This window comes from Anolis carolinensis, chromosome 1, assembly GCF_035594765.1.
Source record: "Anolis carolinensis isolate JA03-04 chromosome 1, rAnoCar3.1.pri, whole genome shotgun sequence".
NCBI classification, from domain to species: Eukaryota; Metazoa; Chordata; class Lepidosauria; order Squamata; family Dactyloidae; genus Anolis; species Anolis carolinensis.
In genome coordinates this window covers 275,304,761-275,376,849 of record NC_085841.1, presented here as the reverse complement: position 1 = coordinate 275,376,849, position 72,089 = coordinate 275,304,761, and the positions used below count along the sequence as shown (strand labels likewise).

General features: G+C 40.3%; 2 protein-coding genes and 1 non-coding gene across 3 annotated transcripts; 2 read left to right on the top strand and 1 right to left on the bottom strand.

Moving 5' to 3' along the window:
* Positions 1-26,898: 26,898 nt before the first annotated feature.
* eif4g2 (eukaryotic translation initiation factor 4 gamma 2) lies at positions 26,899-41,904 on the top strand. The gene is made up of 23 exons (XM_016992978.2): positions 26,899-27,292; positions 28,072-28,188; positions 29,825-29,933; positions 30,820-30,885; positions 31,266-31,391; positions 32,306-32,408; positions 33,366-33,497; positions 33,587-33,653; positions 33,744-33,895; positions 35,208-35,318; positions 35,848-35,931; positions 36,016-36,114; positions 36,295-36,436; positions 36,530-36,690; positions 37,372-37,485; positions 37,944-38,069; positions 38,638-38,742; positions 38,843-39,058; positions 39,175-39,433; positions 39,608-39,812; positions 40,133-40,344; positions 40,719-40,840; positions 41,092-41,904. The coding sequence occupies exons 1-23, from the start codon at positions 26,899-26,901 to the stop codon at positions 41,155-41,157; spliced, it is 3,288 nt and encodes a 1,095-aa protein (XP_016848467.2). The 3' UTR covers positions 41,158-41,904.
* Positions 37,525-37,721, top strand: LOC134295810 (small nucleolar RNA SNORD97). Its single transcript, XR_010002416.1, has one exon. It is a non-coding gene; the product is annotated as a small nucleolar RNA SNORD97 (small nucleolar RNA).
* A 9,177-nt stretch (positions 41,905-51,081) lies between the features above and the next one.
* Positions 51,082-63,574, bottom strand: LOC103278325 (uncharacterized). Its single transcript, XM_062967698.1, has 5 exons — positions 63,386-63,574; positions 60,975-61,188; positions 59,839-59,937; positions 55,946-56,013; positions 51,082-51,446 (listed from the first exon to the last, which is right to left on the bottom strand). The coding sequence occupies exons 2-5, from the start codon at positions 61,047-61,049 to the stop codon at positions 51,290-51,292; spliced, it is 399 nt and encodes a 132-aa protein (XP_062823768.1). The 5' UTR covers positions 61,050-61,188; positions 63,386-63,574; the 3' UTR covers positions 51,082-51,289.
* Between the last annotated feature and the right edge of the window lie 8,515 nt (positions 63,575-72,089).

Sequence of the window (72,089 nt, the reverse complement as noted above, 5' to 3'; positions counted from 1 at the left end):
TCTTTTCCAGGAACATCTTGTTACTAATGTATATTTTTAGTTCTGAAATGATGTTGAATACTAATATGAAAGTAGAAATGGAAAGATACAAGAAATTACACTAGGAACTGGTAAAACTGCAAAGATCTGTGGGGAATTAATTAATGCGATTAAAGCTTAGTGTTTGAAACAAACAACCTTGTAAAATCTGTCCAGTGTCCAGCAGTGGTTAAGTGATTAGGTTAAATGGTTTGATGAATGAAAGATCACAAGGCAAATCCAAAAGCATTAAAATCCTGCTAGAAAAGAAGGTTGGAAAAACAATTTAAATGGAGATTTGATTAACTGTATTATCATGGAAGCAATAGTGAAGCCATCATATCAGCATCCTTCTTCAGTGTATCAACAGTAGTCTCTATTAATATCATATTGGGAATGGAAATTCACCAAGATCATAACTGCAACCAGCCAGACAGGTCTTTTGATCTCTGCTGTATGGATTCAATATCCATTCAGATCTGCCAGACATACTTTGAAGAATAGTAATAAACTCTGATCCAGCATCTGTCAATGTCTGCTACTCACAATGAGGCATCTTAAAGACTCTTCTTTCCATGTATAAAGCAGGGAACAGGATCACTCTCACTTGTACCTCTTGATGGAGAAAAAGTTGGAGAAATATCTTATGTGCAAGCTGTATTATTAGCTGTATCTAAAGTAGACCCAAGTGAACTGATGGGAGGTACTTACATGTTGAGTTACCATTAAACAATTGATTACATAAGTCTTATCTAATAGACTCAGTAGAATTCAGACCATTGTGAACAACAGGGTAGGAATCGTGTGGTCCTCCATATGTTGTTGGACTGCAATTCCATTTAGTCCTTAACTTCGGCTATGCTGGCTAAGGCTGTTGGAGTATGTATTCTCGCTACATCTGGATGTACATGTAATTCCTGTCCCTGCTACATGCAAAGAGGCTTTATGTACATGAGTTAGGATTCTTCTTATTCAAGGGTTCCAGAGCACACATATAGATCCTATACAAATACACCTCGCACATATGCAAGTTTTTTCACAGATTATGCTGAACACGTTTAGGATGTGGGACAATGCCAGTTACTCTAATCCACACCTTCCTTTAGAAATACATGGATTCAATGTCTTACATAAATAATTCTTTAAGCATTTTGAGAAGTGTGAGGTGGTTAAGCAAATGCTTTTGATTTTCTCCAAATGTTATCCTATCCATCCAATGATAAATATACAGCAGCTTTTTAATGCCATGGGGCAGAGCTTAGAAATCAGATGTTTGTATTACAACTGTTTGTTTTTATAACATTAAAATCCTTTTTTCATGCTCCACATACAATTGTGCATCCTTTTTGTGACAATTAACACTGTTGCCTTTTGGAAACTCTCAGGGCTAGTGTTCTTGGATGGTTTCTGCCTTACTTACTAGTATCAGTTGTTGTTGAGTTCATGTTTTTATGTGGTTAATGCCTGTAATGCAAATGTATTTTATGGTGATGTATTTTAATTTTTGTTCCTCTGGGCTTGGTCCCCAGGTAAGCCTCTCCAAGTCCCTTCGGGGAGATGGGGCGGAATATAAGAATAAAGTTATTATTATTTGCTCTTTTTCTACAGATAACAGATCCAGTTATTGGCATTATGATCAAGTTTGTTTTATTTATTTAGTGTCAAAAGCATTGCATAAATAATTAAGTTTAAAACTGATAAAATAAAGGGATCACAAGCAGCTAAATAGTTTTAGACCAAAAATGGGCAACAGCAAACATATTATCTGTAGCTTTAAACAGTTCTTCCTCTGTGCATGAGACAGGGCATTGTGGGCAAGCATACAGATGCAGAGTTGTTTGTTCTGCTCCACAATTGCACAAGGTGGAGCATTCTTCTAGGTAGTGCCATTTTTCCAGGTTGTCTTTTGATCTGCCAATTCCATTTCTGAGTCTGTTCAGGGACTTCCAAGTTGCCCATTCTTGGGTTGCCCCTGGAGGAAGACCCTCATGGGGGGCCATCCAGTTGGAATTGCCTAATTTTGATGCCCACAGGATATTCTTGCTGTTGTTGCAGGAACATTTAGAGGAGTGGTGGTTCTCATGAAACATTTCCTTTATCTAAGTCTACTGGAAGGAGGCTGATAGCCATACAGTGGGTGGCTTTCACAGTGTCCAAACTTATTTCTCTTGCAGTTGGCAGCAACTTCCCATCGCACATCAGTGGGGGCAATGCCAGCTAGCTTATTATGATCAAGTGTTATTCCACATTCCTACTCTTATCCTAATATGATCTGGTAACTATATAGAAAGTCAGTATGACATTGGCAGTGTGGTACAATAATTTGAGCATTGGACTGTGACTATGGAGCCCAGGGTTTGAATCCCCACTGAGTCTTGGAAACCCACTGGGTGATCTTAGACAAGCCCTGTTCTTGGGCAATGGCAACTCCCCACTGAACAAATCTTGCTAAGAAAACCCAGTGATAAGGCACACAACAATAAAGTGAGATATTCAGTTAAAGCTGTAGATTCAGACTCAGCCATTCAAAAGGCCCAATCGTATTATTTCCATTTTAATTAAGCAAACTGTCATATTGCAGAGGCTGAATAAATTAATAAAAAAGCAAACATCCTGTTGCTTTAATAAAAATAATTTAACCTTATGCTGGTTACCTCTGTGTGAACTATGCCTTTTAAAGAAATGCTCCTTAAATTGCAGCTATCGGTGCAATTATAAATTAGAGAAATCATGATGCTTTTAGGCTATATGTTTAACAACATAATTAGCATTCTCTGCCCTTTATTTTGCCTTTACATTTTATCTTTATCTAGCTTTTATGCTGCTGCCTCTTTATACTCCCAATTTTATATAGGCTCCTTCCACACAGCTGAATAAAATCCCACATTTTCTATTTTGAACTGGAACATATGTCCGTGTAGAGTCAGATAACCCAGTTCAAAGCAGATATTGTGGGATTTTCTGCCTTGATATTCTGGGTTATATGGATGTGTGAAAGGGCCCATAGAAGCCAACTTAAGAATCTTACCATAAATTGTGTTTTCTCTGATGATGAACAATCTAAACCTAAAAGGTAACAACAGCACAATACCATTATTTCCAACTATACCTTTAATTGTGACTTTAAAGCCACAAAACATACAAACAGTTCCCATGTCATACTTGAAAATAACTTCATATACAAATTAGCCTGCTTAAAATGACCATTTTGATAACAGTGCACCTATCTAATTGACCATTTTCAGTTAGTGATGACTATTACCAAGCAGAAAACAATCGGACGAGAGGGGGAGTATTTGCCAAGTTCTTCAAATCAGATTAGACTTCTGGTGCAGGAAACCTCAGAACAATGTTCTGAAGGGTGAGGTTCATGAGTGCAGCTACTATGTGTTATAGCATGCTTACAATAAGCCCAGAGATGTGCAATAAGTCCAAAAATGTGCTCCTAATATTACTCTTATTATTGCTTGGTCAAGCCTAACACCACAACAACATTGTATCAAAATATCATAGATATTTCTACTCTTGATATTTCTACCTGTGTTGGGGGTACATGGTTTTTCAAATGTTGCTCAACTGCAGCCCCCATCATCTGTCACCATTGGTTATGTTGGCTAGAGCTGATTAGTGTTGCAATCCATCAACATCTGGATCTTGATTTATTTCTTGGAGTCCAACTACACTACATAATTGTTTTCCACTCTGAGATCCCTTCTACATTGTCAAATAATCCAGAATTTCAAGGCAGATAATCCACATTATCTGCTTTGAACTGGATTATCTAAATCTACACTGCCATATAATCAAGTTCAAAGCAGATAATCTGGATTTTATACATCTGGGTAGAAGGGGCCTGATTGAAATAACTTGTTTCCTGAAACAATCCAATATCTCATCATGTGTGAGAGGCATTTCATAAACCTAAGGCAACTATTAACATAGCTGGAGAAGATCTCATGTGCCAGTGTGATATAATGGTTTGAAATTAATGGTTCAGAAATTACATGAAGGATAGAAGGAGGAGAAGGCAATTATTATTTAATCAATCACTGCTGCCCTGGAGACTAGGACACAGAACAATGGCTTCAAACTACAGGAAAGGAGATTCCACCTGAACATTAGGAAGACCTTCCCCACTGTTAGGGCTGTTCAGCAGTGGAACTCTCTGCCCCGGACTGTGGTGGAGGCAGGGCCGGCCCAACAGTGAGGCCATTGAAGCTCCCGCTTTGGGCGCAGGGTCCCCAAGGGCGCCGTGGAGGTTCCCCCCCCCATGGGGACCATGGGCTCATTTGCTGCCGAACAGGAAGGCCTGTTCGGGGGCAAGTGAGCTCTGCCCCTGCAGCCTGGCTGGCTGGGCAAGGCCAGATGGGCCAGGGCGTGTGGGGCGGGGCCCCGTCTGGGCGGTGCTCCACCTCCCGCACCACACATCCTAGCCCTGCCTCCCATGCTGCGCAAGAGGCTTTCCTGCCGCTACCTGGCCAGTTGGGCCAGGGCACACGGGGCAGGAGGAGGGGCCCCGTCTGGGCGGAGCCCCGCCTCCCACCCCGCGCACCCTGGCCCCACCTCCCACGCTGCGCGAGAGGCGGGGTCAGGGCGAGCAGCGTGGGAGGCGGGGCCAGGATTGGCCCCGCCTCCCACGCCGCTTGCCCTGGCCCAGAATGCCTTGCCCAGCTGGCCAGGCTGCAGCAGGAATCATAGAATCATAGAATAGTAGAGTTGGAAATGGTCGCCGTGGCCTGGAGAGACTTGCCTGCTGCTACCTGGCTGGTTGGGCCAGGTCACATGGGGCGGGAGGTGGGGCCCCGTCTCGGCGGAGCCCTGCCTCCCACCCTGCGTGCCCTGGCCCCGCATCCCATGCTGCACGAGAGGCGGGGTGAGGGTGAGCAGCACCGGAGGTGGAGCCAGCGTGCAGGAGGCGGGGCCAGGGTGCGGGAGGCGGGGCCAGGGTGCGGGAGGCGGGGCCAGCTCTGGCCATGCCACGCCTCCCATGGTGCATGGCCACGCCTCCCACGGCACGGGGGGCACAATTCCCCCCCCCCCCCCCGCTTAACATTTGAAATTTTCTCAGGCCGGCCCTGGGTGGAGGCTCCTTCTTTGGAGGCTTTTAAACAGAGGCTGGATGTGATTTTCCTGCTTCTTGTCAGGAGGTTGGATGGATGGCCCGTGAAGTCTCTTCCAAATCTATGATTCTATTATTCAAGCTGCTATATATGTGCAGTGTGATACAATCCAAGCAACAATTAAACATATAAACATATAATAAACATATTATATTAAACATATAATATAAAGAGCTCTTTACTGGTATCACTACTGAAATATAGGGTCATAAATAAAGTGGGCCATTATTCCATGTTCAGTCAAATTTGCCCTGAATCTTTCGCTATTTGTTTGCTCAGGGTGATTTTTTTCCTAATGTCACTGAACTCATTTGCTCTATGAGGTGTTGAGATCCTAGGCCACCGCTGACCAAGCTGGAACAATATCTCACAAATTGTGTTCCTGGTGCCTATCTTTATGCTTTCCTCCAAACAGTATGACGGATCTAAGTACATGTGCCCATCATCTTTCTCCCCAACTGTGGCTTTTTGGTGCATCCATATTGCGCAAGTGTGGCATGCATGCACACACCTTTGAATTGCGCCAGAGAGCTTTTGTGTCAAGTGGAAATAAGTCAGTGCTGCTGACTTTACGATCTCAAAAAATCTTTCTTCTCCAGGACTGCATAGCCCAAATGTGCCTCATTCCCTAGAGATCTGAAGAAGCACAGCAATTTTCTCAGGGCCCTTCCACACTACCCCTATATCTGAGGATCTGATCCCAGATTATCTTTTTCTACCAGATTATTTGGCAGTGGACACACATATAATCCATTTTAAAGAAGATAATCTGGGATCAGATCCTCAGATATAGGGCAGTGTAGAAGGGGCCTCAGACTTCAGACAGTGCCTGGCAACCTGTCAATCCTTCCTGGTAAAATTTACCTTAGTTTAAACTGTGACTCACCAGCAGAAGGCCATTTTCCTGGACTCATCTATAATTTCAGATAGAAAATCCCCCACAGATATCAAGAAATAATCTGAGTACATCTGGTTTCAGTGGTAAAGGATCCTTGTTCACTTGCATAATCTCAAAATAATGATTTGTCCAGACAGTGATTCATCCAAGATTAGAAAACCATTTCAGATCATTGCATTCCCAGACCACTTTACTTTGCCCAGAAAAAAAATCCACAATGTGATTTCTATATTTACTGTAACCAACAGGAAAGACTTTAAATGAGGAATTTCCTTCATTATTATAGTAAAATAATAGAGTACTTCTGCAGTGAGAAAACAGAACACATTGGATAAAGCACCTCTTTTGGAAGAAGCAAAGTAAAATTTCATTGGCAAGCACAAATACAACTTCTTTCTTTCTTCCTTCCTTTTCTTTCTTTTTCTTTCTACGTGTGCTGATTGTGCCCTTTCCTGTTCTGTAGTTGCCATTGGATCTTGCCTGGTGAGAGGTTTGCTATTTTGGTATGCGTCTAATTCAGCCAGCAAGGAAAAGAACACCTATACAAGATTTCTAAGTCATTAGTAGGCAGAAGCTTGTTTCTCTACTGAGCCAATAATAGAGTTGTAGCACTGTGTTATGACAGCACTGAGCTTCATTTCCCCCCTTCTATTATTGTTATATTCTATTTAAGAAGAATCAAAATCAGATTACGTACTTGCTGAAATGTTTAAAGAGCATAAACACATTATGTATCTAGGTAACCAATTCCAAGACAGGAAAACATAATACTTCATAAGTATAGTACAGTGTAATTATAAAACTTCTTAAACATAAAAAGAAAGAAGCCAAATGCATTTTTAAAAACAAGCATGAGAGTAAAAGCTGAAATGATAAGAAAAAAGAGCCACTATAACTCTTGGTTTCATCCTCTTCTCTTCTTCACTAAGTTTAACACTATTTCCCGTGTTCACCCTCCATCTCACTAGTAGCAGATGCTGGTGTTTAATTCAAACCTGACAAGCCAGTAGAGGGATCAGAGAAACTCAACAGTTACAAATGCTACTCAATAACTTCAAATAGCCAAGTACTAGTATATTGAAGTAGGAGGAGGAAGATCCATATTCAAAACTGCAGTGAACTATGAGCTCAACCACATTCAAATAACCAATCTTCAAAGAACAAAAAGTTATTTGGCAGGGGGCAAATTGATTGTAGGATTCTGGGAACCATCATCCAAAAAGGTAACATCCCCAAAAATCTGTCTCAGCAGATGACCTTGGGCAAATTCTCTTATCTATATTATTATGTTACAAGAATGTATAGGCCAGACTTCTTAAACTTTTCCTTCTCACAGCCCCTTTGCACCTGAGAAATGTTTTTATAACCTTAGATATAGAAGTATATAAAATAGGTATACAAATCAAACATTCACTTAGAAATAATGATAAAGTAATTTATTTTAAAACAATTGCTTGGTATACATATATTAAAGTCAAAAAGCAAATTTGCATACTAATGAGATGGATGTGCTTGTTTATTTTTACATGGAAAATTAAATCTTGGCAGCATATTTGATAGTGCGGATGTAGAGCATCTTCAACATTTTTCATGTCATGCTGGCATGCTTGGTTTGCAGCCTGAAGTGGCTCTCTTTTTTTCTCCTGAATTGGGGGACCTGAATGGGGTATTTTAGATTAATATGTTTTTATTTTCAATTCATATGTTCATAAAAAACAGTGAAACAAATCTATATACTTTAACCATCCATTCTTCTATTGTTGGGAGGTCTGCCTTCTTCCAGAACTGTGTGTACAATGTTCCCTGGACCACCCACAATAAGTGAAAATCCACAAAGTAGGGACACTTTATTTATTTTAATATTTATACAACAACAACAACAATTTATTTATTGATTAGCCAGTTGGCCTTATCAAGGACAGACAATACAAAAACAACATACAACATACATCTGGTTCACTTAAAATAAAATACAAATATACAGGTGTCTGCCTGCTTGGTGCCAATGTAGTTTAGCTAAAGATCTATGTATCAACTATCCTCGTCTCCCCTACACTGCACCTCAATCTGATCTATGTACTCTGATCTCCTTTTAGCAGCTTTAAACAAATACAGGGCCACTTTTGTTGTCAGAGTGGGGTTATAACCGGCCAATAAAAATGAAGTTTTGGCTTCAATAACCCAGCTTGTTTTATTACCAATAAAAGGCCATAAGTATTGTTTCCTTTCTTTTTTATATAGGTTACAGTTGTGCAAAATGTGGTTCAAATTTTCAACTTCAGGGCTGCCACAAATACATAATCTTTCTTCATACGGGATATGATTGAATCTGCCGTGTCTCTCCATGGACTCCATTTGTTCGAATCTTGCCCTAGTGAAAGTGATATATTTATACATTATTTTAATATTTGTACTTTATTTTAGCAGTTACAATATACAGTACACTGGCAGAGAAGAAGAATGGAAGCTAAATAACCCTTTTTTAATTTCCAACCCTTCCCTACCCGCCCCCCTCTCCCTTTATTTCTCCCTTCCTCCCCCTTCCAAAACCCTTTGCATACCGCAAAAACCTGCAAAACAGCAAAAATACCATGATAAATGGTTACATTAATATTTATTGAAAACCTGCGAAACAGTGAGGGAGCAAAAAGTGAACTGCGAAGTAGTGAGGGAACACTGTATATTGTTCTTGCTACTGTTATCATGTAGTGCAATATTATGATTTATTTTGGTCATTTGACATTTCCAATGAAAACAATTTGGGCTCCGATTGCATCTTTGAATGAAAAATTTCTTGCAGTGTTTTTTATACCATGCCCCAGAATTCTCTTGCTTTTTTCAGGACCACCACATGTTCTTTCCTGTTCTTTACATTTCCAGCATTTATTGTTTCTTCTCTTGTACATTTTAGCAAGCTTTGCTGGGATCAGGTACCACCTGTTCATCAGTTTTTTAAAAAAAATTCTCTAAGGTCATAATACCAAATTGTCTTTAAGCCAATAGTTCACATTTTTCCCATTTCTCTAGTTCTATGTTGTGCCCAACATTGAGCCCATTTAGCCAAACAATCCTTCATCAGTTCTGTTTCCATTTCCATCTTCAATACTACTTCACTTATTTTTCCAATAAGCTGTTCTTCATTAGTACACAGTTCTTTTTCAAGTTCTGATTTGGGGTGCTTTGATTGTGCTTTGATTGTGCTGTTCCTGCATGGCAGAAGGGGGTTGGGCTGGATGGCCCCAGGGGTCTCCCACTGAAATACGGTTAAATTTATGTTGATTAGAAATTTTCTTCATTATAAATATGGTATTGTTCTTTCCTTTTTTTCCTTTTTTCCTTTTTGCAATACAAACAAGATATATGCAGTGTGCATAGGAATTTGTTTATGTTTTTTTCAATTACTTCACAGAAACACTCTCCATCTTCTGTCACTAGCCGTCTGTCTAATTTTAAAATGAAATATGTCCAAAAGTTTACCCATGCCTGATAGATATACAATATATATATAATATAATATAATATAATATAATATAATATAATATATAAACATTTATTGGGGCTCCACGATAATTTTTTGCTTCAAAAAGGGATGAAAAAAATTGAGAACCCCTGGTGTAGACTAATCTGAGATCCTTGAAAAAAGACAGATTATAATTATAATGAAAAAAATAATGCAGAATGTTGAAGGATACTAGACCAAAATAAACTGTTAAATAACATGCATACAATTAATCGTCAAAATTATTCTTCCCTTAATTTTGACAACAGATAATTTCAGGAGCTGAGGAAACATCTTCCTCAGAATTTCCTCTTATCCAGACTCTAGGTCAGAAATGGGCAACATGTAGCCCTCTAGATGTTGTTGAGCTGTGACTCTCATGAGCCCTCATGGTTGGCTAGAACTAAAGGCTCTGCCTTTGCCAGGTTATCAGGACAACATCTTGCCCTTTTAAGCTCAAGGCACGAATTGATATCTGCTCTAGAAAAGGCACCTCTTCTGAGCTTCAGAAAGATACACATGAGAGAAACACACATGGCCTTACTCAAAAGTAACATCACCAGCATATGCCTCAGCTTCAAGACCTGCTTTTTATAGAGGCAAGACACAAATAGCCTGCCACTAAAGTAATATTTGGTATTATTCTTTGCAATAGCAACTATATTGCTCATCTCAAAGGCTCCAGAGTATAGAGAAATCTCTTAGATAGCAGCATCTGGTGGTTTCCATGCGAGCAACACTGTTCTGGGTTTTGATTTTAAAGGTATTTTCAAGATGCTGAATCTTGTCTCCATGACAGGTTCAGCTCCTTGTATAGTTCATCTAGAGTTGAGAGTAAAACTATTCCCCCATTCTCAGTGACAGCAGAACCCTCAGCCTCATCTACAGGTCCTGAGAATACATTCTTGCCTCAGGGAACTGGAGCTCCCATTTCTATCATTAGAGGGAAGAGTTGTTATTAAGGCAATTTATCTACAGTTCCAAATAGAGACAGGGCTGTCTGATTAGAGCTCAGTAGTCCTTCCACCCCCCTCCCACATACACATACTCCATTTTGAGGAAGAAGGCATTTGTGTCATGTATAAAGGAGGATAGGGTATAATCTGGGAAATGTACATCTGAATTTAGGGAAGAAGAGCTGTGTGACTCTCACAGCATTATTAGATTACATCTCTCATCAGTCTGAGGATAGATTTACACTGTAGACTGAATGCAGTTTGACACCGCTGAAACTGCCATGGCTTAATACTAAGGAATACTGGGAACTGTAGTTTTAGCTTTCTCTTCCAAAGAGGGTTGGTGCCTCAACAAACTCATGTTTCTATAGTGTTGAGTCATAGTAGTTAAAGTCATCTCAAACTGCAATAATTCTATAGTTTAGATCTACCCCTAGCAAGCCTAGCCCATAGCAATGGGTGATAAGACCTGCTGTCCAGTAACATGAGGAGTGCTGCACATTGCCCACACCAGGTCTCCAAGTTTTAGTTCTGCAAAGCAAGAAAGCCATTCTAGAAACCAATAGCCAAATCCAGCTATCCACAAAGTTGATGGGATGCTTCCAAGATGCCACGGAGAACCACTCTATTCCAATCTCCAGAGCAATTCTGCCTCATGGTTGTTTTACTGAACAAGGGGATGAATTCACAGACATGGTTGATCAAGCATCATTTTTAATCATGAAATCACTCACTTGTGGTCTTGGCAGAGGCACAGACAAAACTAATGGTTGAACTAGCACTAGGCCAAGAACAAACTAACTGAGGAGGGAGAAAGCTGTAGTCCACTAGAATCATAGAATCATAGAATCATAGAATAGTAGAGTTGGAAGAGACCTCAAGGGCCATCTAGTCCAACCCCCCGCTAAGAAGCAGGAAATCGCATTCAAAGCACCCCCGACAGATGGCCATCCAGCCTCTGCTTAAAAGCCTCCAAAGAAGGAGCCTCCACCACGGCCCGGGGGAGAGAGTTCCACTGTCGAACAGCCCTCACAGTGAGGAAGTTCTTCCTGATGTTCAGGTGGAATCTCCTTTCCTGTAGTTTGAAGCCATTGTTCCGTGTCCTAGTCTGCAGGGCAGCAGAAAATAAGCTTGCTCCCTCCTCCCTATGACTTCCCCTCACATATTTGTACATGGCTATCATGTCTCCTCTCAGCCTTCTCTTCTGCAGGCTAAACATGCCCAGCTCTTTAAGCCTCTCCTCATAGGGCTTGTTCTCCAGACCCTTAATCATTTTAGTTGCCCTCCTCTGGACGCTTTCCAGCTTGTCAGCATCTCCCTTCATCTGCGGTGCCCAAAACTGGACACAGTATTCCAGGTGTGGTCTGACCAAGGCAGAATAGAGGGGGAGCATGACTTCCCTGGATCTAGACGTTATTCCCCTATTGATGCAGGCCAAAATCCCATTGGCTTTTTTAGCTGCCGCATCACATTGTAGGCTCATGTTTAACTTGTTGTCCACGAGGACTCCAAGATCTTTTTCGCACACACTGCTGTCAAGCCAGGCGTCCCCCATTCTGTATCTTTGATTTCCATTTTTTCTGCCGAAGTGAAGTAACTTGCATTTGTCCCTGTTGAACTTCATTTTGTTAGTTTCGGCCCATCTCTCTAGTCTGTCAAGATCGTTTTGAATTCTGCTCCTGTCTTCTGGAGTGTTAGCTATCCCTCCGAGTTTGGTGTCATCTGCAAACTTGATGATCGTGCCTTCTAACCCTTCGTCTAAGTCGTTAATAAAGATGTTGAACAGAACCGGGCCCAGGACGGAGCCCTGCGGCACTCCACTTGTCACTTCTTTCCATGATGAAGACGACGCATTGGTGAGCACCCTTTGGGTTCGTTCGCTTAGCCAATTACAGATCCACCTAACCGTAGTTTTGTCTAGCCCACATTTTACTAGTTTGTTTGCCAGAAGGTCGTGGGGGACTTTGTCGAAGGCCTTACTGAAATCTAGATATACTACATCCACGGCATTCCCTGTATCGACCCAACTCGTAACTCTATCGAAAAAAGAGATCAGATTAGTCTGGCATGACTTGTTTTTGGTAAATCCGTGTTGACTATTAGCAATGACCGCATTTGTTTCTAAGTGTTTGCAGACCACTTCCTTAATGATCTTTTCCAGAATTTTGCCTGGTATTGATGTGAGGCTGACCGGACGGTAATTGTTTGGGTCGTTCTTTTTTCCCTTCTTGAAGATAGGGACCACATTCGCCCTCCTCCAATCTGCTGGGACTTCTCCTGTTCTCCAAGAACTCTCGAAGATGATTGCCAGTGGTTCTGAAATAACTTCCGCTAGTTCCTTCAATACTCTTGGATGTAGCTGATCTGGCCCTGGGGACTTGAATTCGTTTAGAGTGGCCAGGTGTTCCTGGACAACTTGTTTCCCTATTTGGGGTTGGATTTCCCCCAATCCTTCGTCCATTCCATGTTGCTGAGGTTGAAGATGGCTTTCTTTTTGTGAGAAGACCGAGGCAAAGAAGGCATTAAGCAGTTCTGCCTTTTCCCTATCCCCTGTCACCATCACCCCATCTACTCCTTGCAGTGGCCCTATCGCCTCCTTTTTCTTCCTTTTTCTACCAACATAAGCAAAAAAACCTTTTTTGTTGTTTTTTATGTCCCTGGCAAGCCTGAGCTCATTTTGCGCTTTAGCCTTGCGAACCTTTTCCCTACAGGAGTTGGCTATACGTTTGAATTCTTCTTTGGTGATTTCTCCCCTTTTCCACTTCTTGTGCATGTCACTTTTGAGCTTTAGCTCAGTTAGAAGTTCTTTGGACATCCATTCTGGCTTCTTTGCACTTGTCTTATTTTTCTTCTTTGTTGGCACTGTTTGCATTTGCGCCTTGAGTATTTCACTTTTGAAAAACTCCCATCCATCCTTAACTCCCTTGTTTTTTAATATCGGCGTCCATGGAATGCCGCTCAGTAATTCCTTCATTTTTTGGAAGTCAGCTCTCTTAAAGTCCAGAATGCGTGTTTGACTTGTCTTAGTTTCAGCATTCCTTTGTATTGCAAACTGCAGGAGCACATGGTCACTTGCCCCTAAGGATCCAACCACTTCAACTGTATTGATCAGGTCTTCCACATTTGTTAAGATTAGATCAAGAGTTGCTGATCCCCTTGTTGCCTCTTCTACCTTCTGGACCATAAAATTATCTGCAAGGCAAGTGAGGAATTTGTTGGACTTTGTACTCTTGGCTGAGTTTGTTTTCCAGCAGATATCGGGATAATTGAAATCGCCCATGACTACTATATCTCTTCTTTGTGCCTGTTTGGTCAGCTGTTGACAGAAGGCTTCATCAAGTCCTTCATCCTGACTCGGAGGTCTGTAGTAGACACCCACGACAAGATCTTTTTGAGTCCCGGTTCCCTTGATTCTTATCCAGATGCTTTCAAGCTGGTTTCCCGGATTACAGTCTTGCATTTCTTCTGCAACGTAACTGTTTTTGACATATAAAGCTACTCCCCCTCCTCTCCCCTTTGTTCTATTTATGTGAAAGAGGTTATAGCCCTCAATGGTTAAATTCCAGTGATGGGAGTCATCCCACCAGGTTTCAGTGATGCCTATGACATCGTATTGTGGTGCTGTGCTAGGAGTTGGAGTTCGTCTTGCTTATTTCCCATGCTCTGAGCATTAGTGTAAAGACATGTAAGCCCCTGTGACCTCCCCTCGAACTGTTTATTTGGGATTATTGTGCTCTCTGTACTTGGTCCTTGCTGTGTTTGTGCAGCCCTCCGTTTAGCCTTACGGCGGTTCCCTGTGGTCGTGGGTAATATAGTGTTCGCCAGGCTGTTGTTCCCCTCCCCCAGTGGATTTAGTTTAAAGTGCGCCTGATGAGGTTTGTGAGTCTGTGTGCAAAAAGATGTTTTCCTACTTGTGTGAGATGCACCCCATCGCTTGCCAGTAGTCCATCCTCTTGGAAGAGTAGACCATGGTCAAGGAAGCCAAAATGCTCCTCTTGACACCATTTTCTGAGCCAGTTATTGACCTGTACTATTTTTCCGGCCCTTGTAGAGCCATGTCCTACAACGGGGAGGAGGGATGAAAAGATCACATGTACATTATACAGTTTTAGCTTTGTTCCCAGAGCTCGAAAATCATTTGTGATCTTTTGAAAAGTATGCCTAGCGGTGTCATTGGTACCTACATGAATCAACATAAGGTGGGGAGGGTGATGGGGCTTTAGGAGCCTGCTGAGCCTCTGAGTGATATGGTGTATTTTTGCCCCCGGGAGGCAGCATGTTTCTCGAGCCATCCCATCCGGTCTGGAAATGATGGCTTCCGTTCCTCTAAGGAGGGAGTCACCTACTACCAAGACCTGTTTCCTTTGAGGATTGACAGGGTCCCTTTTGTGCAAGACAGTGTGTATGTCCCCTGAAGAGTGTTCCTGTTGAAGTGAATCATGTAGGTGTAAAGTGTTGTCCTCCTCCTCAACATCCCCAGTGCATTCATCAATGACAATCCATTGAGATACATCCGAGAGCCCATTACTCTCCCAAGGATGTTCCTGTTGCTCCTGGTCTATGATTGGGGATGGAGCATTTGCATGATTACATAAGTGTGACTGTGGTGATGCACTGTCCCTGTCAGGGCTATCCCCTGCGCATTGATCCAGGATGGTCCACTGAGTGGTATCTAAGAAACTGTGGTCCTCCACAAGATGTGTTTCCTGATTGTATGTTAATGATGTAAGAATTTCAAATCTGTTGTGTAAATGCAGCTGAGCAGAGGAGTTCTGTGGAGGCTGCCTGGTCCTGCGTCTCCTTCTATGGGTGACCTCCTTCCAAGCCTGAGGGTTGTCTACCTTTGAGTTGATCTCCCCATAAGGTTCCTGATCATGGTCTTGGTGGTGTTGGTGTGATGCAGGCTGCTGATCTACAGCAGCGTGTTGTGCAGTGTCCAAGAAGAGCTCGAGTGCCTGAATGTCCTTAAGGGTCTTAATACGGTGCTCGAGCTGTTGGATCCTCTGCTCCATCAGAGTCATCTGTTTGCATTTGGAGCAGATGTAGTTGTCTAGTTTTTGTGTGAAAAAGCGGAACATGCCACAGCTGGTGCATGTGATGGGAATGTTTTGCTTTTGTTGCATCTCTTGGTGAGCGTGGTGGCCAAGTGGGATCTTTGTACAGTTAAGTAATATGCACGAACTTTATGTGCAGACTGCAACAAACCACGTCTTTGTGTATTTGTTTATGTTGCTTTGTTTCCTGTATGTACTGCAAAGGATAGTTAGTAAAGGTGCCTAAAAATGTCCTCCTGCTTCCTCTGCTTCTGCGAGAACCAACTGCCCTTCTGGGATCAGGCTCTGGCAGAAACTCACACTGGCAAATAAAGCTTTCCCAGAAACTCAATTAACAGGGGACAATGCCTGCTGTCAATCAACTTAAGTACCTGGCTCTCTTTCAACACAACAGTCACACAACAGTTAGACTTTGACCACAGGAGCCAAGCCCAAACTCAGTTTAAAATCTTAGCCAAATCTTAGCCAAATCCTACCTGAAGCCAGGGAGCAAAAATGTCCTCCTGCTTCCTCTGCTTCTGCGAGAACCAACTGCCCTTCTGGGATCAGGCTCTGGCAGAAACTCACACTGGCAAATAAAGCTTTCCCAGAAACTCAATTAACAGGGGACAATGCCTGCTGTCAATCAACTTAAGTACCTGGCTCTCTTTCAACACAACAGTCACACAACAGTTAGACTTTGACCACAGGAGCCAAGCCCAAACTCAGTTTAAAATCTTAGCCAAATCTTAGCCAAATCCTACCTGAAGCCAGGGAGCAAAAATGTCCTCCTGCTTCCTCTGCTTCTGCGAGAACCAACGTGTGAATGTTGCCATGTTGGGGTGGTCGAAGCTGTTGACTTGGTGATAGGCAAGTCTGTAATTTTAGATACAACAATGAGTTCACCTTAGAGCTGAGGAATATTATGTGAGTTCTCTTTTTAAAAAAATTACAATTATTTTCACTCTGAGAAATATTATTGCGAAGTTAACAGCATCATATTGGTAGAATTCAGTGCTGTTCAAAATGGTGACCTGTACACTTGTGCTAATTCCACATGCTATGGGCTACTCCTCTGCAACAAGTTTACAGAAAAGGAAATGAATACACTGATAATATAGCACAAATATAATACTAGTCTTTGGCATGTTGGGGAAGAAATTCCTGGGAGCTGGCGGAAGCGCCACTGTCAGCACCAATCAAAAGGCTTTGGCATTTCAGTCTTGAGAGGTTTTTGCTTGTTTACACCAGCGTTTCTCAAACATCAAACAGTTTGAGAAGTGAAACATCACAGGACTGAAATGCCAGGAGCTTTTGATTAGCAGTGACAGTAGTCCACCAGTTCCCAGATTCCCCTATGAGTACATTTGCAATATTTACAGTACAGTATAGTCTCACTTATCCAACATAAACGGGCCACCAGAACATTGGATAAGTGAATATGTTGGATAATAAGGAGGGATTAAGGAAAAGCCTATTAAACATCAAATTAGGTTATGATTTTACAAATTAAGCACCAAAACATAATGTTTAACAACAAATTTGACAGAAAAAGAAGCTCAATACGCAATAATGCTATGTAGTAATTACTGTATTTACGAATTTAGTACCAAAACATCACAATGTATTGAAAACACTGACTACAAAAACATTGACTACTAAAAGGCAGACTGTGTTGGATAATCCAGAACATTGCATAAGCGAATGTTGGATAAGTGACTCTACTGTAATTTGAAAAAATGAGCAATATTTGTGAACTACACTGTTGTAATGCAACATATTCTGCATTGCTTGGGTCTTGAATAAGTAATTAAGACAAGTTTGTCATAGTGGTTTGAATGTTGGACGATGACTCTGGAGACCCTTTAGAGGCCAAGTAGGATTTGAATAACTGCTTAGCCATGAAAAAATGCCTCTTCTTGATTGAAATTGTTGTGGTTGGATCGATACAGGTGTCTGTGCTTTTGAACTCTCCACGGAGACATGACTATGGAGATTGCCATGATGAACATTTCCACTTCACAGTGTATCACCATATCACTGCACAATTACGAAAGATTATTTCAACAAGTCATCTGAACTTTCTGCAGCAAAGAGCTATTTCACCCTTGATCTCATTCCGAACACAGCAACAGCATTCTGAAAGGAATTTCCTTTAATCGGGTTTTATTAACTGACTGACTCCTCTTCTCTTTTAACTATTCTGTCTAGCAGTTTTGTTATCTGCTTGATGGAGCCAGATGGATAACACAATTGTAATATCCTTTTAAGGAAAATCACTTTGTTGTAATAGGTCTTCAGTCTTTTTGGTGCATTTTTGTTGGTGGTGTTCTACATGTAATTATGTTAATAAAATAAATAAGCAAAGTAAAGTCTAAAACTCTCAAACTTAATTACACTGTTTTAAAAAATCCATATGAGAAGTGCCAACAAAATAACTGTAGGTGCAAGTTTAACTTTTAAGACCTTAAGCTAGGGCTTCTCAGGCCACAGCTGATGAAGTCAGAAGAGGAAGCTGGGGTTCAACATCTTTCAGGAACATGTCATAGGCTTAATTATGGTAGTTCTTTTTGAGGAATTAATTCTGAGTCAATTCAGACAACAAAGCCCTTTCAGGGTAACTTCTTTCACCATAGTATATTTTGATTGTCAAAATTGTTCTGCAAAGAACATGTCAAGAGAATCAAATACATAGATAAGGTGATATTTGAAATACAATGGTCATCTATGACTGATCTTTGTCACAGATTCTGAATTGTACAAAATTTTATGTTGAAACTGGCTGTCCTATAAATATTTAAAGCTTCTGTTTACTCATGACATTTTAATTGCTCCAGTTTGGGGCTAATGAATATGGTACACTTAGACGCTGAAAAAATATGATCTGCTACTTTTTATGACACATAAAAACGCAAGTGCTCCCTCCATTTTGGGAAATCAGTGTGGAAACTTCCCAAAATACTGGTAATTCCCAGCCTGTATTACTCCTCCAGGGATAAATTATGCATCCAAAACAGATTCCACACAAACCTGATGCCTAATGCAAGATGAGGAATATGTTCTGTTAGGTACCATCATGTGCCTTGCCACCTCCTGGGTCCATTAGAGAAAAATGTTTTCAGTGCTACCTGAGTGCTTACATCCTATCCCGCAACCTCAAAGTAGCATGTTTTTAGTAGCATGTATACTTATTGACCTGACTATTGATTTCACAGCGAGCCAGTGCTCAACAACTAAAATCAAAAGTGACATACTTTGATGTCTCACTTCAAGTCAAACTTATTTACCTGGAAGTCCAAATTTGTGGGAGATGCCTTAGTGGCTAAGTCAAAGGTAGAAAATGCACTCTGGACATACTCCAAGTCATTCTCACCATTATTTCATAATAATTAAACCAAGACCAAAGCCCAAGCTCAAATTAAACAGCTAAATCTCAGTTTCAGTATCTGAAATTGTGAAACCTGTATTTTTAGACTGTAACTTCCAGGCTACAGCATTACCAGCACCCAAGGTGGTTGGCATATTCTTAGGGTTGTAATCAAAAAATGAGAAAAAAGAATTGTTCAGATTCTAGTGTGAACTATGAAAATGGTTTTGATATCTGTTTTAGAGACAGTATCTAAGTTTGCCAGCCTCTGTCCCTTCTTTTATCACCAGTTAGTTGCCAAAGATGAAAACAATTGAAACATTTTCTGGCATATTGATGAAGAAAGCATATGTCCTGGATTTCTAACTTGGCATACAGAACCATGGACAGAGAACCATGGACAGAGTAAAAAGGTGATATGCCATCACTTTATATCAATAATAGCATGGTTACATCTTTTTTTGTAGGCGTTGCTAAATGAGAAGTCAATTCTAGGCCAGCTCGTTCATCATCATTGATCTGTATTTGGTGGGATCTTACTACACAAGCATAGAGAGATGAAAGAAACGTACAGTGAAGCATTGAAAATGATAGGTTTCAAAAGGAAAAGGGTGCTAAGCCGTTTGCTGAATTTGGAAATATTTAACTAAGCACCATTAAAAGGGGGCACATAGTTTTAAATATCACACTGAGTCATTCTGGCAACATAACACTGTGTAAGTACTTGGGAGTATTAAATAATTGGCTTTTGTGATCATAAGTACAAATAATCGCTAATTACATTTTCCATCATGTATATAGGTTGCTAAAGCTTATATCCACAGTTTCTGCCTACTGTGCATTTCAAGAGCCCATTCAAGAGGATTAGGGCGCTGTAGGTAAACTGAATTGGGGCTGGAGCCAAAGCAAGCTGCTACTCTTAGAGCCTGAAAAATACGTGATCTGCTACTTTACTGTCGTTGCAATGTAATTGAGTAAAGAACAGCCTCAGCTAAATACTAAAGTTGGCAGCAAGCAGAACAAAATTAGAACTTCTTGCCCCAATCAGCATCATAATTGCATTTAAGTGGGCAAACTGCATCTGCTGGCATTTTCTTACCTTCTCTCTGTTCCTTCTTATTCTTCCTGTTACATTTTATACAACTCCCAAAGCTTCATCAGTTTCTATAGAAACCTGCCAATGATTTTCAAGTAGTTCTCTAATATGCCATTTTGATGAAAGGGACAGACCTAGACTTTGCCTTGCTTTTATTACATTATAAGATAATACATTTTAATGTATATCATGTCTTTCCTTTAATAAAATGCTCAAGACAGTTAATAAAAATGAATTCAATAGTACAAATGTCATAAAGAAGCCATCTGAAAATACCAATCAAAGATCAGTATCATTATGCTCTTCCCAGGGCAGCAATTACCTGGGTTTTTATTTTGCCCTTCCCCTAAAATAGCACTTAAGACTGTTTTTAAAATATTAATCAATAGTGCAAATATCATGACTAAGCTGTACAAAAATGCCATCAAAGGGCAGTACTGTTAAGTCTCCCCAGGGTCACAAGAGTTACTTGGGCACAAATTACTTAGTAGGAGGCCACCGGAAACTCTGTGTATTTTGTAAATACTTAATTTTTTTTGCAAATGCAAAAATGTAATGTAAGTTGATTGCAACATCCTAACAGTAAGCAAACCCACTGCCTCACCCCAGATCCCCCCAGAGAACAGCTACACCCACAGTGTTTATGCCCTCGAGGCTCAATTTTCTCACTGTTTCAAAAATGCACTTTTTATAGCTTCTTTTCAGAAAAATGTATTGGTTTCAGAGTGGAGAGAGAGAGAGGCCACCTACCTCCTTCTCTGATGAGTTGTTCCTATTTAGAACATTCCAGAGTGATTCTGTCAAAAAGCATTAGTTTCTCCATTAGCTCTCCATGACAACATAAGATACTGAAAACCATGGGGCCTGAATATTCCCTGATTATCAATACAAGTTTTTCAGCTCCAAAATTCTGTTCTGACATGGCATGCAGTCAATCCAGTGATAAATCAACTCATTCATTTTGACTTCCAGGGGTTTCTGCATTGCCATTTCGACATTCTTCAAATTTCAACCATCTGTGCATCTACACTATAGAGTTAATGCAGTTTAACACCACTTTCAAATTTTGGAGGATTAATTTCTGTCATAATTTCTGAAACTGTGGGTGCATCTAAACTAGAATTAATGCAGTTTGATGCCACTTTCACTGCTGTGGCTCAATGCTATGGCATCCTGGGAGTTGCAATCAATACTGCAAGTCGCGAGTAAGTCCCATCGGGGCCTTAGGCAGTAAATCTGTGGTGAGTCTCACTGGAGAATTGGATGTGCTGCTGATCTATTTCTGCTGATATTGGTAGCATTTATTAGCTGTGAATCAAAATAGCATTTCTATTACAGCTCTGTTTTTATATTCTTTATATCCTTTATATGCATTAAAAACAGACATTGTTGGCTCATGGTGATGTTTTCAGTACTGGCCACAATTGTAGTGTTATTTTTCAAAGTTTAAGATGGCACAGCATTACAATTTCACCTGATTTGGAGCTTGGTGATCATGCACAACACCCCTCTCCAGCATTTCAGCACTTCTCTAACATGTGGCTTCTCTGTTGTGGAGTTTCTGGGGTGAAAACTAATTTAGTCCTCCTATCTTGACAAGACAAAACTGTGGGAAAATTGAACATGAGATTTTTTTTTTTCCAATTTCACCTGCCTTCCTTAGTGTGCCCTTGAAGGACTGCAGTAATGAAGAGAACAAACTTCTCAATGTTCTACATTAAAATGGGTAATACATTTATGTACTGCCAAAAGACATATAGCTTTTGACAGAGGTGAAAATTGGCAGGGCTCGGCATGCTATGCCTTTACAGGAAGTTCTGTTCATGTCAAGAGAAATGTGAAACTGACAAATCAATTCAATTTCACCTCACTTTGCCTTTTCTCTTTTTCCATAGATAAGTAGAAGCAGGTATAGCAAATGATTTTTATGGGTAAAGTGAAACATTCACGCAAAGGAACACAGCGGGTGGCTGTTGGAGATTGCGCAGCAGTTATCTCCTGTGAAAAATTATGACCCATCAATCACAGCAATGTGGCTGTCATCTGGAAACCTCTTCAAATGTCTTGAAGCATCTTCCAGACATTAACTGTGTTGAGAGCACCTAACATTAGGGAACAGACACAGGAAGGCAGAGACACGCACAGAGGTAACACAATGTCCATGGCTGGGCAATTAACACAGTTTGTTGAACAGTTAAATCCTTGGCACCTACTGGGCATCCAAAGGTCCTGGGTTCAGGCATTTACTACCAGGACACCTGCCTAAAATTCTGGGAAGCTGCAACTGCTGACCGTTGTAGATTGGTCCACAAATATGTCTTTTTGAGAAATATGCTGAAGATCAAATCTTTGGTATATGATAATGCCTCTCTATTTTGCACTTCAGAACATCTGCAGTCCTCAGTAGCTTGATATAGCTTTGCCAGTAATCTGCTCAATTAGGGAGCATTCAGTACAGGCTATGTGTAGAGATATAGAAGTAAATAAGTTTAATAAATATAATAACAATAGGTGTAAGCCAATCTAGGTCAACTATTAACCCTACAAGTTTTGTTACTCATGTTGAACTACAGCAGCATTTCCACTGCATATGCCATTGTCATCTTGGGCATATGTTAGCTAATTTTGCCTTGAACAGACTTTAAATGGGTGGAAAGAGTAAGACTAAAAAAAGTAACAACCTTTAATTCTATACTGTATTATATTTTATAGTTTATTATACCATAATAGTTTATGCTTAATTACATGAGGGAAGATTGTTCTAAGGGAAACATGTAGAATTCATACTGTACATGAGAAATCGGTTATTGAGTAGGTGTCCACCCTTCTGTACCAACTGAGTCATACATAAACCAATCCATACACTAACGAAATTGTAGATCAGCATATTTTAAGGAATTTGCATCCTGTGGTAAGGAGCTTCAGGAAGCCTATGCCTTCTGTACCAATAGTGCTCATAGGCATGACAACTAATCAAATCCAATGTACAAGTCACCACTGCTTTTCACTAAAAGGGTAAAGAAGTGGGAAACTAGGCAATGGGATACCAAAATATTCCATACGGTACAGTGGGCCAATGGGATCTGCCGAATATTAGTCCCAGGTTCCAACCCCACCTCCCCACCCCATAGATACCCAAATCCATGGATGCTCAAGTCCCACTAAACATAATTGTGTAGTGAAATGGTGTGCCTTCTATAAAATAGCAAACACAAGATTGCTTTTTGAAGGGTTTTTTTGGTAAATATTGTCAAACTATGAATGGCTAAATCTGTGGGTGCAGAATTTTTGGATACAGCTGGCCGCATTATGTCCCCCGTTAGAGGAAAATATCAGTTTTATGAATGTTACTTTAGGGGACTACATCTCCCAGAATCCACAACAAATATATTGATTTAAGCACTGGAGTATAAGAGACGGTGTACCTGCTCTTATAGTTTAATGTTCCATCAAAATCTACTCTCTTGTAACTTCAAACGATTAGGCCTAGTCCTGCTCTCTGGAGCTGCAACAACCCTTGAGATGTTTAAAGAGTCCCATCAAGTAACCCCATAGACTTCGCTTTACCAAGCTGAACTTGCCTGGTTCCTTCAACTTCATATGTCTTGTTCTCCATGCTTCTTTATCATCCTTGTTGTCCTTCTGTGAACTTTCTCCAGCTTGTCTAGATCCTTCTTCAAACAAGATGTGCAGAACTGAACGCAGCTCTCCAGATGAGGTCTGACTAATGTAGAATACATTGGGGCTATTACTTCCCCCGACTTGGAAACTATGCTTCAAGTTAAGGCAGACATTTGCTTTCTTTGCTGCAGCACTGCAATGCTAAACCAGGATAAAGTTTTAGCCTTATGGATATATTATTATAGTACATGTAAGCTGAGCTTACAAAAAATTTATTCATTAAAAATTATAAATTTGTAGTGAAACAATGAACAAAAATGTTATATACATTCATTTTGGTGCAACTCCTTTTGATGGTATCACCCTGGGTGGTTCACAATCCCTGCACCCCGTTCACCAAGACTTTTCCAAAATAATGGCAAGTAGGTCAGAGTACATCAGCAAGTTCCTTCAGTGCTTTGGGATACAGTTAGCATGACCCTGCAAATTTAAACTATTCTAGCTTAGCCAGGTGGCTCCGATTAACTCCCTATTAATCTTGATTTGCAATTCAGGTCCCTTGCCAAGGTTTCTACAGTTGCATGGAAATATTGTGAGGTCGATGTTTTTTTAGAGATATAATGCTTTTGGCTGTTCTTTGCTTACCTAGTCAGTCTTAGATCATTCTGAGTTTGAACTTTATGGCTATTCTGGCAAGTTTGGGCCATGCATCTGTACTCTTCCTTGGTGATGTGTCCTTCCTTCCTTCCATTCTATATTACATAATCATTTTTTTCTTTCCACTTCCTCCTTGAGATTGCTGTATAGCCTCATTGGCTTTTTCTATTGTTTCCCTTTTTTTTGTTCATAAATGTTTATAATGGTGGTTTTTTCCAATTCCTTCTTCTAGAACTCCCACTTTTCCTTTAACATGTGTCTACTTAAGGACTTCTACTCAGTAATTCCAAAGATCTCTCTTTTGCTTTCCTGTAGTACCACAGGTCAGTGCGACTTTAAAAAATGATTTCTAATTTTTTTCCCAATTGTTTAAAAGGCAATAGTGTAGAAGAGAAAAAGAGAGAGAAAAGAGGAAAAAAACTGGAAGTTATGCTATGAAAGCAGTGTTACCATTCAGTCAAGTGAAGTGGTTTTCAAACCCACAACTGACTAGTGTGGTAAGCCCCCAAATCTCTGTTTTCTTCCTAGTTGGCTGGCTGCATTGTGGTTGCAAACTACTTTCTCCTACCTCCACTAAGAAATATTGGCATTAGCTAGGGAGTATTTAGTATAATGCCAAGTTGTTGTTGTTGTTGTTTAAAACTTTTTATTTACAAATACATTACAACTTGTACCCTCGGTTCGCTTCTGACACAATAAATAAATAAATAAATAAATAAATAAATAAATAAGGAGTCACCTGGCTTTCAATTCTCAAAAATACATCTTTGAGCCAACAACATACCACTTTTGGCTGTTCAGCACTATATAAAAGCTTAGAAAAAAAGCATTCTCCTTATGCTGTTTGTGACTAAAGCAACATTCAGCATTCAATGCATCTCTGGCATTGTGACGTGAAATGAAGCCTGCGTTTTGCAACTCCAGTTCACCGATGACGTGTTATAAATGGTCGAATTGGGGTTCTCCTAAATCACACGGTATGAAATCACTCCCTATTGCACAAGTATGATTTGGCATGACTCACTGAGTAATGTTGGACAGAGTTGTGTGGGAGTAAAATGCCAAAATAACTTATGGTTACCACTAAAACAGGCATGAGCAAACTTGGGCCCTCTGGGTGTTTTGGACTTCAACTCCCACCTTTCTTAACAGCCTCAGGTCCTTTCCTTTTCCCCCCTCAGCCGTTTAAGCATACCAAGCAGCTGAGGGGAAAAAGGAAAGGACCTGAGGCTATTGGGAATTATGGGAGTTGAAGTCCAAAACACCCAGAGGGCCCAAGTTTGCCCTTGCCTGCACTAAAGGCAGAAACTATTTGGAGGGAAAGAAACCACTGGTCTAATTTTCTGTCAAGAAATACATAATAATGACAATACACAGTTTTAAAAAAATGTTTTGGGTTTTTTCAGTAGTTCTAATCCTGAACTAGTATGTGACAATAGGATGTATTTCATTTCTTTGCTTATTTCGTGTGGGAGATACTGGTTTCGTGGGTCAGCCACCACTATGGCTAATCTTGTGGGATATTGATCACCTCCCATATCCATTTATCAACACTTATCGCCTCCCAGATCCCTCTGCCAAGTCTCCTTAAAAGGAATGCAAATAGGGTTGCTATGAGTTTTCTGGGCTGTATAGCTATGTTACGGAAGCATTCTCTCTTAATGTTTCACCTGCATCTGTGGTAGGTATCCTCAGAGGTTGTGAGATCTATTGGAAACTAGGCAAGTGGGGTTTATATATATTTGGAAGGTCTAAAGTGGAAGAAAGAACGCTTGTCTGTTGGAGGCAAGTGTGAATGTTTCAATTGGCCACCTTGATTAGCCTTGCCTATCCCCGTGATCGCATCTCCCCCTATGAACCTCCAAGATCTTCTGGGGAGGCCCTCCTCTTGCTCCCGCCACCGTCTCAAGTGCGGTTGGTGGGGATGAGGGAGAGGGCCTTCTCGGTGGTGGCTCCCCGGCTCTGGAACGCCCTTCCCAGAGAGATTAGGCAAGCCCCTTCTCCATCTTCTTTCTGCAAAGATCTGAAAATCTGGAGGTTCCTGGAGATCTTTGAGCAAGGCTAATCCTTGGCCCTCTCGGCTATGACCCCGCTCAGCACTTTATCCACTTCCTGGCCCCATGCCATACTGTTGCGCTTGACCCGCCTAGCAACGTTGGCCACCCCAACATTGAACCCTTGATCACTGTATCTTAGCCCACTGATTATTTTGTTATTAGTTCTTAAGCCTGTGGTTAATTGATGGATTTGTATGTTTAGTGTACTTATTCTCATTATTGTATTATGTTCTGTTGTTGTATGGTTTGAAGTTGTTGTATAGTTTCCTTGCTATGTTGGAAACCGTCCTGCGTCCCTTGAGGAGATAGGGCGGTATATAAATAAAGTTTTATTATTATTATTTATAGCCTTTCAGCTTCAAGGCTTGGCTGCTTCTGGCCTGGGGGAATCCTTTCTTTGGAGGTGTTAGCTGGCCCTGATTGACTCATGTCTGGAATTCCTCTGTTTTCTGAGTGGTGTTCTTTATTTATTGTCCTGCTTTTAGAGTTTTCAAATACTGGTATCCAGATTTTGTTCGTTTTCGCCAGGAGAATGCTTCTGGAACATGGCTATACAGCAATCCAGTGATTCCGGTCATGAAAGCCTTCGACAATACATTCATTCAGATGACTGCAGCCTTGGTGGTGAGATGCGAGCATCGTGCTTCCAACCCAGGAACAAAGAGGGCGCCTTTGGGAAATGCCCATCCATCCATCCCTGGAGAAATCCGTTCAGTACAATGCTCAGAGGCCACTCCGGAAAAGGCCTGCGGCCAGTTCGCCTTGCGTGGCCCCTTGCTCCCCGAATGTCGGGACAAAGCCGAGGCAGGGCTCTGTCCAAAGGCACTACCCTGCCCCCGAGAAGGAGGGCGAGGCGCGCACAAAGCCCCGGCCCGCACCCAGCCAGCCCTCTCTCTGCCCGGCCTGCCACGGAAACCCCTGCGGCCGCCTCCCAGTCCTGTCCCTGGAGGGAGGAAAGAAGCCCCGGCAGGCAGCCCCAGTTGACCCGCTGCGCCATTTGCGCAGCCTACCCGCCCAAACGCCTTTCTGCGCAGCCCAGCAGCTGCGCCCGTCTTTGTGAATGCGGTGCTGCACTGCGGCGATGCTTCCTCTCAACCTAACCTTCCTTCCCCCGCCTCCCTGAATCTGCGCCCACCCCCTGCGCCGTTCCTGATTGGCTGCCTGGGCGAAGCCTCCGGCTGCGATTGGAAGCCGGCGGAGTGAGGCGCGTTTGGCTGCCCGCTGTGTAATAAAGTTAGAGGGGGCTGCCTCAGTTCGTGTTGGAAGCGGCGGCGAGCGGGTCTGCTCTCTATGGAGGTGCCGGAGCGAGGCGCTGGGCGGCGGCTGCGGTGCTGGTGACTCGGAGGCCCGTCCTGCCCGGTTCGCGCTTCCCCCCCTCCCTGCCCCGGCCCCGCTCCCCGGCTCCCCTCCCTCCCCTCCTCTCGCCTCTCCCCAGCCCTCGCCCACGCCGGTTCTGGGGACGCTGACTAGGCTCTAGGGAAGGTGAGCAGGCGCTCCATCGGGCGAGGGGCCCGCCAGGGGGGGAGGGGGCGGTTGTGCCGACGCCCGTTTCGCCTCAGGGAGGGGGCGCTTGGGTTTGGGGTGCTGGAGGGAGGGAGGACCGAAGCGAAGAGGGTGCCGAGGCGCAAAATGGCCGCTGCCTAAAACGGCCGCCATCTTGTCCTCGCGGCTACACGTTCGCGCTGAGGCACAAAATGGCGGCGGCCACTGAAAACCGGCTCCCACTGCCGGCTGCCTTTGTCTTTTGAGCGTCGAGGCCGCGTGGCCTAGGAAGGCAGCGAGTGGGGTTCGGGCGGCATTCCTGCCCACCAGACGCCTCACTTCTCGGTGCAGGGAGAAAAGAGGAGCCGACCGCATTGTGTGTGTGTATGTGTTTTAGAACGGTTCTCTCTGCCTTTGGTTCCGCGTCCTCGCGAAGCCAAGTGCCTCGCTTCGTCGTTTACTCACTCGTGGAGGCAGCGGGTCCCTCGGTGGAGAACAAAGGCCGGCCCCCGCCTGCGGGAGGGGCGCTGGGCCGGGAAACGGGTGGCGCCCATAGGGTGGCGGGGCGGGACTAGGGGAAAACCGCCTCCTCGGCTTCCGTAGCCCTTTTGTTCGGCCGGAGCCATGCTGCCTCTTCCATTTTCTGAGGACGCTTCTGTTTCTTCTCATAACAATATAAAAATCGTTTGTTAGCCTAGCCGCCTTTCTTTCCTCAGGGCTGGAGGCGGGCGCAACGTAGATTATTCTGTGCTTTTAATATATGCATTTTTAAAGATCCAAATGAAAATAATACAAAGTTTAAAATTTATAGTTTATAACTGACACAGTTTAAAGGCATAGCTATCAACCTCCCTGTAGACTCAAATCAAGGAAAAGCTTCCTGAGAACCACCATCTCTCTTAATGTCCCCCTAGCAATAGCAAGAGCTCTGGGCAGTTAAACCAGGAAATCCCAAATGGATATCCCCCCCACACACACGCACAAAAGTGTCTTTCCAGGGGCAAACAAAGAATGGGCAATGTAGAAGTCCCTGAATAGACTCGGAGTCAAAAGACAACCTGGCAGAATGGCACTACCTAGAAAAATCCTCCACCTTGTGCGGCTGTGGAGCAAAACAAACAACTCTGCATCTGTATGCTTGCCCACAATGCCTTGCCTCCTGCACAGAGGAAGAATTGTTGAAAGCTACAGACTATGCTGTCACTGTTGCCCGTTTTTGATCAAATATTAGTTAGCTGCTAGTGCACCCTCTATTTTTTATCAGTTATATACTTATTCATGCAGTGCTTCTGACATGAAATAAATAAATTGGCCTGGTAGGTGTGCCAATAGAGATAGGCCATTCATTGTGCCTAAAGTTACTACATTTCATTTAGTTGTTGGTTCATGGTTTTAGTATCACTGTAATATTAACTCTTAGATATATCCATGGTCAATAGGATTTGATAAGTAGGCACGTGAAAAGCTAAATTATAGGATGAGTTCCTTAACAAATGCCCATTGTTTACCTGCAGTCTGTTTCAGTGGTCATTCTTGCTAAAGATGTTTAAAGCCATGGCCTGCAGACAAACAAATCAGGTATTGTTTTGTGCTGTACCAAAATGGTCTGATTCCTGCTGCTGGTGAATACTTGAGCGGACTTGCTGAATAAATGTTGACTCACCTTTCAACAATTATTGAATGGGTCTATTCTAGTTAAGGCTAACCAATAGGATACAGGCCAGTATTTTGTCATTTCTACCAAATCTGCATATGTATACTTCTCTTTCTAAATTGTTTGTTCTCGTCTTAATTGCATGCGTCCTTTCTTTTACAGTGAATTTTTGAATTGGGAAAGAAAGTATGTGGAATGAAAAGAAATGCTCAAGTAGATAGTGAAATTCTCAAAACAACAAACAATAGATTCACAAATGAAAGTATTAGGAAACACTAGTTGAGTCTTTAATCCATGAGTGATTTTGGAGAGAGGACTAACTGGTGGGCAGGCATCTACAATACCTACTTTTGTTTTGTTTCCTAGGTTTTGTTTTTCCCTATCCTGTCAAATTTATTATTCTTTTGAAGATTCTTCATTGTCAAGCCGCCAAAGTGGAGAGTGCGATTGCAGAAGGGGGTGCTTCTCGTTTCAGGTATATGTGCCTGGACTTTGATGGTAAAACAAAGCCAGTCTAGATAGTCATGTCTTTCACTTATTTGTCATTCCTGGTCTTTTGCTAGAGATACAGAAAATAAGAGCAAGTACACTGCATAGTAAGTCTTGCACAGCTACACTGCCCCACGCAAGGCCTTGTACACATCAGTTGTATGAAGACATAAATGGAAGCCGGCTTGAGTGGCAACAGGCTTTATACTGTTGAAACAACACAAAAGAACACAATTTCTTAAGTTAGATGTATTAGTCATTGCCTGTAGTCAGTTGCAGATGTGCCATGCAGTACATGTGTCAAGGAAAGTGGATGTGCAAAGGGATCTTGTAGCACCTTTGGCAATAGCTGAGAGTTCTTGACATAAATTTTCACAACTAGGTGTACTTTATAAAATGCAAGAAAATGTACAGTCAGTCCTTTTGTTTCCGTGGATTCTGTATCCACTGATTCATTTTGAAAATATTCTAACTTTAATTTTGCAATTTTATGTCAGGAATACAATTTTACTAAGCAATTGTATGTAATGGGATTTAAGCATGAGATGGTCCTGGAACCAAGACCCCAGTGGATACCAAGGGCCCACTGTACACATAAATTGTTCACTGTAGAATAGATAGGTTTGTATGCTACGTGCATTTTTCCTTAAATCTGATTGTAGTTGAAAAAAAGTTACAGAATTCTTGATTATTAAGTAGTTATTTTTGAAGGGTTACTTTACTACCAAAATAAATGTAAAATACAGAGTAGACAAAAGCATTAGTTGATTGTTCTCTGCCTTTTTGCCTCTAGATGACCTAAATTATCAGAAATTAGCAGTCATGTAACTGTTTAGTTCTAGCAAATGTAACACAAACTCTTGTTTCCATAGTGCTTCTTCGGGCGGAGGAGGAGGTAGGGGTGCACCTCAGCACTATCCCAAGACTGCCGGCAACAGGTATACCTGCCTATACTACTTGGAACACTATCCCAGTTGTGATTGCTTGAAGTGAATAGTTGAGGTTTTAAGAGTAGAATATGTCTGAAACATGCTGGCTTTAATTCATAAACAATCCCACAAAACAGATTTACTTTTGAATTGTTAAAGTGGGACCCAGGGTTTACATCCTGTTAACAGATACCTGAGAAATCTTTTCTGCTTAACAGAGTACAGATGAGTGTTTCTTAAAAGTTGGTTTAGACATTTCTTCCATTCTTTTAAGCAATGCCTATGGCTAATAGGATGAAAAGAATAATTTTAAGTTGAGCATGAGTGTCCTGAACTTCTGTGGCAATATGTTGCTGTTACTAATAAATGGTTCTTGCTTCCAAATAAAGCGAGTTCCTGGGGAAAACCCCAGGGCAAAACGCTCAGAAATGGATTCCTTCACGAAGCACTAGACGAGATGACGACTCCGCAAATGACAAAGAACGACACGATGCAATCTTCAGGAAAGTGAGAGGGTAAGATATGTCATAATCTATATGTAATAAAACTAAGCAATAATTGGAAAGGAAAGCTTTTGCCCCAAAATTGGAAACTTGATTGAGATAATAATGTGACTTGCACCTCGCTGTAGGCAGGTTTTCTCTCCCATCTGGTAGATCACAACACTGCAGTGATTGCACACAGTTGGCGGAGCCTAATTATATGCAGTGTCAGACTTGCCCATTTATTGTCTGCCAGTGCAACCATGTTGAATTTACCATATGATCTGTCAGAATGCTTTAAAATAACTTAGTTTGCAGTTCATGCGAGAAGCAGTAGAAAATTTGAGTTTCTGATTGCTCTTGTCAACTTGCAGAATTCAAGGTTTGTTTGGGCAAAAGTGTAGCCCTAGATTAAAAAGTCCTTGGTGTTTTTGCCCACCATTCCCAAACTTTCCTTGCTTCCTCTCGTCCTGCAAGACCTTAAATTGACTGTTTTTGCCTCGATTTTCAGGTATTCTTGGCTCCTCCATTACTTAGATGCTTTTTATGGCACTGCATACTCTATCTCACTGCTTTTAGGCAATTCTGTCTTGAGCTTGCTCTTGTATACTTCTCTTTCTCCCTATTAATTTGGATCTCGGGAGCAAGGGTACAATTTCACCCTCCTTGCTCCTGAGATTCTTAGACTTTCCCAGAGAAATTTTGCTCCTGCCAAACATATTTTCCTTTGTTGTCTCAGTCAGGTGGTGTCAGGTTTCATCTCTGCAGTACAACCTAGATTTTAATTCATGCATGTTTATAACTTGCACAAGAGAAGCTAGGTAGTCTTAGGGTGCTTCCACTGGATGAGGTCTTTGTTGTTTAGCTTTACACATCTTTTTTAAGCTAATGCTGTAATAAATGGGATAGAAAAGTCTTAAAGTTTTACTTGTCTTTATTCCCTCTAGCATATTAAATAAGCTTACTCCTGAAAAGTTTGACAAGCTATGCCTTGAGCTCCTCAATGTGGGTGTAGAGTCTAAGCTCATCCTAAAGGGGATCATACTGCTGGTAAGAAAAGATGCACTTATTTTAAAATACTGATTTCAGTAAAGTGATACTGAAATGTAACAAAAGCATAAGAGGTATGGTATCAGTGAAGGGGGTGTCAGGCTTCAGCTGGATGAATTTAAGTGTTCTTCAAGCTTAGGCACTATGTTTATGAGTCACCAAAAGGTGATGGAAGTAAAATTAAAATATTTGAACACTAGATCACTGGTGAATATTGCTGTGGGTTTGAAATATTAATATACCTTCTGAATTTTTAGTGGAGGTGAAACTACAAACTAATGTTATACTGTAAGCAGCTTCTGTAATACAGAAGTTTCATAACAGCATTTGTGCAACATCAGTACAAATAGTACTGTGCTCATATAAGGTATCTGAAGGTCCTAAAGTGGTACAATTGTGTTTATTTTTGTGTGTAAAACAATTCCACAATAGAATCATTGGGCTTTTGGTGTTAGTGGTTATTGGAAAGATCACTCTTATGTGCTGTCTGACTTTCCTACTATCCTTTTATAGTGATGGTTCAGTAGAATGCAGTTTTAATGGTCATCAATGCTGTGATATAGTCCATTTTATCATACAGTACTGGGCAAAGGGGAAGCAAGGTTTAGAATTTTAACTAGGCAACATCCTAATGGGAGTTCTGGTGCCACTCAAACTGACTCATTAGCTGAAAAGCAAAAGGACAGTTCTGGCAACTGAAGGACTGTGTTAAAGAAATCTGTCAGCCAAGAGGGTAGAAGTTCTCTTCACTTGTTTTGTTAATTACTGTTCCTCCCAGGATAAATGTGTTTAGTCTGTTAAAGCAGTATCGCTGAAAAGTATAATAGTGCTGAAATTTACTAGCTAGTTCATGCTTCTGTTGTTAGCTGCCATAATATTTGAAACTCAAGAAGCTGCTATAACATCAGTGGGGTTTATGCTGCTTCCTCAAAATAATTCAGAGACTCTCCTCCTTAGATCGTAGACAAAGCCCTTGAAGAGCCCAAATATAGCTCGCTATATGCTCAACTATGTCTGCGGCTGGCAGAAGATGCACCCAATTTTGATGGCCCATCAGCAGAGAGTCATCCAGGACAGAAGCAAAGCACAGTAAGTAAATCTTTATCTAGCTGCAGCTGATATGAGAATGGATATTTGTTAATGGCAAAATACAAAAACTGTTACCTTTTCATTCCTAGACATTCAGACGCCTCTTAATTTCTAAACTTCAAGATGAATTTGAAAACCGCACCAGAAATGTTGATAGTAAGATTTCAGATTTTAAACATAATCTCTTTTTTGATTTTGTTTAATTTATATTAAGGTAGAGTAACATTATGTATGTATTTGTTTCAGTCTATGATAAGCATGACGGCCCCCTCCTCCCCGAGGAGGAGGAACAGAGAGCCATTGCTAAGATTAAGATGCTGGGAAACATCAAATTCATTGGAGAACTTGGCAAGCTTGATCTTATTCATGAATCTATCCTTCATAAGTGCATCAAAACAGTAAGTGAACTTGGGTTTCAGTCTTCATGTTTTTACTTTGTGGGCAAATTGCAACATGTAAGGTAATGGCTCAATTGAAAATAACATGCTTTAAATAGAATATGGTAAGGATATGTGCATGCTTTCATAATGAATGCTATCTTTAAGTAGATATTCCCTCCTTGTATGACTTCAGAGAACTTTATATGATTGCTAACTGGGAAGCAGCTGAGCCTGCATTTTATAACATTGGGGGAAACCTGCATATCAGTGAGATAAAAAAATAACTTTGGATCAAATTACAGGGTGTACATTTCAGTATGTTTGAAGCACTAGCATGAGAATTAAACAAGACTTGGGAAATGCTCTCCTATAGTAAACAGTTTCAGATGAAGTTGTTAATGAAGGTACATTTGCCTTTCAGAGAAGCTTGCCAGCAGTTGCTGATCTGCTTTCCAAAAAATCTGTAGTGATTTTCACAATACTTCAAATATGTTAAAACTGTAAACTTGATAATTTATCAAAGGATACATATATCCAGAGTTCAGTGCAAGTTCTCTATCTTAATTCTTACCCAAAACAGGGGAGAATCATACCTTTCTCTGAGTAAAGTGGAAAAAGGCAAAAGCTTAGTCTGTCCCGGGAAAATCTAAAATAAGCACCAGTCCCTTTTACTCTGTTTGTGTCACCTCTGGCCTTTTTGGATGCCAGAGTGGGAAAATGGTAGTGGCTCTCTAGCCCTTACCCTCAAAGAAGCGCCAACTAGAAGGTGTCAATGATTTCAGGTTCTTCCAAGATGGACTTTAGCCAAGCCCACACAACCCATGGCCCTCCCAAGAGTTTTGGACTTCAACTTCTAGAATTCCTGACTATTGGACAGACTGGCTAGGGCTTCCTGCGAATTATAGTCCCAACCACCTGGAGGACCACAGGTTGTGCAGGCCTGAACTTGGCTGTTGCCTTTCAGCACTCAGAGAAGGGGTTGATTCCTTTCTTGATAAGAGTCATACTTTAACTCTTATTTAACAAAAGGAACCATCATCTGCATAGAGTGTGTGTGTATTTATTTATTGTCTGGGCAAGAAAAGATGACAATGGCTGACCCCTTGAAGATGGTGCACTCTTTCCCCTCTCCACATACTGTGACTCTACTTATCCATGGGACATACCAAAATCCAGAATTTTGGTCCCCAAACTTGCCTCCATCATATATACATGTGGTTGGCTTATACATAAGTGTATGTGGTAGTAGAATTCTGTATGAAATACTGTGAAGTGTTAACAAGGAAACCTATTTTAAATGGATGCTTTTTTGTCCTCCACAAACTTTCAGCTTTTGGAAAAGAAGAAGAGAGTACAACTCAAGGATATGGGAGAGGATTTGGAATGCCTCTGTCAGATAATGAGGACAGTAGGACCTAGACTAGACCATGCAAAAGCCAAGGTATGCATTCTAAGGATATATGTATTGCTTGCATATTTTTCCTATATTGGTGGGGGTATAGTAGGCATCCAGTATATCTAACAGCAACTGGTTTAAAAAAAAATACTTGAGGTATTGTTTCTTTGCCCATCTTAGGATGTTGTGAGGTATGGGTGGGAAATATGTAACCCTCCAGAGGTTGTTGGACTGTGTCTCCCATAAACTCCCATTTATCATAGCTAATGTTTGGCAGCGATACAGTTACAGTTCACCAATTACTAGGGCACAGGGGATGGGCAACACACATCCTCATGTCCGCTGTAAACTCTGCTTTGATTTTTTTTTTCAGTAAATGTATTCATGGAACACCATGTTTAGTAGCACCTAGCTATTTTAAGCAGAAAGAACTAACATAAAGGGAAATACATTATATCTATTAAGATTGGGAGGTGGAAACTAAGTGCTATTCAAGGAGATGTCCATGCTTCTACTGTATTGCGTGTTATGAGGTGTTGACCTAACTGAACATGGTAAATTTCTTTCTGAACAGTCCTTAATGGATCAGTACTTTGCCCGTATGCGCTCCTTGATGATGTGTAAGGAATTGCCGGCAAGGATTCGTTTCCTGCTGCAGGTAAGAGCATAACTTTGATTACTGTCGTATGTCAGATGTTCTGGCAAATGTACCTGAACTTTATTTTGCATTTTATGCTTAAAGGATACTGTGGAGTTGAGAGAACACAATTGGATTCCTCGCAAAGCTTTTCTTGACAATGGACCAAAGACTATCAATCAAATCCGTCAAGATGCAGTGAAAGTAAGTACTTAACTACAAAAAATATTTAGTTTTGGACTTAACAGCTATATTGTATCATGAATAAAGAATGGATCCATGAAATGTGATTTTTTTAAAAAGTAAAGTATGTTACAATGAGGTTTTTTAGATGTTTTAAGATCACCTCTAACACATTGTGGGTTTGCATATTTTGTTTTTTAGGATCTGGGAGTTTTTATTCCTCCTCCTATGTCTCAAGGAATGAGAAGTGACTTCTTTTTGGAGGGACCGTTCATGCCACCCAGAATAAAACTAGACAGGGATCCACTTGGAGGGCTTGCTGATATGTTTGGACAAATGCCTGGTAATTGCATCAACTTTGTAATTAACCATATAGCAGCTATATAATGTTTTAAATACTTGGGATTAAGATGAATGTGTATGCATTCCTAAACAGGTAGCGGAATCGGTACTGGTCCAGGAGTTATTCAAGATAGGTTTTCACCCACCATGGGGCGACATCGGTCAAATCAACTCTTCAATGGCCATGGGGGACACCTCATGGCTCCTGCTCAATCCCAGTTTGGAGAACTAGGCAAATCCTTCTTGAAAAATCCAGTAAGTTGTTTTAATGGAAGCAATTAAAGAACAAAAAAGTACTAAGATTCCTTCTATTCACCAGAACTTCATCAGGGCCTGAAAGGATGACAAACCTAGCCCTTGCTTTTCCACCATTTACCTCATGGCTCTGAAATAATTGCTTTGTCTTATATGAATGCTGACTAGGATGAAAACTGAGTTGTGAATCAAACAAGTGGCCTTGAACAAGCTTATTGCAATATAGTGATTGCTGTCATAGAGATATATCTTCTTTTGCTCACAGTATATCCAAAATAGTTTGCATGCTGAATGTCAGTTAATTGGCATTTTTGATGTTACGGTTTCTTGTAGCAGTAGATCGTGTAGACCAGGCTAAGGATCATGCAGCCCAGAGCCTCTAGGGGAGGCCCTGAAAAAAGTGGCTGAAAAACGGCTTTTAAGTATAGAAATGCACACACACCAACAGAAAGGCAGCCCTCCAAAAGTCAGTCAGCCATGACCAGAACATTTGGGGAGGTGGTTTTAGTAAAATAAGGAATAGGCGAGTTTTAGGAAAAATCCAAAATGACTCTTCATTCCTTTGCATGTGCATGTGTCAAAGAGAGCTGTTGCAAGAAATGCTGAAAATGTGAGGTACTTTAAAACATTGACGAAATAAGAGTACTGAGACGTGGTGGTTTTCACTTCCCTTGAAAACAGGGGCAAAGCCAACTATACCATAATCAGAATCAGGGACTTCTATCTCAGCAACAAGGACAGTCCAAGGATATGCTGCCACGGTTTTCTAAGAAAGGACAGCTTAATGCAGATGAGGTACATGCTTTTGTCTGAAGTGACTTGGTTCTGAACACAATGCCCGATGATTACAACAAGACGCGTTATTACGAGGACCAGTGCTGGAACTCCTTTCCTGTTTTCTGTCATCCCTCCCATCTTTTTCTCAGCCCCCCAAATTTCACTTCCTATCCTTCTCTTTCTATCCCCCCCCCCCTCCCAAATCCTTGGAGTATCCAGTGTCCTGTGAGCAAGATTATGAGATATGAGGGCAATGATCCTATTCATAAAGGAGAGCAGTTGAAATAGTTCCAATCCTTGCTGGCGGTGAAATAAGTTACAATAAAATAGTATCTCCTTTGCAGCTGATTTTCGTATTTAATCAACCAGTATTCTAAGATCCTGCATCAGTTTTTAATCTGACCATTAATATATGTGTAACAAGTACAATCCTACTTTCTCTTCTACGCAATACAGACCTTTTATTTTTTCCACAGATTAGCCTGAGGCCTGCTCAATCTTTCCTAATAAATAAAAACCAAGTGCCAAAGCTTCAACCCCAGATAACTATGATCCCACCCAGTGCACAGCCACCGCGAACTCAGACACCACCTTTGGGGCAGGTAAATATCAAAATTGCATATGGGAAGAGAAGGAACTAAGGAATAGTTGTGTAATGTGAACATATTTCTGTAGTGTGCACCGTCTTCTCTGACTTTGGAATTAAAATCATTGCTTCCTGTAGTCTCTTGAAATCTAGTGAACCTTTGTCATTTAGTAAGCAACCTTCTTCAGGGTTTAGAAGAATAAATGGTTATAGAAAGAGTTGTATAGGAAGATGATAGAGCTCTGCAAGAATGCTTTTTGTTGGAGGCAAGTCTTGGTGAAACTTCCTGTTTAGTAAATTTGCAAACAGTTGGGCAATTGATCTTTGAAAATTGGGGAATTTCGAATAGTTTGTAGAACTTTGATTAAATATGCTCCTGGAATGGGAGACCGTGCTGAGATGTTTGAACTCGCCATTTCTGTCAGCATGTTGGCAAATCTTAAGCCATCTTAGGAGTTGCTTTGCTGAAGTAAACTGAACACTCTAGAGGTTGAAACCCAACAGCTTTTAAGTCTAGATTTTTTAGCAATAATGTGTTTTCATATTGCTGTTGAATGGCTCAATGAAACTGTTAATGTTTTCAGCCACCTCAGCTTGGTCTCAAGACAAATCCTCCACTTATCCAGGAGAAGCCTGCAAAGACCAGTAAAAAACCTCCACCTTCTAAGGAAGAGTTGCTTAAGTCAACAGTAAGTTTTGTTGCTCACTCTTAGAAGTCCATACTCTCACTTCTGCAAATAGCTATGGGAAATAGCCAACTTACCTATCTTGACTTTGCTTTCTTTTTAGGAAGCGGTTGTGACTGAATATTTGAACAATGGAAATGCCAATGATGCTGTCAACAGTGTGAGAGAAATGAGGGCGCCAAAACACTTTATTTCTGAGATGCTAAGCAAAATAATACTTCAGTCACTAGATCGATCAGATGAGGACAAGGAAAAAGCAAGCACACTCATCAACCTACTTAAGCAGGAAGGGATAGCCACTAGTGACAACTTCATGCAGGTACTAGCACAATGGGGTGGCAATCCTGGTTTGGTTTGTGGCATATACTTGCCCTTGCTGTACATGTGCCTAATCGGGAACTTCATGAATGCTAGTTACCAGTCTTTGTTTTTCAGGCCTTCCTAAATGTATTGGATCAGTGTCCTAAACTGGAGGTCGACATCCCTCTGGTGAAATCGTACCTCGCGCAGTTTGCAGCCCGTGCCATAATTTCGGAACTAGTGAGCATCTCTGAACTGGCACAACCCTTGGAAAGTGGCACCCATTTCCCCCTCTTCCTGCTTTGCCTTCAGCAGTTAGCTAAACTACAGGACCGTGAATGGCTGACGGAGCTCTTCCAACAGAGCAAAGTCAATATGCAGAAGATGCTGCCAGGTGAGTGTGCAGAAAGACTATAACTGTATAATTATTTTTTTATGTAAATAGTGCTAAATATACTTAGTCTCTTAAAGTGATAAGCTAAAGCAGGAATGCCTTATCACTGTTAGGTTGACAAGCCTGAATATTGACAAGCCCGAATGATGAATTGGAACATTTTGTATTTTACAGAGATTGACCAGAATAAAGACCGCATGCTGGAGATCTTGGAAGGGAAAGGACTTAGCTTCTTGTTTCCTCTTCTAAAACTGGAAAAAGAGCTATTAAAGCAAATTAAATTGGACCCATCCCCTCAAGTGATTTATAAATGGATAAAAGACAACATTTCACCAAAACTTCATGTAGATAAGGGATTTGTTAATATTTTGATGACCAGGTGAGAAATTAAATATATCTTAATTAATTTTGTTGCATAGCAATGCTTTGTTCAAATTGGTGTTACCATTGAGATTCTCATGTTTTAGCTTCACTATGTATTTGTCTCCCAATAATATGGAAGAATTGTTGAGCATTGTTTCCTCTTCTAAAACTGGAAGAAGAGCTATTAAAGCAAATTAAATTGGACCCAATTGTTAATCCTAGCTAGGGTGGTACTATTGAATTTGAGAATATGATGAGAATGTTTATGTAAGTTCAATTAACCTAGTAACTGGTTATTAGTCAGGACTAATTGCATTTTTTCATTTCCTCTTCCAGTTTCTTGCAGTATATTTCTAGTGAAGTAAACCCACCTAACGATGATCCGGATTCTTCCTCTGCTCCTTCTAAAGAGCAGTTGGAGCAAGAAAAACAGCTGCTTCTTTCCTTTAAGCCAGTAATGCAGAAGTTCCTTCATGACCATGTTGATCTACAAGTGAGTGCCCTGTATGCGCTCCAAGTGCACTGCTACAATAACAACTTTCCAAAAGGTAGGAACAAAAGCACTTCCTGCTCTACCCTTCTCGATGCAACCTTGATCTTGTCGTACAGAGTTATGGCAGGGTTTGGTCCAAACAGGACAGCAGCCATTTTATAATAAGAGGCACGGGTGTTCATAGTTTTGTCTAAAGGCATGAGACTCGGTGATACATGTTGACTGCACTACGAACATTACAACAGGTTCCTTATCTGTGATACAGAGTTAGTAGTTATAACGAGGAAATACATAAGTTGACAGGACAGGGCTTTCAGACTTGTGTGCTACTGATGCTTAAAAGTCACTTTTTTCAATGTGGAATTGTTTTATGTTTTAATACTTTAACATATGGGGTGCAGAAAAACATTTCTGATTTGTTTGTTTCAGGCATGTTACTGCGCTTCTTTGTTCATTTCTATGATATGGAAATCATTGAAGAAGAAGCTTTTCTGGCATGGAAAGAAGACATTACTCAAGAGTTTCCAGGGAAAGGAAAAGCTTTGTTCCAGGTATATGGCCTCTCAAGTTGTTACAAAAAAGCACTATTGTGTATATATATATCTTTTAAATTCAACTTCTATTCTCAAAGTAGAAGCTTAGTTGGTCAGCACTTGTTCTATGAATTCAATGCTGTGTCTATAGTAATTTGAGTTAGGCCATAATTTAATATTATGGTGCATGCATGTGGGGTCAGTCTCCAGATAGGTATAAAATGTTGCACTTTCTTCCAGCTGTTAACATGGTATTGATCTTTTTGCAGGTGAACCAGTGGTTGACCTGGCTGGAAACGGCTGAAGAAGAAGAATCTGAGGAGGAAGCTGACTAAACCAGCCAAAGCCTTAAATTGTGCAAACATACTGTTGCTATGATGTAACTGCATTTGACCTAACCACTGCGAAAACTCATTCCGCTGTAATGTTTTCACAATATTTAAAGCAGCAGTTGGTCAATAGGACTTGCTTCTGCATAAGGGTTTTTGTAGTATGTCTTAATCATAGTCTACCATAAAATATTTTAGAGTATCTTTAATGTTTAGATAACAGTGTATTAGCAGCATGCAATAATTACATCATAAGTTCAGAAGCAGTCTGTGTAAGGATCTTCTTTGATGCCAGTTACCATAGGCTGTTTGTTAGAAATCCGAATAGCAACACTGAATACTGTAGAAATGCACTTTGCTCAGTGTAATACTTGAGTTGTTGCAATATTTGATTATCCATTTGGTTGTTACAGAGAATCCTTAACTGTAATCGATGGTGGTTGCCGTAATAGTATATTGCCTGTATTTCTACCTCTAGTAATGGGCTGTATGTGCTAGATTTTAATATCTTTGAGCCTGGGCAAGTGCACAAGTCTTTTTTAAAAAGGAACACGGTTTACTTGCACAAAAATGATCAGTTTGAGGAGGTGGATAAATGCCCTAGGAAGTGGTCTTTGGGTGTGAAGCAAAATGGTGAGAAACTGAATTGGTCCCTATTATAGTATTGAAATTAAGTCTACTTAATTTATCAAGACATGTTCATGCCCTGATTTTATATACTTGTATCTATCAATAAATATTGTGATACTTGAATGTCTGTTGAAATGACTGCTCTTTACATTTTCTTTGTCTTTACAGTTGGGGAAAATGAATTCTGAGGATAAACACTCTTGTAGGCTTATTATATTTCGCGCGCGCCCCTTCCTTATTTAATCAGGCACTGTGGAGCAGATAAGACAAACTTTGTGGAAGCCTGTGATACCATCTATTTACAACATGATCCATACTTCAGAATCATATTTGTTTTTTGAGGTATTTAAGGCTCTTGAAAACAGCAGTGCGTTTTGCGTTGACCTGTTGGTGAGACTTGTAGGAGTTAGACAGCTAATTTAGTGCAGTTAAGATAATTCAGTTGCATACAGCTAGACAGAGGTAAGAATCATGAGGCCATCCAGAAGTTGTCCTGCAAGTTCTAGTTGTCATAGCCGACATTACCAATTGTGTGTTGTCCTTGGAGCTGCAATTTAAGTAATATTGCGAGATGGTACATGATTCTCACCTCAGCTCTTTGAAGCGCAAATGGGGAATATGGCCTTATGGACTACAATGCCTATCATCCCTCTCCATTGGCTGATGTCTCAAACTGATGAGAGTTGCAGTCCATATAGCCTTTGGAGAGCGACATGTTCCCTACCTCTGCTCTTGGGCTTCAGTAGATAACAGTCTTAGGTGGCAACAACATTCAGAATAGATTACTGTTTTAACATTGTAAAATGCCCGGCATCTGAAGAAACAATTTAGTACGCTGCAGTAATTAAAATAAAAAGGTAGAAGGAGTTAAGGAGAAAATATTCTTTTTGTTGAGAAGTTGCCAGCATAGTTCCATTGATTCTGTCTCTCTAATAAAAAGGGCAAAATAAAAGGGTTACCAAAATTAGCACTGATTATTTCTGTTCTAATTCAAAAAGAGATTAGGGGAGTGATATATGGCAGTATTGGCAAAAGTACTGAACTTAGGTGGACGTTTTCTTACAACAATTAGAATTCAGGTTTAGCCATTGAAACTGACATGTTACAACTGACAAGGGAAAGCACTATATTAATTCTATGCATTAACCTACGAATTATGTGTGTACATCAGTGCTATGGATTGAATCTGATCTCCCAAGTGCTAGCTTTTGGGAACAATTGGGAAGATAATTGTGTTTGGGGCAGAGTGTTTGCATGTCAAAGAAAAACATTGAACTATTAAATTGATCAGTATAATTTTGTCAAAATAGGTGAATAGGATAATTCCGTAATGATCAAATCTTGCCTTTGTGACATCTTTGAAGCAGGGAGCTTTCTAGTTCATGATGTGTCCAGCAAAAGCTGTTGCACTTGCTCTGTGTAAACCCCAGGCTCACAGTTATGAAAGTTTTGAGGAAAACCTGGCAATTAACCTATATCTTGTTCGGATTCAGTGTTGCTATCTTGTGGTATTCTAGTGAAATTCCAAAAATGTCCTTGGCTTCTTATCTCCTCGTTCCCAAATCTTGGAACGGTTTTAAGTCCTCTATTGATACTTGAGTAATCAAGAGATATTTGTGCATATGGTACATTTTACCAGATAATAGTTTTAAATTCATGGATGGCCTACTGTTTGCATTGTATGGTTGATAACACTTGGAAATATTCCTGACTTGAGCTTCCCAGTCCCTTTCCCAGTCTCCGCTACTTATGTCCTAAAAATGAATGGTGTAATACACCATCCTTACATTGGTTCCCCATTAGGGCACAATAACCTGTTTTCTGTATTGGCAATATAGTACATTGGGTCATTGTAATATTTGTTTTTTATATCATACATACATAGTCTGTGTTTTTCATTTTTTCCATGTTTTATTTTAAAGTTGGTGGTTTGGATTTTTGTAATGGCAGCTGGTTATAAAATAAAAACAATTGTTTGGGCAATATAAATAGTTTTGGTCAGATCTTATGAGAGATCTGGTTTTTGAATCATTTTAGTCTTAACTTCAACTTGTATGCACTTTGTCTGAATAGAGTGAAGTGTACCTGCTTAGGATTCTTGTCTTTCACCACTAGCCTAAAAACTGGCAAATCATCTACTTTGGATCAAGTGAAGGCCCTGCCTGCAACCATAGACAGACCATAATTTAACTGTAAAACCACCTGCCTGTCTTCCGTTTTCTCCCCAACTACTACTAAGTGTATTACATTTACATAAATGAAGACGCAGCGTCTAAGTAAACTGTCCTGTATATTTGATACCTTGTAATAGACAGGACCCTCATAACTGGTAAATATAAAACTTAGGCACTGAGCTAGAAGGCATCTCCTTCCCAAAGGCATATTTTTTCCAAGGCAATTTGTTCACCTGAAAACCTTTAGATGTAAAATAAAACTTAATCTCTTAGCTAGCTATGCTGGCTAGGGGACTGGCAGGTTGGGAATGATTGCTTTAGTAGCTTTATTGGGTCTTGAGAAAACATGAAGACATGAAAGAAGATAGCAGACTAGGTGGAAAATATATTTTTACTTCACTTTGGGCCTAGTCTTGTTCCCTTTGTCTCCACCTCATTTTTGCAGAATGTGAAAAAGAATGAACTTCCTTTCACCCAGCTACAACAGGCCTATCCTAGGATTGCAGGTTTGGCAAGAAATTTTACTGGGGAGTATGTATTTTATTTAAAGTAATGTATCCTCTCAGTTCACAATGTCTCCCAAGGTGATGAATAAATCAAAACAATCCGTGATAATACAGTTTCAAAACAAAAACAATCCTAAATTTTCAAACATTGAATGCCTTACAGAACAACACTGATTTGGACGAGTGCTGCGAGTTTAAGAAATGAAGGTAGCCTAACCCCTATGCAGAAAGGCAAGGCACTGATTTCAAAAAACACTTTTTTGCATGTAGCCACCAGCCTACCATCATGAGGTGCTAAGACATGCAAGACTTACTCTCAAAATCTCAAATTTCTGGTAGACTTTGGTGAAATTTAAAGCGTAGATCAAGTGCAGTACCTTCAACTGAGCTTGGAAACAAAACCAGTGTAATTCTTGTAAGATTTGTGAGGTGCGAATTTTAGAGACCATATTAACATCAGTTCGGCTGCTACATTTGCACTGAACACAGCTTCAGAACATTTGAAGGGCAAGCTCATAGTTTTATCAGTATGTTGTCAAAGGCTTTCATGGCCGGAATCGTGGGGTTGTATGTTTCCCAGGCTGTATGGCCATGTTCCAGAAGTATTCTCTCCTGACTTTTCGCCCACATCTATAACATCTTGTGACAACCTCTGAGGATGCCTGCCATAGATATGGGCGGAAATGTCAAAGAGCGAATACTTCTGGAACATGGCCATGCAGCCCGGAAAATATACAACAACCCTTTTATCTAAACTAACGATGTTAACTAAACGATGAACCTCTGCGGCCGAATCTGCCTTCCCCAATGAAAGGTGCATCTGGTGCACCAGTCAAAAGCTGGACAAAAGATCATCCCTGTTCCCATTTGGCAGATACTTAGTACTCAAGAAGTGTATACAACAACAGCAATAGCTTAAAGGTGTGTATGTACTACATTCCTGAAAACAGGATTCACTGTTTTGCAATAGCGCTCTTACATTTGCTTTCACTCCTGCTTAGAGGCCCAGCTCACTGTTTTTACAGGATTAGGTATTTTTTCTCACCTTTCAGTGTTCAGGGCTAAAGATACGTGATTTTTGTTATGCATGTAGATTCCATTGTGTGAGGTACTATTGCTTTATTTCTAAAAGACAAACTATACCAGAGTATTTTCCTCCAGTTAATGCCAAGAAAATGGGGGAGGGACACCTCCATAGAAAATGTAACCATTTTACCATAGCAGAGTGGATTGTGGGATGTAACAAACATCTGATCTCAGAAGACCCACCACCATATCTAAATCTGCAGGGAGACCATCTTTCCAATATGGAGCATAGTGTAAGGATATCTGTCCTCGGGTAGTACACTTTAACAGAGTAGAGAAAGGACACGTTGCACAGTCCAGTCTCTGTCTAGAATCTGAATACTGTTTGTACATATTGACATGTACCCTGAAAGGTGCAGCATCGTGAGACCCCAGCATAAAGACTCAAGAACAATCCCCTCCCCCTAGTTGTAAGGGCTAGGACCAAGTATACTGCAGAGGTAAGCAACAGAGGATGTAGTTGCTACAAAGTATTGCTGTCTTCAGTCTCTTCTGCTTCACCATACATATTGGGTCCAGCTGTCACTCCATCTTTGTGGACTCCTCCTTGCCCTTGCTCTTAACTGGCTACTCTCCTGCACACAATTCTATGTAGGATAGGAGGTAACCCAATCTTGGACCAGTACTAGTGACCAGGGAACTATCGAGGGTGGGGATAATGCCCTTCACGTGTTGCTCTGCAATATCCAGGGTTTTTCTCACCATTGGCTATGCTGGATAAGATTGACATCTAGGTGGCTTCTTGATTCCTATCCCTGATTTATCTGCTCCCATTGCATACCACAGGTAAAGATATTCTTCATATAGCAATGGAGCTATAGAAAATCGTCGTTTTTCAATACACTATCGAAGACAAAGGAGTCCTGGTGCAGTGATTGGTTGGCAACGCCACACCTGTCTCCTTTTGCTGATACTGATCATGATGGCACCATATTCTTATCCTGGACAGTGATTAATAAAGGTCATGACTTGGCATAATATTTCTTTCTTGCTTAGGAGTGGTAGATAAGGATCTCTTCCTCACATCCTCATATGAACTGACCAGTTTGCTGTAAAATTGAGTTCTGGAAAGGTAGCAGAAAAGCTGAGGAATGGTTGCAAGTTCCCCAATTCTGCTCTATGTGAATGTAGCTGATTGCTAGGTGGGTGATTGTAGCCTAATCACAATCTTTTCCAGTGAAGAGCTCTTTTGTTCTGAGGTCCACTGCTTGACTCCTGATGCTCACACAGTTCCCAGATAGTGATGAAGCTGAAGCTAACCACAACAGTGGATATCATTCCTATATTGCTTAAAAGACATGTAGATGTGGTCTTTAACAGCTGCAATTCCACTGCGTTTTAAAGTTTGAGTTTGCATAAAAGGCCCAAAAATGTTAATACAATATGACCACCATATCCATGGGATTGGTAAAAAAGTTTCATGTATCCACTTCGGACTAAATGTGGCCACTAATATTTTCTACATTCGCCAGCACAACTCTATCTTCCTGAATTGAATTCTGCCCTGGACATGAATAAGAGGCAACTAAGAGACTGGCTATTTTGGATTGATTCAAGAAGGACTTTGCAATCAACCAGGAATTCAAAATTCTCCCCGTGGTTCCCTTTTTTAAAAACTGAACATTTCAGAGCCAGATATCTGATTAAGTTCAAGCCACCGTCCTTAAGAATTGCCTTTACTGAGCTGCGATTCCAAGTAATGCCTACTGCAGTGTTAAATGGTCGCTATCATAATGTGCCATGGGAAAATAGATTATGTATCTGTGGCCAAAGTCAGGTAGAAGACATTGTGCATTACATGTTAGTTTGCCCATTGTATAGTGCCCCAAGAGAAAGACACCTGGAACCTCTGCTGACTCATGGTAAAGGGAATTGCTTAGCAGAAACTGCATTTTCTGCTGAGTGACACAAACAACTATGTAACTCACAAAGTAGCCCTGTTTGCTCTATCTGCAAAAAAGATCAGAAAGATAGAATTAGATAAAATTGCCATCAACTGCCGAGGAGACTCAAAGGATTAAGTGGACTCACAATATGCATCTATACTCTTTCGCAATTTTTTTAAAAAAATTACTGTTAAATGGCATTGTTTTAACTCCTTGCAGGAGCACGATTATGGCTTCTGCACAGCATCATTACATTTATTTCCAAGGCCCTCTTACTGCTAGGACCAGGGAAAGGATCTGTGTCCAAGACATGCAGGGTGTGCTTTAGTTAAGGGTGGGCTCATGCCCTAAGCAATGTTCTTCCGAAGAGTCAATAATAAAAAGCAGGCGTATTTAAAATGAAATCATAATAGGCCTTAAGCATTCGTGCAAGGATGATTTATATTGGCTTGCAAATGCTGGCGATCTCCATAGCCAAAATAAATACCTCGCACGGCAACTATGGAAACTAAAAGGGCTTTTAAGGATCGAAGGAACTCTTTCAGCAGGGCTGGAGTTTTGAATACTAGAGGTAAAGTTGAAGTATTTTGGCCACATCATGAGAAGACAGGAAAGTTTGGAAAAGATCACGATGCTGGGGAAAATGGAAGGAAAAAGGAAGGCCGACCAAGAGCGAGATGGATGGTATCCTTGAAGTGACTGGCTTGACCTTGAGGGAACTGGGGGCAGCGACGGCTGACAGGGAACTCTGGCGTGGACTGGTCCATGAGGTCACGAAGAGTCTGAAACGAATATGCGATTGAGCAGCAGCAGCAGCAGAAGTTTTGAAGCCACAGACAATGCAATCTGAAGCATGTTGATTCAGGGGTAAGTCTCAGTGAGTTCATGAGGACTTGCTTCCTTATAAATACAGTTAGGACCACAGCCTGGTGTTTGCCATTTTAACCCTTTAAATTCTCTGCAGCCATTTAAAGTATTCAACCTGAAGTAAATCAGAAATCAGTGGGATTGATAACATGTCTCTGCTCATTTGTGAATGATAGATAGATAGATAGTAGGCTTGAGCGATCCATGAAAAAATTGATTCTAAACTCGTTTCAAAAGTAGGGGGCGCTAGCATTTCGTTTCTGATGTCATTTCCGAATTTTGCCCTCAAAATTTTTCGAAATTTAACGAAAATTCGTTAGTTTCAAAAGTAATTCGTTAATGGCGGACGCGCATGCGCAGTGGCAAAAAAAACAGCATGAGGGGAGACTTTACAGGACTCTCCCGCCCTCATTTGTTGAGCTATCTTCTTCAAACTTGGTACAGTGGTAGAACACATTTAACACTGATAACTCACCAAAATTTGGAACGTTTCCCTTATCCTCTGATTTTTGGCAAATTTTCATAGCTTTTATAATAAACCATTTTTTAATAATTGCAGAAATCTGTTCCTGGTTTGAAAGTCTTATTTCCTGTTTCATTGGGTTGTCTTTACTGTGAAAGTCATTGTTCTACTTCAGAAACTTTGTTTTTGTGGCTGAAACTTTCTTAAATTGGTGGACCAAACCATAATATGTTCCATCCATGTCGCTTGCACAAAGTTCAGGCAGTGTCATAGATTTTGCCATGTTTCTATGACAGAACCAATTAGGAAATGACATTTATCACCCAGGAACAGAAATCATAGTACACCATCAAATCATTCCTGACAGATGGCCATCAGCCTCTGAATAAGGAAATTAGTTCCTGGTTTGAAAGTGCTATTTCCTGTTTCATTGGCTTTTCTGGGCTGAGAGTGTGTGACTTGCCCAAGTGGGTGGCTGAGTGGGGAATCAAGCCACAATTGGAGTCCAAAATTCAAACCTCTCCCTCCCTCCTTCTCTCTAAACTTCTCATACCTTCCAAGAATTCACATACTGTATGAAAGTTTGGTCAAGATGGTCAGAGGAGGGCAACTAAAATGATCTAGGGTCTGGAGAACAAGCCCTATGAGGAGCGGCTTGAAGAACTGGGCATGTTTAGCCTGCAGAAAAGAAGGCTGAGAGGAGACATGATGTATAAATATGTGAGGGGAAGTCATAGAGAGGAGGGAGCAAGCTTGTTTTCTGCTGCCCTGCAGACTAGGATGCGGAACAATGGCTTCAAACTACAGGAAAGGAGATTCCACCTGAACATTAGGAAGAACTTCCTCACTGTGAGCTGTTCAGCTGTGGAACTCTCTCCCCGGGCTGTGGTGGAGGTTCCTTCTTTGGAGCTTTTAAGCAGAGGCTGGATGGCCATCTGTTGGGAGGGATTGGATGGTGTCTTCCTGCCTGGCAGAAGGGGTTGGGCTGGATGGCCCACGAGGTCTCTTCCAACTCTACTGTTCAATGACTCTATGATTCTAAGTGAGGACAAAAGGGGGTGGGGAATGTTAAGAGGAGAGAGGGCCTGGAACACCTGGGAATTGTAGTTTTAAAGTGGGCATAGTACTATTGGAGAAACGTTTGCTTCAGCCCAATGCTTTTATAAATGGTCAAAATTCAGAGGCTTCGTTCTCCTGCATTTTGAAAGCTATTATGATGAAATTTGCCAGAATGGAAGCAAAAATTAAGTACTCTTTGCCTATCAAGTTTCATAATGTTTGACCCATCCACTGATTTTTGGGGATTTTTGAAGCAACATTTTTAAAAAATGTTAGCAGATTGATGGCCACGCCTCCCTGTCCTTCTTCTTTCCACTTTGATTGGCTTGCTAAGGCTTCTGGGAAATGGAGTTTTTTGCTCGTAATGGCGACTTGCTTCATTTCCACTTAAAAGAATGGTCAAAATTCAGAGGCTTCGTTCTCCTGCATTTTGAAAGCTATTATGATGAAATTTGCCAGAATGGAAGCAAAAATTAAGTACTCTTTGCCTATCAAGTTTCATAATGTTTGACCCATCCACTCATTTTTGGGGATTTTTGAAGCAACATTTTAAAAAAATGTTAGCAGATCGATGGCCACGCCTCCCTGTCCTTCTTCCTTCCACTTCGATTGGCTTGCTAAGGCTTCTGGGAAATGGAGTTTTTTGCTCGTAATGGCGATTTGCTTCATTTCCACTTAAAAGAATGGTCAAAATTCAGAGGCTTCGTTCTCCTGTATTTTGAAAGTTATTATGATGAAATTTGCCAGAATGGAAGCAAAAATTAAGTACTCTTTGCCTATCAAGTTTCATCATGTTTGACCCATCCACTGATTTTTGAAGCAACATTTTTTAAAAATGCTAGCAGATCAATGGCCATGCCTCTCCCTCCCTCTCTCTTCCGCTCTGATTGGCTGAGAGGCATGCCAACATGGCTTCTCCTCTCAGAGGGGCTACAGCTACATCCGAAGACATCAGAAACAAACGAAAAAAGGTACTTTTTTAATTCAAATTCGTAATATTTGTAAGGCAGTGAGCAGATGTTTCAAATATCAATTCAAAAGTACTTTCAAAATGAATTTTTAACGAATTTAATGAACTAACAAAAATTTGCTCAAGCCTAATAGATAGATATAGATATAGAGGTAATACTGGTTCAGATAGAGAGTGGGAGACATATGACTAAAATAGCAGTGTTTATTTAGGCCTTTATTTCTCAAAGAATATCTATATCTATCTATCTATCTATCTATCTATCTATCTATCTATCTGTCTGTCTGTCTGTCTGTCTATATATATATATATATATATATATATATATATATATATGCAGTTATGTGTGCTAATTATGGAAGATTTGACTGCTTCACCAACACGAAGCCATATGCCTCGGAGATAAATATGCAACGTTTAGGGTCACTATTCTCAGTGAATAAAATACCTTACATTATCTTTTTCACATATGTACAACTACTGTATTTCTTCTCCAGTCAGTCTTCATTATCGCCATCAACTGGAAACCAGAAATACTCAATGATTTTCTTGCCTCTTCTGGCTGACATTTTCTCCTGCAGTTCAGCAGGGCAATGCGAACCCATTTGAAATTGCCCAGAATTTGAGCTCGGAGCAGTAACTCTATACAAAACCCTATGAAAAAAGAAAGCAACCACAAGTTAATACAAAATCCATTTTAAAGTGTCTCTCATTTCTCAACTGTAGGCTTCCCCAGACTGGGGCTTTCTACATGTTTTGGCTGCAGCTGCCATCAGCCCCAGCTGGCATGGCCAATGATGGGAAGCAATGCAGGCTCCAAAAATATTTGGAGGGCACCAAATTTGCAAAAGCTGCTCTACTGCAATTTCTTTCTTTTCATTTAATGTGTATAAATCCTTTTTAATAAATATTTGGGATGACAGACAAGCAGTGGTTAACATGGGCAAGAGAAAGAACAACAAGAAATGATGCCAGAAGCATCAGAAATGATGCAGGCTGGAGCTACTCTATACAAAAAGATATATAAATGTCAGTGAATCTAAGACTTCTGGTGGGCTCCAGCTCTGTCCTAGGACATGTCCAGGATGGAGCCTACCAGAGCCCATCACATGACAAAGGGCTACTTCTGGTGGGAATCCATCCTGGAAGCATCTTAGGACAGAGCCCAGAGAACACAGGCAGCTTCCCATGTTCTCATAGCATAGAACAGGAACAGCACGGTGGGAAGCCGGGCAATGATGCTTTCCCCGTGTGATGGGGGAAGCGGTGATGTGGGGTATGGGGCAACAACTTCCCCCACTGCCCTACGGATTCACCAGGCTGCCCGGCAAATCCCCCTGCCTGTGTTTGGGACCTCCCTGTGATGAAATCCCTAGTCTGCTGCTGCAATGTAGTCACAGTGACTGCCAGTCCTTTTCCCAGTTTACTCAATAAAACAAAGAAGGATGTTTCCTAATTATCATATCTATCCGTTCACCAGAAACAGCTTTATGAGTAATTAAGTGTCTCTTTAATGAACCATGGATAGGCTTCCTTCAAACATAGAAGACCCCTTATCATATTAAAGTAGGGCTGCTTTGAGTGAGATTGCAGCCATCGTGGCTCTGACCTAGAACCCAGAGTCATTCAATGAAGCTGAAAGGTGATTCGGAATTACTTCATAGAATGCATACTTAAAACATTAGAATTCACTACTGACTTGAGTGGCTTCAACAGGTAATTAGATAGATTAATGGAGAATAGGGCTATCAATGGCTACCAATCAAGATAGCTATATTTCACCTTCAGTAACAGTTGCCTTTGTACATCAAGTTGCAGAGGAACATAAAATGGAGGTGTACAGATTTAATCTGTCCTACCAGCAGGTTGCCTATTGCTCTCTGGGTGGCCACTGTGACAAAAGAATCCTGGACTGTACAGATGATTCAACTGTACCTTTATATAGTAGTAAATAAAATGATAGCACTGATTAATTATAATACAGAGTGTTTTAGCATTGTCATGTGTAAGCTACTTTTGACTCCATATGAGAGCAAGCAGGATACAAATTAAATACAGGTAACATTAATTAACCATGAGGGGAAAACAGCAAGTGATAGCTTTCCTGGGGCCGCGGCTAGTACAGCAGGTTAAACCGCCAGCTACAGAAGATCTTGCTGACTGGTTGGCAGTTCAAGTTGTGGGTTGGGGTGAGCGCCCACCATCAGCTCCAGCTTCTGCTTGCTTAGCAGTTTCAAAACAGCAATGTGAGTAGATAAATAGGTAACGCTTTGGCAGGAAAGTAAAAGGCGCCCTGAAAAACATGCCGGCTAATCCGATTGGGAAGGCGTCCATGGACGACGGGCTGCTCTGCATGGAAAAATGAAACAACAGCACTTCCCCATGGCCAAGTCGAGCACAGCCTCCAGATACTGGAGATGGAAAGTGGGAAGCCTTGCCTCTGTTCATGTGCTGTCTGTCTTGTCAATTGTATAACAGCATCAAATGTTGCCATATATGTACCTGTAATCCACTCTGAGTCCTCTCAGGGAAATAGAGCAGGATATAAATAAAGTATATTATTGTTATTATTATAATTATTCCTCCTTCTCTGCTAAAGAGGGAGGATCAGCAGTGATTTTTGCTTTAAAAAATCTGTACAAAATTTTTATTTTCACATGTATGACTTTTAGTGTTTGTATCTGTTCTGTACAAGATTAAAAGCAAGAATAATATACTAATTTCTTTCAATTTTAATAGAAAAGCTTAAAATCTGATTGCAGTAGATGATAAACTACTCAGTAGGTAAAAAGGGAGTTAGAGTTTTAAAAATTGGCAAAAATGGTTGAATTTGTATTATAACGGAAATAAGAAATCCAGAGTAGACAAAAGTAAATGGTATAGACCACAAAAAGGGTGGCTTAGGCCTCTCAAATATAAAACTATATTATATAGCTAAGCAGTTAAGATATATAATGGAAGGATTAGTAAATTCAGGAGATCTGGAATGTTTAGAAGAAAATAAAGGAACAGATTTGAAGTTGGAATATTTTGTTTTACATAGATAAAAAGGAAAGATAAAAAGACTGGCTTAATAAGTTAAGTAATCCTTCTCTGAAAAATATTATGGATATATGGATAAAATATAAAATAAAGTTGTTCCCAGGTATTTTGCCACTAACACCAGTAGTGATCTTAGAAAAATTCTCAACTAATTTTAAAAGAGAGTTTAAAAAATTAAAAGAAAATAAAAGTTTGGGTTATGAAAATGACAAGTAAAGAGAGAATAAAAGATTAAATTTTAGGAAGTGAAACTACATAATTTAGGAGCTTACAATTGGAAAAATGGTCAGCAGACATACAAAAGAAATATAAGTGTGGCAGAGAGTAAACAAAATTTGAACTTATGATTATTCGAAAAGAGGCGAAAACAGGAAATGAACAATTAAAGGCATAACAAGTGATATCTACAAAATACTGATGGAAGAAGAGCAGAGAGAAACATGGGGAAAAGATTGTGAAAAAAGTTTGAATGTACAGTTATGGAAGGAAGTATGGAATATGTGTATTTTGAAAATAGGTCTGTAAGGATTAAGAAAACTATTATAAGATTGTATGGAGATGGTACTTAACACCAGTCAGATTAAACCAGATAGGTAAGAAATATTCAAATCAATGTTGGAAAGGATGTCAAGAAATAGGCTCATATATACATATGTGGTAGACTTGCAAATACATACAAAAATTTGGAAAATGATATTTAAAGAGATAAGGGGGATAACAAAATTTGAAATAATGAGCACACCAGAAATAGCTTTACCGTCGACATATGATAAACTCCTTTATTTCTTGTGGTATTTTAATATTATCTCCAATTTACTAACAACAGCAAGGCTGTTAATAGCTAAAAATGGGAAAAAGTATTATTTTCAGTTAGAAGATTGTTACAAAGAAGTATGGAAAATAGAAATACATGATAAACTGGCATGCGGTATTAAAACTAATGAAGGAATTTTGAAATTAAATGATTTTTGGAAAATATGGAGGGACATTAAAGAACATCTGTTTGCTGATGGGCAAGGGAGCAAACCTGCAGTGGAAACAATTATGTTTTGGAAATAATATATCAAACGGTTGGGTCCAGGGGGAGTAGCACCCATCTTTATTTATTTTGAGGAGTTTATTTTGTGGATAATATGTTAAAACTGGTAAAAATGTTGACGCTCAATTCAACAGTGTGAAAACGTAACAGAACCATATTTACGAAACTAGAGCTGATGCAGTCTGTCCAATGCAATTGTCTGAATCAGAACCCAAATAACCCCAGGAACAGTCCTAAAAGCCAAGCCACCATGAATTCTTTTTGTTGGGATGTATAATGGGTGGCTTAAGTCCTAATTAAAATAAATCTAGTGCGTTCATGGAATCTGTATAAGAGCTGACTTAACATTCAACAAAACAATTAATTTAATGGGTCCAATTTGGATGGGACAAGCAATTGGATGTTAGACTTGGTATACTGGAGTGTTTTTTCATTCAACATTATTGTTATGAAACTAGGATGACATGCTATGTATTTAATACAAAATCTGAATGTAATGTTATTTATATTCAGTTTACTAAGCAGTTATGACAACAAAATTGTACTTGGGATAAAAAAACAAGCAGAAGAGGTACAGCGTGGGGAGTGGGAATACAATATCACATTCATGACTATCTTTAGCTCTCTTTTATACTTGAAAAAAGCAAACCTATATAGAGTAGGGTCCACTGATAGGTCTCAGGGCCCTCTGTATCCATTGGAGTTTTGTTCCAGGACCCTTCCATAGATACCAACACTTTGCTCCTGTTAACAGTCTCCTAAGACTTGTACAGAGACTGCAAATACAAAGCAAAACTTATACGTCCCTATTAAAAATAGGATAGAGTAGTACTGAGGATGGAGCAAAAAATCTGCAAATAATCAAATCAACAAATGTGAAGGGACAACTATATAGGCTGGTTTCTCCTTCAGGCTGTATAAAGTAAAAAAAGAAATGTATTTGCATTGGCATATTTCCTGGCTCAATAGAGTGAGTATGCCAGTAACCATATTAAATTTATTACCCGCCAGTTCCTTGGCACAAGCCATTCATTGTAAATTTAAGAGATGGCAGAGATTATCAAAGACCTACCTGTCAGTGGTCTTGGCATTTTCTTCATTATCAGTGCTAGGGATTGAAAAACAGACCTGCTCTCCTTCCTGAAACATAGGCAAAAGCACTAAATTAGAATAGCCTTATAAACTGAATTATTTAAGGACTTGCTGATTACTTAAGGACTTGCCCACATCACAGTGCAAAACTGGCAGGATGACTCACAGGGCTTAAACTATGTGTTTGTTTCTGTCCTCCCCCTCTTTCTTTTCAAAGTACTGCTGATTTATAAGCAACATCTTACAAGTCAGTTGTTAACACAGTCACTTGTTAACCTGCATCCCAAAAGCTGTCCCCAATTTATATTTATAGTGTTTATTCCAATAACCCTAAACTGGTATACTTCAGTTAACAAATTAGATATGTTAATAATAATACTGTAACAACAAAGAGAACAACAACAACAACAATATTAACTTTATTCTTATATCACACCCCATCTTCTCAAAAGGACTTGGGGAGGCTTACGTGGAAACCAAGACTGGTAATACAGCAATAAAATATATCAACATAAAATGCATTCAATTACAATAAATTAATACATAAAATCATACGTAAAGAGGCACTGCTTCTTTAACAGTAACTATTGTATGTACAAATATTGGACTGGTGACTCCTGCCTCCCATTCCCGCTAGCAGGCCTGTAGCGGGGGGGGGGGGGTTAGGGGGTTCAACCCCCCCCCCCCCAAATTTTTCAGGTTATAAAAAAGAACCTGGTTTACTCATGAATTTTAACTGGTTAACCAAATCCCCATGCTAAATCTATGAGACGCAAAACAAGAGTCCCTCCAGGCACTATCTCAAACAGATATTGACAGGTTTGTAGCGGGGGTGGGGGGTGCTAGGGGTTAAACCCCCCCCCCCCAAATTTTCACCCCCCCCCCCCCCATTTTCTGGCTACGGCCCTGCTACTAGTGGAAATATTCCACAGGGTCAGAAGCTTTCTGTGATTCAAGTCTTCTATCCTCAGTGGACATAATTTGATCCCTTCATATTCAGACCCAACCATCAAAGCTGTGTATTACATAATACCTTGGGGTCCTTACTATGGTAAACATCATAAAGAATGCTTGCACTTCAGAATTTGCTGCTCCAGCAATGAACATGTCCTTTTTCTGACATTTAATGTTTCATAACAGTTTTTTTTATTATTATACAAGGATAGCTGTTGTTTGCAAGTCACTGTTGGATACCTTAAAATATCCACACTTGAAGGAACAGCCTGTATCATGTAAATCATACATTCTTTTGTCTGGTTGCAATTTCATGGTAGATGAATAGATCAAAGGCTGCTGAAATACAAATAATTCATCTATTCCTAGCAATTAAAATATGCTTCAATAAAATCCTTAGTATACAATTTAATTTAAAAATTCTGAATGTAAAGTGTCATAAATTGCCTACATTTTACCCTTTGTTAATTTAATGTGGTTTTTCCATCTTCAGCAAGTTCATCATTCAAGTTGCCAAAGCTGATTCAGTTATGACAGTGCACAGATTCATATTTGGTAAATGTATTCCGATCTTGTCTGCCATTTATTTAAAAAGTTGGATTCCACAGTAGATGATAAACAGATCTCTTTCATGAAGGACAGAGTAGGCATGAGGGCTGCCCACACAAAGGCTGTGCCTGTTTTCTTTCACTTCTAGGGTCATTATGCAAGGCTATTCCAGCCAGCAAAAATAACATTTAATACAAAATGCTTCTGGCATTTTGTCACATGGATTTAGAAGTATACTATTATATCTTTCTATTGACTAAGCTGCACGGCTACTAAGGTACTAGTGGTCTTTAGGTACCATCTGTTCCAAATTGCTTTTCTGTGGGATTATTTTATTTTTATTTGTCCTCTCTGATTACCCAAGACTCGGGGTAAAATCTTATTTAGGGTCTTGAGAAAAGGTTTCCATCAGCCACAAAAGGCCAAATCACCCTTAAAATCTTTTCCAAATAGTAGAAGGAAAGTAAACCCTGGAGGGCCCAAGAAGCCACAAAACCAACCATTGGGGCCACATACAGGCCACACTTTGCCCACCCCTTCTATTTCAGAACACACAAAATTACTGGAAAAGATCTGGATTCTCCTCTGCTCCTTTCTGCTCTCACTTTCTCTCTTTCGGTCTTGAATATGTGCCTTCAGATTTGTCTGTCAGCCTATGGCAACCTCAAAAATTTCAAAGGGTTTTTAAGTTCTGTCCTCTGAGATACAGCCCAGTATCCATTGATGAGGTCCTATGCAAGTACTAACCAGGAAATTACGATTTTCTGATCCAGAGCCTGTTAACAAAGCTATGGGAGTCCTGTTTCATATTCAACCTGGCAGCTCTACTGAGCCAGCACACCCTTCTCCATGAGCGTCACAATTCATGGATCTGATATTCCAGTGACAGCAGCATGGCTGGCACCATGAACTCTTATGGTGAAGTGTTCTGCTCCAAGCCAATGGATTGTCTTTTTAAAGAATATCAATGGGAGCTTCAGGACTGGAGCAAGAAAACTTTCAGGTGGGTGTCTGGTATTAGACTCTTTCAGACAACACAATTATAATGCTATGATTCCAGTTTAGCTGCCATGGCTGAATCTTGCATAATCATGGGGTTTGTAGCCAGGTAAAACACTAGAGAATTTTAAATGCCCATTCTCAAAATGCTAATCCCGAGATTTCACAAGTTGTTGCCAAGGCCATTAAAATAGAATCTTAGTACTATAACTGTGTGGTGTGAAAGCACTTCTCTTATCCAAGTAATTTGCTCATCAGAATCTTCTAGGTTGCAATATCTAACTTGTATTGCTGCCCTCCCCATGCTGGCTTCAAGGTATGAAAGATAAAGAAGAGGAGGAATTGCATTTCACCTATTAATAAAACATACAAAAACCCAAACACTGTATTCCCAACCCCAGGTACTGTGTGTCTATCCTCCTGCCAGAATAAGTCTACCCTATGCTTTGTTTCCCAAAGGAAAACCATCTCATACTAGAATATCTATTGTTCCATTATGCCCTAGGGTGAATTTCCTACTTCATGGAATCAGTGCAGCTGGGTTGGTAAAAACTATGCCCACTGGACTCTACATGGCATACCTTTGCCAAAGAGGCCCAGAGGGACTTTGACAATCTGTATTATCCAGTAACTATGTACAATATAAGCTGCCTTGCCTGTCATGTCACTAAGGGCAAAAATTGCTTAGAAACATTTTGCTTTTTAAACATACTGTAATTTTAGATTATTTGGCTGCTGCTGTTCTGTGTCCTTGAGTTGACTCCAGTTTATGCAACCTTATTCTAGGGTTTTCATGGGAAGCTTTACTCCAAAACATTTGATATTGGCTTCCTCTTAACTTGCCCAAGATGGGTTTCAGTGCCAAGCAGGGATTTGCATCATGGTCTCCTGATGCCCATTTTGCCACTCAAACCTTCTGTTTGGGTTACTGGCGTACAATAAAACAATTGTATCTCTAAAGTAAAATAATGTTCCAATTTAGCTCATATATTATTCATGCTTATTGCTGCTATGATCCTTTTTTCCATTTCCTCTGCAAGGCTATGGCTAGAAAATTTCATACTTCCTGAAGACAATATAGAACAGTATTGACATTTGGAAGTAACTTTTAGACTATAATGTTCAAAATCCCCTGGTAGCTTTCTGGTGATTCTGGGATTTGTCACCCAAAAGGCAATTTTGCAAAGCTTTGAACAAGACGTTGGATTAGAAGACTGGTACTTGAGCCATGGCCTGCTATACAGGGATGCAATTTCAGTCTATACAAATTATTGCAGACATGCCATTTCCAATTTGTGGCATATCTAACAGAAAGAAGATTGGTGCTCTCACCACTGCTATTCCAGCAGAAAGTATTTCCACATTTCTTACCACAAATCTCTGGAGAATTCCATCTTCATTTCTCAGTGCTGTGATGTGTTCATTGCTTTCACTGATACATAAGAAATAACTTTTCATTTTCACTTGGCACTAAGAAGACAAAGAGAGAAGACAGAGCGTTGGTGTGGATTATGTTTAATACAAAGCAAAACCCCTGGAAAATATTAAGCCAAAAAGGCATTTTGTGCCATCTGAAATAAAAAATGAAATTAAATAAGAGTACATAGGTTGTATGCATAAGGAAAAGCTGTCACTGCTGTATGGAACAATTGTTCCCAGTCATCATACCCATCAGTGATGGGCTTGAAAGAGTTGCATTACTGCATAAAGGATACGCAGAACACAACACTTAAAACTGCTGAACTATTTTACCATGTGTACAACACTCCCTAGACAAGAGTTCACACAGTTTTAGTTAGGATTATATTGAATTAAACCTTCTTTTACACAAATGGGCTGAATTTAATCTTGACTATTTTTGCATCTGGGTGATATTCCCTGAGTGGATCAGACCTTAAATTAGGACAAGAGAAAACAACAAAATAAGAGAAGGTTTTTGCTAAAAGGACTCCTGGGAAGTAAGCCACTTCCAACTGCAGGAAAGGCATCCTTTATTTCACTGAATCCATCTGTTTTCCCCCAAGAAAGTGTACGTCAAGCTGTTTCCTTTAAGAAGGGGTGCTGGGGCTTAAACTATAGACTGGAAATTTAAGAGCCTAATGTGCACAGTTCTATAGATCAAGAAATGGCTATGGTATTCCATCCATCCAAAAAAATCCAATTGAAACTGAAAATACTGTATACTTCCAATTTTGTTTTCAGGGCAGTGAAGCTGATTGCAAAATATGTTATAATTTTTCAAAATACAATACAACATATCAATTGAAGATAAATTTTAAAAAACAGGCATACCTGAACTCTGGGTAGTAGCAAACCCTATATTTTGACTAGGGCTGACAAGATACCATCAAATAGCACTGTAGGGCCTAAAAAGGTCCACAAAGACTTTCTGGTGGAAATATTTTTTGGATCATGAGTAAATGAAACTGTATATAGTGAATCCTTGGATAAGGGGATTGCAGTGTATATTTTTGACTATAAGATAAACTTTTCAACATGGTACCTACAGCTTTATTTTGCCTTTTTGATTTCTCCTCTTCTTGAGAATGCAGAAGCTCTGCCAAAGCATTATATTTCTTCATCCATGTCTCACACTGCTTTTCCTTCTCTTCTTTGTCACATTCTAGCAAGCGCTTCTCCCTTTCAGCCTCATAATGCAATAAAGTTGCTTTCTCTAAAGCTTCTTCAGCAGCTTCAGTCCGACATCTTTGAGAGATTTCACTATTAAAGCAGGCATACACACATAGAGGGGGGAAGTCACATTGAGTAGAGAACTATCCAAATCAACAACAAATTTCAAGATTCAGATAAATGTCACAGTATAGTTGCAAAAGAATCTGTTTTCGTGAAGGTTCAGAATCCATATACCTTGTTAACATATATCTATTTATATTCACATTTTAGAATTGAAAATGATACATGATAGTAGTATCCCTCAAGATAGATACTCTTTTTAATTTACACACTCAAGGATTGCATGTATAAGTATTCCCACTTATCACATAAAAGGTTAGAAATCATATAACTCTTTTCACTAGATCAGGCTTGGAATCATATAACACATAATTCCCATTCTTCACCTAGAACATTTTCCTGAGAGATTCCTGATCAAATGACCCAGTTGCCTTAACTCTCCAAATATTATCTGGACTACTTCTGACAGATAGGCTTCTGAGTTCAGAGAATGAATCTAGTAGTGCAAATAACTGTCAGCCTGAATCTTTATGGACAATGCAACCCCATACATACATGAGAATAATGCCTATTCCGTAATCTGTCTTTTGACTGACTAGGAGCTAGAGTAGGGACTGGTATTTGTTTCATATGTTTCATTCGTGCTTTTGTACCATACCGTTCATTCGTATTGCACAGTATGGCAGACCCCTCCCCACATGGATGAAGTAGTGAAACGAAAGTGATAGCAGCACAAAACCAAGGAGCCTCCAGTGGCCTAGGGGATAAAAGCCTTGTGACTTGAAGGTTGGGTTGCTGACCTGAAGGCTGCCAGGTTCGAATCCCACCCGGGGAGAGTGCGGATGAGTTCCCTCTATCAGCTCCAGCTCCATGCGGGGACATGAGAGAAGCCTCCCACAAGGATGGTAAAACATCAAAACATCCGGGCGTCCTATGGGCAACGTCCTCGCAGACGGCCAATTCTCTCACTCCAGAAGCAACTCCGGTTGCTCCTGACACGAAAAAAAAAAAGCACAAAACCATTTGCTTTGCTGCTGTTCATTCCTCTGCCTGCCTGTCGCTTGTTGTCTCTTGCCTGCCTCCGCACCTGCCTTGCAGTCTGCTTATTTTTTAAGCTAAGGTCTCCTTGCAGATCGAGGGGAGACATCTCAGAATCAGTGGTACCTTAAGCCCCTGCTTTTAAGCTCAGTTCTCCTCGCAGATGGAGAGGGAGACGTCTCAGAATCAGTGGTGCCTTAAGCCCCTGCCTTTAATGTCAGGTCTCCTCACAGATCGAGAGTAAAACTTCTCAGAATCATTGGTATCTTAAGCCTTAGGTTAGAGGGCGGGTCCAGCAGGGAAAGAGGTAATGTTTTTAAGGAGATTTTATTTATAGAAAGAAAAAAAATCCTAAAATTCAGGGGATGACCCAAACCTTGTAAGAGTTGGAGGGCTAAAAGTGGTAGATATGCCTTCCATGTGTGGTGATTTTCACCCCTCTAGCCCTAAAACTCAGCTGAAGGGGAGCCTGGACAGCCCGCCAATGGAACGAATGCATTTGTACATTCAGATGGTGAAATGAAAGAGCTCATTCGGATGGGTACCAGTTTTGGAAGCAGTGGACAGACACGGAAATGGGGCCATACAAATGGAACAAACAGAAACAGGTAGCGATTTTATACAAATGCACACGACTACAAGGAGCCCTTCTATGTTACCTCATTAAATTTCAGTTTTGTTTGCCTCCTTTCTTACTGATGGCACATCCTGGCTTAGAATCCAAATAGCTTTCATGGAATCAGATGGTAAAATTAATATATTAATTACAACAGATTTTGCAAACCCTAACCATCAGAGTTTTGTCTTCTATTAACTAGCATGGAGAATGAGATGGAATCCCAAGAGACCTCACAGGGCAGCAGCTATGAACAGCACCATCTCCTTGTCGTCCCTACAGAAAGTTCTAATGCTATTACAAATCAGGCTTCCAAGGCCCATTCTTGAAAAGCAATTCAGACAAACAATCACAGTAAATGGCATTGAAAGCTACAGAGAAGCCAAAAAGACCAACAAGTACACCCCTTGTCTAGTTCCCACTATCCACAAAGGCAAATACAACCTCTATCATTGAAGCCAATGATGGGACAGAAATGGGTCTGATTATCTCATCCAGAGACACCTCAAAATGAAACACCATAAAAATATGCTGCCCAAAAACAGAAACTTGGGAAGGATTTAGTCTTACCACTGATTCCATGATGGGATCACATCTTATTGCAAAGACAGATGCATTACTAGTCAGCTCACTTTGCCATATTCATAAGCCAGAACAGGCAAAGGTCAGGCATACATATGGTGGGATTCACCTCTCCAAGGATCCTGTCTGCATCCTCAGGCTACACAAACTGAAAGGCATCCATTATAAATGGGCAGACAGAATCTATTGTTTTGGTGTCTCTGCTGCATCAGCACCCATAAATTAACTATAGCTGCGGAAGCTGTAACATCATGTGCATTTATTCCAAGATTAAAATCAGCCATGCATTCTGAATAATGCACAAGCCTTAGAGCAATTGCAGAGAGAAAATTTGGCAACAGTTTCTGTCTAAAGCAAGACAAAGCAAAAACACATTTACTTAGATTTATAGCCTTGCCCATACTAAAGGCTCACAAAGAGTAATAAAAGCAAAAACCAATTCATGAAAACAATGTACGAGTTTATATTGTTTTAGTTTCTTGAATGATATTGGCATCTTTTCTTGACTTTAACCCTGAGCCCCAAAAGCCAACACAAACAGAGAGCTCAGATGACATTTGCAAAATATTATCTGGCTCAGACTTTGAGAATTTAGTCAGGAGTGGTTGTCTTTCTTTGTGTCCTTGCTGAATAAATCTGATAAAGAGATTGTTCCAAATGGATCTCAGGGAACATAAATAGGAGGGAAGAATTGATGCTAGTAGCGTCTAAAGCTTTTAAAAGATAAATTATGTATCATATTTTTTAAGATAAAGGGAGAGAAGGGAGGACAGGGCAGATTTCATGAAATGGGTGGCAATATACCATAATCATACTAAATCCATGAGGTAAAACATTACATGAATAACATCATTTTATACCAGTGTCAAGATTCAGAGCTCCTTTGAAAATATGTAGATGCCTACAATGGAATCAACAGTTGCTTTCTGGGATGGGAAAGCCCCATTCTTTTAAACACATCTAAATTAAAATCTTACTTTTCTTTACACTTAGAGTTCTCTTCTATTGATCTTTTCAGTTTCTGCTTTAGTTCATTCCTTTCATGCTCCAAATATTTTTTTTCTTCACCGATGACTTCTCTCTCCATTGTTATTCTCTCTAGTTTCATCTGACTTTCAAAGTGACTCTTTTCCACTTGTGCTAAGAGCTGTTGCATTTCTGTTAACTAAAACAAAAAAGTGTGGGGGTTTTTTCCCACCATTTTAAGATGAAAGTTGAAGTGACAGCCCAACAACTAGGCAGAGGGAGAAAAGAGAGGAGAAAAAGATGCAAAAGAAGAGTTTCCAAGGAGGGAAATAATCTTTGGGAAGCAAGCAAGGAGTGAAATCTAATGCCCTTCAGCTCAGAAGGAAGCATCAATATAAAGTCTGCACAGTTGTTGTTTTTTTAACTCTAGACTGTTATAGTAGTCATCTTATAAAATGCCAAATTGCTATAGGACTCTATTTGTCTTTTGTATGCACCTGCATTCTTTAACGTGTCCCGTCACAGATCATCATCACTGGTACTGGAAACTGAACTCTCTTGTGTATTAAGCTACTGACTCTCGGAGCTGTAATGCCAAATAATTCCGAGCCATCTGTCTGGGAAGCCTGTTCCCATCCATGGGGTTGAGGTAAGACAAGACTCCAGACAGGGCTGACTGGTTTGGAATGCAGAGCGAAGCAGTTGCCTCACGTGGCATTTGCTGAGAGGTGAAAGCACAACGATGGAGAAGAGAACAGTGCCAAAGGCTGACATTGTCCCCATGAGAATCCTAACCTCTCAAACGAAATTTCCCTTTAGTCTCCAGATTTTTAGCATTGCAGACTAAAAAAATGACAATAGTTCATACCTAGTTCTCTCATGTATTCTGCATTTACATTCACTTGATAACTTTGGATGCCTAAACTGTATTTCTCAATGTTTAGCCAAGGATTTTGGTTATTGCAATGCAATAATTTTGAGGACTGGAGGAAAAATTCATTTGGAGGACCAGAGTTCTTATTTGGAGGGGATGATGCCTTCATTTTGCCCTTCCCACTGTTCACTTCTGTCTTTGAACATTATTTATTAATTTAATGAATCACTGTGATATTCTAAGGCAGACATGGGCAACAGACATGGGCAAACTTCAGCCCTCCAGGTGTTTTGGACTTCAACTCCCACAATTCCTAACAGCTGGTAGGGCTCCTTGAGGAAAAACACAGGTGGACATGTGACTTGCCCCCTTTCACCACTATCCCTCATTCACTAGGCATATACAAATACAGGTATTCCAAAATCTAAAAAACTTCTAGTAACAAACATTTCAGATAAGGGGGACTCAACCTTTAGTAGGAAAACCAAAGCAAATATTACTGAAGTAGATAGAAAAATCCCATAGTAATAAAAATAGCCTTACAGAGGAAACTTAAAACTAAATTGTCTTCAAGTTCAATATGTTTGTCTTGAATTGACACTGAAGGGAGTCTGTATGAGGTAACCTTTGTTTCCAAAGAGAACTTTCCTACTTGTCATTTAATGATGAGATACATCCTATCTCTTATTTGCAACTATAAACAGTATCATTATCTTTTTCTCATTCATTTTTAATCTGCCATAAAAATACTGCATTGTCTATCACTCACCTTAAGGAAAGAGGATACCTTGCTTTGTGACACAAAACTCCAGAATGGTAGGAAAGGCTTTTAAAGCAGGAAGGCTTTCACAGCAGTCTTTATGAACAGGCCAAATGGTACTTCATGGTTTTAAGAATTGTTTTCAACCATTTTAACAAGTTTTAGTAATTGTAATATTTAATTCTATTTTAATATCTACATTTTGCAGGCTTCTAAATTGTATAATTTTAAAGGTTATGATCCACTTTGGTTCTCAATCCTGGGAGAAAAAGGAGGAATCCAAAGCAGATGTGATACAGGAGTGCTATCATCCAGTTACCTCAAAGCTGATTTCAAATTTAACAAGAAAGCATTTCATCCTTTCCTTAGACTCTTTTTTCCAAACTAAATTGAGCTCCAAAACTTTGTAGCAGGAAAAAATACTGCTACAGTACTTATATTGTGTCTGTGTTTTTATGTTGAGTATCAAAAATTGCTGCAGCTTCAGAAAGGGAGGGTTTAACCTCTATATCCACTCACATGCACACCGCGACTTTAATATTTTTTTATTTTTAAATTGCTCCAACAATACATGTTTGGTATTTCAGCTCTCATTAATGTGTAATGCAAGGCAAATGAGATAAAGAAGAACATAATCAAGACAAGCCTGACCAGATTTACCTCAATTTAAAAATCCCAAATACAACTGGTATGGTAGCATTTTTGCTATATGTACTGCTAGGCATGGGGTGACAAAATAACAAATGAACTGATTCTATATCTAGGGTCTACTTAGCTATGGCTGCAACCAGTGTCAACTGTCATTATGCCCCTATTTGCATTTGCGAAATGTTTGCAGGCATGAACCCGTTAAAGGAGAAAACATACTAGATCCATGCAGGGCCATCGCCAGAAACAATTTGGGGGGGGGGGGGGGGTTGAAACTTTTTTTTTTAGCTAATCATAAATAATAGTTCCATAATGCGAAATAATTTAGAAATCGGGCTCCATCAATAAACCTCAGTGGACACTCAAGACAGATAAACTTCAGTGGATACTCATGGGGATTTGGTTAACCAGTTAAAATTCATGAGTAGACCAGGTTTTTAAAAAACCTGAAATATTGGGGGGGGGGGGGGGGTTGAACACCTAACCCGTCCCCCTTGGCTACAGCCCTGGATCCATGTACCCTGAAACAAGGCTGGATCAAGACATTTCACTACAGGAAGCAAACAACAACTTGGCGTCCCTTCTATGAGCTAAAAAATTGATTTAAGGTTGATCTTTCCATTCACAAATTTACTTGCATTTTCATGACTGACAAATTCCAAAGGCTGTTCCTGGGGAAAAACAGATTTGTGCATATCATGGAATTGCAACAGAGCATGGGAAAATTTATGTGTTTACAGTCCTCCTCCATATCTCCCCAATGCTGATGCTTCTAAAAGATTTTCAACTAGACAGAAGAGGAGCAAAAGTCTGCAAAAAAAGTGAGATATGTCTCTCTTCCTTCATTGTTCTAGTGCATACACTCATCTGTTGTACATCCAGATGTTGGCTAGACTGATATTTAAACATTGCCAATGGAGAAGGGTATTCCACTACTCTGAAAGACACCAGGCCAATTTATGGAGTGAAAGAACAGGCTGTATGTCATATACAAAAGCCCAATGGGTTCCAGATGAACTGGTACCTGAGCCAGCCTTGCTCTGAGATGTAAATTAAAGTTTAATCAATGAACCAAATCAAGGGGCTAATTAGCTGGCAGCACAATTTTTCAAAAGGCAGATTTTTATTTATCCAAAGCCAATGAATACCTTTCTCTTGAGCTGCTGAATTTCCTCTTTTAAGTGGACATTCTCCAGTTGGACTGCTTCCTGCTGCTCTTGACACAACTTTTCCTGAGCTTCAGCCTCAGCTCGGTCCTTCTCAGCCTCTGCTTGGGCCAGAGAAGCCTCCTCAGCAAGCTTGGAGTACTTTGCAACACTCTGCTGAGAGGCATTTAGTTTGTGCTTCAGCTGCATGAAAGCCACAAGGTGAGAGTAAGAGGAAAGTTAAAATATAGTGTTAAATGAGCTTTCTTGGACTTAATCAAACTACTCTGCTGTCTCATAACAATCACAGTATAGGGAATAGAAAGTTTTCAGTTTTAAATAATTCACTATTGCATTAGTCCAACAGTGCTGCTCTGGTATCCATGGTCTCAAAATCCATCATTTTCCCAGGCATCATAAACCTGCCTTCCTTCACATTGTCCTACCCAGTGTGCCTTTTATTGTTCTTTTTATTGCAATTTTGCAATACATTTTAAAAGAAGAGAACAGAAAAGAAATGGGAAGGGGTCATAGAATAACAGAATTGGAAGAGACAACAAGGGCCACCCAGTCCAACTGGAATGAAATCCACTTGCTTGGGATTAGTAAAAGGGAGGGAGGAAATGAGGAGAATCATGCCCTCTGATGCCACATGGCTGCCAGCATATCAAAACAGAAGCAGAAGATACCTATCACATTTAAGAAGTAATGGAAAGGGTTTGAGAGCAGGAGGCATTGACAGGTTTTACTTGCCAGTGAAAAGGAGTGCTGTAGTCACAAAGGGAATGCAAAGTAGCAGGAGAACACACACAATGTCATGTGATAAGTAAAGCCAAAGAGCTATTGTCCTGCTGAAATTTTGCTTTGCCAGCCTCAGGCGATGCAGTCCTTAGTCTACAAAAGTTTATGCCTCTAATTTTTTTCTCTCAATTTGCAAGCTGAAATGTTAGTTTTGATTTTGGTGCTGCTGATTTCAAACTAATTTGGGATCTAGCAGACCTATAGTGGGACGTTGAGACAGACTACTATGCAAATAATAATAATAATAATAATAATAATAACAACAACAGGAAAACTCAGCCGCTATCAGGACCTCAAGATTGAACTTCAAAGGCTCTGGCAGAAACCAGTACAGGTGGTCCCGGTGGTGATGAGCACACTGGGTGCCGTGCCAAAAGATCTCAGCCAGCATTTGGAAACAACAGACATTGACAAAGTTACGATCTGCCAACTGCAAAAGGCCACCCTACTGGGATCTGCGCGCATCATCCGAAAATACATCACACAGTCCTAAACGCTTGGGAAGTGTTCGACTTGTGATTTTGTAATATGAAATCCAGCATATCTATCTTGTTTGCAGTGTCATACTATGTTGTTGTGTCAATAATAATAATAATAATAATAATAATAATAATAATAATAAACTTTATTTATACCCCACTTCATCTCCCGAAGGACTCAGGGTGGCTTACACTGGGACAAGCCCAAAACAGTATTATATCAATAAAAACAGTAACGCAATAAAATCACAGTATAATAACACATCTTACAAAAGTTAAAATAACTTAAAACATAGCCAGTAATCCCAATCAGTAGTCAAGCACCATAGGACATGGGCTATTTTAAGGGGAAATTGAAACCTGAAAGTGCATATTCTTCGGTGACTAGGGATGGGAGCTACTAAAGGTAATAAGGTGCATGGAATGACCAAGGCCTAGATAAAGCACATGGACAATTAATTATTAGTTATGAGAATGCACCTGTGAACATTCACATTTTCAGAAGGAATCCAGGGTGGGAGCTAATCTAATCTCCTTTGGGAGGGAGTTCCAGAGCCTGGGGGCCACTATCGAGAAGGCCCTCTCTCTTGTCGCCAACAACCATGCTTGTGACGAAGGTGGGATCGAGAGGAGGGCCTCCTCAGCAGATCTTAGAGCCCGTGTTGGTTCAAAGGGGAAGATGCGTTCACAAATTCAGGCAGGTCCTGGGCCATTTAGGAATTTATACGTGATCTTCTGCACATTGAATTGGGACCGGAAATTGATTGGCAGCCAGTGGAGCTCTTTTAATAGGGAGGTTGTCCGCTCCCTATAATCATCTCCTGTTAGTAGTCTGGCCATCGAACGTTGTACCAGTTGAAGTTTCCGAGCCATCTTCAAGGGCAGCCCCACGTAGAGTGCATTGCAGTAATCCAGTCTAGAGGTAACTAAGATATGGACCACCATGGCCAAGTCAGGCTTCTCAAGGTATGGTCGCAGCTGGCACACAAGGTTTAATTGTGCAAAGGTCCTCCTGGCCACCACCGACACCTGAGCTTCAAGTGTCAGTGCTGAATCCAAGAGGACCCCAGATTGCGGACCTGTGTCCTCAGGGGGAGTGCAACCCCATCAAGCACAGGTTACCACCCAATACCACACGACTGACCAGGAGGACCTCTGTCTTGTCAGAATTAAGCTTCAGTTTGTTATCCCTCATCCAGGCCATCACAGCAGCCAGGCACCGGTCCAGGACACGGGGAGCTTCCTTGGAATCAGGTGGAAAGGAGCAGTAGAGTTGAGTGTCATCTACATAGAGACAATTAGGGCAATTATGCAGGTAGGAGGGTCAGATAGGATCACCTGCTCTAACTGCATAGTGTGGCTATGATAGAAATGAGAAAGGTTTTTGTAGTACACACAGGAGAGATAGTGCTAGCTAGTGTGGTCAATATTGAGCTAAATGATGGCCCAGTCATGAATCATTTTGCTACAGTAGGACTAAAAAGTTCAATAAATTCCTTAAAATTTCTGATCTTTTTCTGAATCAAAACATTACTTGGTCCGTAGGTATTTAAAACCTTTTAAATCAATTGATCTCTCAGGTTTCTGGTTTAAAAGTTATGTTTGGTGATTTTAATGTTCCTGTGATCCCTTGTGAACTCACTGTAGTCATACATAGTACAGTTTTGTAAATATACATGAATAATACTATTTTGCACAACCATGGTGAAGAGAATTGATTTTGCATAAGATGTCTGTTCTAGCACTGCAGAGACATGTGACAAATAGACTGGAAGAAACAGACTTAAGTGAAATATCTTTGCTACTACCATAATTTTTCAATGTGCCTATGAAGTAAAAATGAGAAAACGCCTGCTCTTGGCATCAGGTGCTCCACAATCAATTCTAAGGAAGGTTTTAGAATCTGAGGGCCAGAGATTACCAATGATATAGGCATCAATTGAAAGATAGGATTGCCAAACCCTATAGATATGTAGTTCCAGCAAGTTTCATATATGATTGGTCTTGTCAAAATATTTATTTCCTTAGTATTTTGTTTTTGCTAACACATTTTAATGTATTTCACAGTGAGCATGCAATCCAAAAATTCAACACAAGGGAAACAATGAAGAAAGTTTCATATACTGATATTTATATTTACTTACATATGTTTGCTATCCATCTCTTTTTTCATGTGGAAAGACAGGACTACAATGTGATGAAAATGAACAATACTCTCTCACTCTTCCGTACTTGTTAATAGCAAATCTGTTCATGAATCAAATTTCTACCAATAGGTCTCTCACCTGATTTATTTTTATTTTTATTTTCTCTACATCTCCCTAAACTGGCAAAACCAGGCAAATGCTTTGGCAGATCTTGAAAAACACTTTTTTGCCAAACTATTGAATTTGATCCAGTTGAACATAAACTACCCATGCAATATTCATTAGTAAGGTTCAGGCTAGCAACCTCTCTGTAACCAAAGAACTTGAATCTGTTTAGAAATAAACATAATTAATCAAGCAATTCACTCTTTTGCTACATTTTTCTTCTTCTTCCTATCTAGACTTAAAGAGAGATGATCACTAACCTAACAGCAATTAATATTTTGAGCTGAATGAAAAAGTGTATCTCAAACCTTTAATTTTAACAATGAGCAATTCACCTCATCTTACCAGCTGCATCTGTCTGTGACACTTGCTATCAACAACTCTCTTTTGTATTAACATTGTATAAAAATACACTTGGGTTCCCACTTTGTCTTATTGAACTCAGATGTACATTTATATAGAATTCCATTGTGTACATCTCAAACCAAATCATAGATCATAGAATCATAGAATAGTAGAGTTGAAAGAGACCTCATGAGCCATCCAGTCCAACCCCCCGCTAAGAAGCAGGAAATCGCACTCTGTCCTCCCAAGAAACTGGACACTGGATACTGGGATTCAAATGTCTATAAATGTTTAGATCTAGAGCAGTGGTTCCCAACCTTTGGGCCTTCAGGTGTTTTGGACGTTAACTCCCACAGTTCTGG

Coding starts and splice junctions, on each gene's coding strand:
- eif4g2 (XM_016992978.2), top strand. CDS start 26,899: ATGAAAGCCTTCGACAATACATTCATTCAGATGACTGCAGCCTTGGTG. Junction 29,934..30,819: donor GGGGGTGCTTCTCGTTTCAG/GTATATGTGCCT, acceptor TTGTTTCCATAG/TGCTTCTTCGGGCGGAGGAG. Junction 33,896..35,207: donor TTCATAAGTGCATCAAAACA/GTAAGTGAACTT, acceptor ACAAACTTTCAG/CTTTTGGAAAAGAAGAAGAG.
- LOC103278325 (XM_062967698.1), bottom strand. CDS start 61,049: ATGAAGAAATATAATGCTTTGGCAGAGCTTCTGCATTCTCAAGAAGAG. Junction 59,938..60,974: donor CAAAAAGGCAAAATAAAGCT/GTAGGTACCATG, acceptor TTGTCTTCTTAG/TGCCAAGTGAAAATGAAAAG. Junction 51,447..55,945: donor AATGCCAAGACCACTGACAG/GTAGGTCTTTGA, acceptor CTTTTTTCATAG/GGTTTTGTATAGAGTTACTG.